Raw genomic sequence first — 72,089 nt, forward strand, 5'->3', positions numbered from 1 at the left:
ACCTTACCTAATCGATCACAGTCCCAAACTCCCAAACAGCTTAGCAGCCATAAGCTTTGACAAAATCAGAAACGGTAGCGTGCCAAGCTGCTGGGAGCCAAAATTGATAAGTTAAAAAAATTAATTATAAAGCATGCCTTTTGTACGTAGTGTATGAACAGATAAAAATACTATTATCACAAATATATAAAAAATCATGATGAGGGATATTAGACTGGATTCAACGAGCGGTAGATGACCGTGACATATACATCTTAATTGACGCAGATATAAAACCATTACGAGCACAAAAAATTATTGTTATACATATTTACCATGTATATCAAGTTTTGGTTATTTACTAGTTACATGACCCGCGTGATGCCACGGGTTAATTTTTTTATATATAAATAAAATAAAAAAGAACTAAGATTTAAAAATGTTATATTTTTCTGTAAAGCTATATCCAAGAGTCTCGGGTTTGATTGCAACGCCTAACCCAAAAATAATATTTATAATATTAATAATAACGTTAAACTTGCATGACCTAAGTTTAAGTGAGTTTGGCTGCAACACTAGACCTAATAGCCTTGGATATGGGTCTGGCTGCAAGGTCGTGTTATAAAAGTATGATAATTAAATAGATTAATGAAAAAAAATAATAGGAAGAAAAAAAATAATGAAGAAAAAGAAAAAAATTGAATTAACTGGGTTAATCCTTCAACCCAGGTTAACCCGTCAAACTTGGGATTCACGTCATGAAAGTTTGATAACTAAATAAATAAAAAATTGATGGGTTAACTAGGTTAAACCATCAAACTAGGTTAACCCGTCAAACCCGGGATACGTGTCATGAAAGTCTGATAATTAAATAGAAAGAAATTTAACATTAGCAAAGTAAACTAAATGAAAAAAATAATTAAAAAGAAAAAAAGTAAAAAAAAAAATTCCGGGTTAACCCGTCAAACTCGGGATCCGTATCATGAAAATCTGATAACTAAATAAAAAAATAACATTAACAAACTAAATTAAAAAAAATTATTAAAAGAAAAAAACACAAAGAAAAAAACAAAAAAATTAAAAAAAAAAAAAGATAGGTCAAAGTATTTTAGTATATGTTATTATTATTATATTATTTTAAGTATAATTATAATATATAAGTTATATTATTATAATTATAATTATAATATATAAGAGTACAGGCGTGGGGAAAGCTACAGTGCTTTCCCCACACCTTTTAGAATATTACTTAATTTTTATGTATAAGTTTTCTTGACATGTGTGTTCAAATTCATGTTTAGTAATGTGTAAATATTTTATAAGAATGTGTTTATACTAAAAAAAAAATTAATTTAAAATTTATATGTCTATGGTGGTTAATAATATGGTTTTAAAAAAATATCACGGACTAATTTATATAATAAAGAGAAAAGTTTAAGTTTCTTATCGATCATTAAACTTTTTTTTTTTAATTTGACACATTCATATTAACTTTATTCGTTATTTAACTCCGTAGCTTGTCTTTTCTTGACTAGATATTGGGTTATAGCAAAGTCTCAGGAAAATTTCGACATTTAAATAATGTTTGATTTGACAAAATAAAATGAAATTACATTGATAAAAAAAATGTTTTAAGAGAAGACAAATGAAAATAAAAAAACTATAGTAGATTGAAGTGGAAATGCAAGTAAAATATGTGGCCACGTGGACCACACTCACCAACACGTGGAGGAGGCTTGTTGTGTTCAAGCAGTGCATACGGCCTCCTTCCATGTCATCCACATAAAAAATTAACTCGATCCACAGCTGAGCACATGCCACCATTCTAGTATATACTACATGCAAGATGTGTCTTCCACAAGTTATACACGAGATGCATGCCTTGTGTATTGCAAACATCATGTTCGTTATTTAACCGCCAAGACAACCTATTTTGTGCCTGGATTTACGTTGTAAAATATCTTTCTTTTACAATATTATATAAATAATTCATTTTAAGTTTTTAGATATTTTCAAGCGTATTTATTTTGCACTCAATCATTGAAATTTCTTATTCGATACAAGAGTGCATCTTCTGTTAATTTGTATACTGGCTAGCTTATTGAACTTTTACGCTTATTGGGATGAAAAAGTATATTTTAGGGTTTAAAATTGATTATTGGCAAGACTTTTATCTTTATGATTTATTGAGAATGAAAAATGAGATTTTGGTATACAAGAAGAGGTATTGTTGCCTAGCATATGTATGACATATCTTGGAATTTGACTAATTTTGAGAGAATTTTCTATCATATTTCTAATCATGAATGTCAATAAAAATGCTAAAATTTATATTCATAAAAATATATATTGATTTCAAACCAATAATGAGACCAAGTAAACAAAGACATATAATCCCAAAATATATGAAAACTAAATCCAAGAAAAGCAAGGTTTCAATGACCTTATCCACAAAGTTCAAAACCAAAAATAAGGTGACAAAATAACATTCATTCTATTTTCACTTCAACTTCCCATAACAATAACAAACATATGTGGCTTAATAACACCCATCAAATGCCTCTTTCATCATCTTTGTCGATCACTTGCTATGTTGATGATATATTGGTGATGATATGATATGTGTCATTATTCTTAAGATGTTAGCAATGCTATGAAACTCGATAATATCTAAGATGACAAGACAAGATGTTGAGGGGATAAATCAAAGTGTTTATAGTCAAGATTCCCAATTTAAGAGCCATTTTTAATATGTCATTTGGCATGATGCTCATCTTTACCGATGAACTTTTGATCCTTTCTAATTATAAGTCTCGCTCAATCATTTCTAATACAGTCACCACATCTATAAAATATACTAAGAAATTACAAATCAGGTATTAAAAATATGGAGATTTGAAGGTGTTAATGAAAATAAAGATAAGGTCTTTCTCTAATAAGAAAGGGTTAATTCATATTGTCATTTCATGCCATTTTAGAACGTGTTCTTTGATTGACTCATTGTTTATTTTCTCTCTACTTTGAATGTCAAATCTATATGGAGTCATTTCCATATTAAACTTATCTTGGCGTATTAATGCTTCAAACATATCTCTCCACTTCTTGATTTTTTTTCCATTGAGACTTATATACTAGGCCAAGACAACATCACTCAAGCTTTCATGGAAAAATGAATGAGAAACTTGTCATCATTGATCACTTTCACCATTTTACTATAGTAAATTCTCAAATAGAACTTAAAGCATTCAACTCATGTAAACTTAACGAACTCAAGCACATTGAATTTTCATGGTATAACTACCTCTAGTACTAGGTATATTTTAAAAGCTTTCATAGAATCATACAAATTCATGCCCTTAATTGCCTTTAAATCATACTATCAGCAAGCTTTCATAGAAAAAATGAATGAGAAAATTGTCATCATTGATCACTTTCACCATTTTACTATAGTAAATTCTCAAATAGAACTTAGAGCATTCAACTCATGTAAACTTAACGAACTCAAGCACATTGAATTTTCATGGTATGACTACCTCTAGTACTAGGTATATTTTAGAAGCTTTCATAGAATCATACAAATTCATGCCCTTAACTGCCTTTAAATCATACTATCAGCTTTTTCTTCAAGAATTTTTCTATAGTAGCCTCAAGGGTGGGGGTTAGCCTCATTTGTTAATTAAACAATAATATTAAAAAGGAAAAGGAAACTTTTGAGAACTGAATATTAGGTTTCACCCTTATGAATCTTTATTTAAGTTGTCTAGTGTGAACTGCGTCTTCTTGTTAAGTAAACCTCTATCATTTATGGATAAAAATCAAGTGGTAAATCTGGGGTTCTGAAAATTATAAGGATATGTTGTGGGGAGCATGCTTCTGAATTACTCTCTCTATTATAAAGCCCTTCACTAGACAACCTATTTGATAAGCCTATTCAAGAAAACTAATAAGTCTAGATATGTCATTTCTCATCAATTACATCTTCTTTTAGCAATTTTGATCAAAAAGCCTTTTCTTCATCTTTCAAGACTTTAAAAAGATTGAGCTTTCAAAATGTTATTCATGTTTATTCTCCTTTCTCGTCCCTATAAAAACTCAAAAAATAATTTGCATAAACATTAATATTCATGTAAATAATATAAAAATGACCAATTAAACATGAAGTGTTCATTTATGATAATACATGGAAATGCTCAAATGAAGGTTTTAGTCATTACATGTGGGTAGGTTGGCTAACCTATTAGTCTCAAATGGTTTTTTATCGCTCAAGTGAACAAACATTAAAAGGTCAACCCAAATCCTGCAAGGCACAAAGAGTATAGACTTGAAAAGTCTCATTGACTACTAATCATGACCTTGTAGACTTTCATCAAGAGTTTAAGGTTTCATGAGCGTTAGTCAAGCGCGAAGCCTCTTAGAGCACCATTAATTCCTAATGCTAAACTAAAGAAAAGTGCATGCAAAATAAGGTGTTGTGTAATGGGTGCATAGGCGTAATCATATCAAATCCAAATACATAAAATAAAAAAGTAATAAAAGAAAAGACGATGCATAAAATACAAGCACACTAAAATAATTGTACAAATAATGTAAAAAAATAGCACATATTGATCAATTTAGGCATTCAAGTAGGATAAGACATTTGAAGCATGCATCCACACATAAAAATATATATTATCATAAAAATCAAGCAAACAAAGCTTAGCCCTAAAAGGGTCATAGTGAAGTCACAATTCTATCGTAAGGGACATCACAATGAGCTGGTTAAAATTGACAGGGGTAAAGTAGGTAAAAGGAGTCGCCACCTAGTTTTGTGTTAAATAGAAACTCTAACTGATCTTCATAGATTCTAGGTAAGGGGCTGATTATGCTAAAAGAAATACTATAATCACCCTAAAACATCTTATCTAGGGCAAGCTATTTTGCATTTGTTTTCACGATAAAATAAACTATTGTATTTTCATGTTAAGAATTTTTCTATACTGTTATAAGTGTGTTTGTTATTGAAGATAACAAACTATTAAGACTTAAAACAGTGATTCGAGATCTAGACCTAACAATAAGGTCTAATCCTCACTTTTAAAATATAGGTTTTGTAGGGTCATATTGACTCAGCTCAAATCCTCTCACAATGATAGGGAGAAATATTTTACAAGATCCAAATATTCATATAATAAGAAAACAATAATCAAGTGATATTTAAAAATAAATTTTTTCTAATAAAAATTAACAAAGCCTCAAGTAATAGAGGGCAATACACTTTTAAGGATCTTGTCACCCACTTGTTGGTTTTATGGTAAAAGAGTGGGGGAAAACTTTTATCTTTTTAAAAAAATTAAAAATCTTAATATTTAGATGACATAATACTTTTATGGATCTTTTTGCTCATGGGTTGATTCTTAGGCAAGAATGAAAAAAATAAAAATAATTTTTTTTATTATGAAACAAAAAAATCTTAGCATTCATATGACAATACCCTTTCATTGATCTTATTATACACATATTGATTGTTTGGTATAGATAATAATCAATATACAAACACACGAGGAACATCAAGAACACATACAATGATATCATTTTAATAAAAGGTAATAATCATATAAAGAATAAGGAAAACTTAAAAACATTTTAGATTAAAAAATCACTCAAATAAATATTTAAATACAAAATGAAAGAAGAAATAACATTGTTACCCTTAAAGAAACTCAAAAATATCCAGAAATAGTGGTGTGTGGCATGTACACACTGGGAGTAAGACAATCACAAGTAGTGGCAGTGCATGCACTAATAGGCGAAACAAGCTATGAGCAATGCGCTAAATGCTTTGACAACTAGAAAAACACGTGACATGTTGGATCAGGTGTGTGGCCTTGCTCTGGGTGGCTAGAATAGATGTGTTAATTAGTGGTTGTGGTTGTGGTTGTTATCTCAGCTACTTTCATTAAATTTCAACAATGAAAATAAAGGTTTGGTTGTGTTAATGCTTTCAAGGGAATTTTTTTTCTTTTTTCTCTATGGATTTCCTCTTAGAGTGGGAGGTTGTATTTTTTTTTTCCTTATAGAGGGTTTTCTTTGTTTTTTTTTTTTTATGTGGGATATATCTATGAGTATGGTTTTGTATTTTCAAGCTTTAATTTATAGTGTTAGAGTTCCCTTTAGAATAAGAAAAATCAAAACTATAAAATAATATTGGAAGATTCTTACATTATTTTTAAAAATTTGGTTGAATCTCTATTTATTTATTTTTTTCTCATTTGCATGATCTTCTGTTATATAATTTGATCATATATTATCTTAGTATCATTTTTCTTCCTTGCCTATTGTTTCACTCCTAAGTCTTTTTATTTATTTATAAAACTCATTACACAATAATTAAATTGTTGAAAATCATGAAATTACTATAAATTAATTGAATTGCATTAAAAGACATTTTTTTATAATTTGTATACATTTGAAAATACAATGAAAATACATTTGAAAATACTATGGTTTCTATTTTCGTCATTCACAATACAAATTCCTCTCTTTCTCAAAATTACCATTAAATTGTGTGCACCTTCTTCTTTTTATTTCTTGGAATCAGTATTTTGGTATTGAGGCGTCCCCAAATCTTGGTCTTTTTTTTTATTCACTTCCATTTAAAATACAAATCCACCATCTTTTTATTTAATATACATCCACACTAGATGGATAAACTGTTAATTATAGTTATTTCTGTAGTTATTGGCTAGCAGATTAGAGAGAGCGTGTGTGTGTGTGTGTGTATTAGTGGTTGGCCAACCGGCTGCTTCAGTTACAATACAAATTAGTTTTGTTTTATGTGACTGATAGAACGTTAATTTGTTTTTATACATTATTTTAGACAGTATCAATGAATGTTAATGTTCCAATATTTAATATCAACCCGATGGCCTCCAGGCAAACATTTTTTTAAAAATCACATTTTTCATAAGGAAAAATAAATTTGATTGCCCTAGCGATCTCTACACAGAGCGTTCCTGTTTTCATATGCTGTGTTTTTTTATTTGTTTTTCATTAATTTTATTATTTTTTATTTTTTTATGTTTGCGTGATGCTTTTGTGATACTAGGATGGTAGAAATAGCTTTGAAAAACTTGATATATGTACACAAAAGTATATTTTATGATTATCACTGTAAGACACAAAACTATAAATAATTCATCATTTTTAAAATACATATTAAATAACCACTTTAAAAATATAAAATTAAGAGATATTAGTTTCACCAATCACAATAAAAATAAAAAACTGAAAAAACTCAAAGTCAGACTTTTAATTCAATATATATATATATATAAGGCTAAATGTTCAATATATACTTGGAATAACCAAAATAATATCATATGTGCCAAAATAAATGACTTTAACTAAAATAAACTCATTAATTATAAACTACAAAAAAAAAGAAGGTTTTATTGTATCTCTTCTCGCAAAGTACTATTCATTGGAATATTGTTTTTTTTTAATTAATATATATTTTTTAATTTCATCTTTTAATATTAGATTTTTTTTTATTTAGTTATTACCCTCTCATGACACGGATCCAGATTTGACGGGTTAACCCGGTTGACTCAGATTTTTTCCTTTTTTTAATTTATTTTTTTCAATTTCAACCTTTAATATTAAATATTTGATTGAGAATTAAATTTTATGATTTATTTTATTTACTTTTAATTAGGTTATCATGGTCTCATTACTCGAGAATAGTGCTTAACGGGATAACCTGAGTTGACTCAGGTTGTTTTTTGTGTCTTTTATTTAATTAATTTTTTAAAATTTTATTATTCAACATTGGGTCGGTTGAGAATTAAGCTTTATAATTTGTTTTGATTTGCTTTTTATGAGAATATCTTGGTCTCACGATCAAGGTTACGAGTTTTGACATTTTAACCATGGTTAAATTATGTCATTTTTTTTAGTTTTATTTTTAAGAGGTTATATTAGTTTCATTACCCGGGTCACAAGTCCTTCAACATTGGATTTGCTTTTTATTGGGTTGTTCCTATCTCATGATCTGAATCACGAGTTTGGCGAGTTAACCCAATTAGCTCTCTCTCTCTCTCTCTCTCTCTTTTAATTGACTTGTTTTTTCCAATTTTATCTATTAATATTGTGTTTGATTAAGAATTAGGTTTCGTGATTTGTTTCGGTTTGTTTTCCATTAGGTTTTTTTTTTCTTATTTGATTTTTTTCAATCAATGTTTTTTTTGTTTAATTTTATCTTTTAATATTAGATTTTTTTATTTAGTTATCACACTCTCATGACACGAATCCCCAGGTTTGGCGGGTTAACCCAGTTGACTCAGTTTTGTTTTTCTTAATTATTATTTTTCCAACTTCATCCTTTAATATTTATTTGATTGAGAATTAAACTTCATAATTTATTTTGTTTACTTTTCATTAGATTATCCTGGTCTAATGACCTGAGAAAAGTGCTTAACCGGTTAATCGTAGTTGACTCGGGTTGTTTTTTGTGTCTTTTATTTAATTAATTATTTTTCAATTTTATCATTCAACATTGTGTTGGTTGAAAATTGAGCTTCATAATCTATTTTGATTTGCTTTTATAAGAATATCTTGGTCTCACGATCAAAGTCCTGGGTTTTGACATTTTAACCCTTGTTAAATCAAATCATTTTTTTTTTGCAAAAGCATTTCTTTCTTGGTTTCTTTCATGGTTTTGGCCTGACTTTGGCCACTATTTTCTCTCTAACACCAACAAAAAATACCAAACAACACATCATTATCCTCCCCTGCATATGTACTTTATATTCAACCAAAAAAATGTGTTTTGACCCTCTAAAACAACTGTAAAACTGGTGCAAAGAGGACAACTTGTGCATGCTTTACCAAAGTATACAACCATGGTGGACGGTTGAGATTGATCCAAGGGAACCAATGACCATTATTATTACACCAAGAAAGTTTCTAAAAGCTTCATCTTTGCCTGCAAATAGAAAGGCAAAGCAAGAAATAAGGGGAACTGAGTTAGAGAGAGAAAATAAAAAGAAGGAGAGAGAGAGAAGAAATAATAAAGTTTTAGGCTAAAATGGAGAGTATTTTTTAGTTAGAAAGTAGTAGAAAGAAAAAAAAAGGAAAAAGACATTCATCGCTAGCTCCACTATCATCTTCAACACCAGTAGCAACCATAACAACCTTTTTTTTTGCTTATAACCAGTTGAGGTAAGAAGAAAAGGGTTAAATAGCAGATGTGAAAGAAGAAGAAAAAGAAGAAGAAGGAAAGAAAAAAATAAAGAAAAAGAAAGTAAAAAGAAATGGTCAAGAGGGAGAAAAAACATTTATTCCCAACAACACCATCATCTCTACCACTAATATAAACAACAACATTCCTCTTCTCGCCTTGAACCACATAAGGTAAGCCTCTTATCCCTTCTTTTTGCATGCAAGTTTATTATTCACGTTAAAAAATAATGAATATGATATTTTTCATCCATGAATACTATTTATTCATGCATTTTTATTTTATTTTTATTACATAGCCGGTAAAAAATAGTGAACATGATATTATTCATGCATGGATACATAAATTATGTTGTCTCCATTTTATGTATGCATGTGTGTGAAAAAAAATATTATTTTTTAAAATCAACAACTTTTTACCATGCATTTTATTATTTTATTTTTAATGTCTTCTCAATAGCTTTATATTCATTTTGTAAAATTATTCTATCACATTTTTAAGTATGCATGTGTGTGAAAAAATTCATTTTTGAAAAGCAACAACTTTTCACCCCATGCTTTTTTTATTTTATTTTATTTTATTTTATTATTGGCTTCATAATAACATCATTATCCTATAGAAAAATTCATGTCACCCTTTTACATATCGATGTGTGTGTAGATATTTAATTTCCAAACAAAAATAAAAATTGCATCGATGAGTTTTCATCAACTTTGTATTATGTTTTGATCAATACTTGATTTTTAAATAGTTCAAGGACCAATGCAGGTCTAGCATGATGTTTTTAACTTTGAAACGTGTTCGAAAATGTATTGACGAGTTTTTATCAAGTTAACGACCTGCTTTGTTTAAACCTGAATTTTAATAATTAGGTCAACAAGTTTCCTTTTTTTTTAGGGACTGACGAAGGTCTAGAAAAATGTTTTTATTAAAAAATTAAAAAAATAATACTAAGTAAGCAAAAAAAATCATTGAGTTGCAAGTTCTTGATTGAGGGTTCGAAATTAACTCCAACGAACATCGATCAATAATAAGTGATTTGCGAAGAAGCTCAAAAAAATATTTAGACAATTAGTGGTTTGCATACAACAAATTTAGTATAAAGCATGTAGACAAGGTAACATTTTTTTGAAAAAGATACGGTAAGGATGATATCTATTTTTTCTTAAGTATAAACAATTCCTTACTCGAATCTTTGAAACCAATGTATATTTTAGTATTCCTAGTTTACTTAAAAACTATGTGGCAACTCTATTTTCTAAATTTTCCCTTTTAATTATGGAGTTCCTACATTTCATGTTGACTGGCAACAAAGTTAATGAAATTTGAATTTCTTACTGCTTGGTCAAAGAGATTCACATATATATAATATCAAAAAATCATCTCAATATAAAAATCTAAAATATTAAATAAAACTTCAATAATAGTTTTATATTAATCTCTGACAAGCAACATAAACAATATAAAAGTAGCTACACCCTTGAGTTTACTACAAAAGTGATTGTCTTATTGAAAAATATTTAAGACTTAAACCTTTCATTCCCTAGATATAATCTTTCAAATTGTCTGGAAAATTGGATCAATAAAATATTTAAGACTTAAACCTTTCATTCCCTAGATATATATTCCATAGATATATATAATCTTTCAAATTGTCTGGAAAATTGGATCAATAAAAGAGACCTCGATCTTTAATACTATCTTGATAGTTTGTGATTTTAATTTGGAGTATTGTATCTATTTATCTTTTAAGTATTCTCTCATATAAATTTTCACTCTCACATGTTTTTATATAATTAGTTTTCTTATTTATGCTATTTTGCTACTTTTTGGTTTTTTAAAAAAAAAAGAGTCCCTTGGACCATCAAGAAATTTAATTTTCAAACACAAGAAGTGATAAATTATTTAAAAAAAACATAATAAAACATGAAAAATATATAGAAAATGAAAAAACAAATATGTAAAAATTTTGAAATGGACCCAAGAACTTACATGACCTAATGTTGCTATGGTTTCTGTTATAAAATTACTAATAGTAATGGTCCCGATGGAACCTCAAATTAATAACCCCTTGCTTGTTCAAATATTTTTAATATATAGTTTGGAAGGAACGGAGTGGAGGACATGTACACATTTTTTTAATACCAACTAAAATTAATATTAGTACTATTTAATGGTTTTATGTTATAATAACAGCTGTGTCGTTTTGACCCGCTAAGCCAAAACCAGGCAGCCACAAAATTTCTGAGGCCTAAACAAATTCGCGTTAGCCTACCAGTTGACAAAAAACAATAGGCGTATGGTGAGGAGATATGGCTAGAAGATATTGTCAGGCTGTCTAGAAGCGCTTATAATAAGAAAATATTGAAACGGAAATACAAACAAATTATATTATTAAAATAAACTAATTAATGTGCAAGCTTACTTGCTAATAATGTCTATGTATCCCAGTTAAGGCTAACCCCGCGGGATATATAATTAGCATGATTTGTTTTATTTTATTTATAATATAGTATATTTTTTATTGGTTTTTCCGCCCATGTAAAGCGGTGTTTATTTTTCAATCCAACAATATTTTTAAAAATTTTAATTTTTTTTAATTGATTTTTTAACAACACCTAATTTTATTTTTTTAATGGATAACAACTCTTTAAGCACGCCAATAACCCATATTAAGGGGAGAAAGGAGATTTGCAGATACAAAAATCAAACATGATCTGATGACTTATCATTGCATTCTAGTTAAATAACGAGAAAAAATCAGGTGAATTCCACATTAGTTAATTTAATCCTTAAAATGACTTTAACAATAATCATTTAAGAAAAATATTAAATTAATTCGGCCTAATTCACTAACTAATTAGAGAGATTCATGTAATTTATCCTTTTAAATGAATTGCACAATAACGAATTAAGTACAATATTAATTAAACTAATTCACTAACCGATTAGATGCCTCCACCCTAACGTAGACCCCGTCAGCTAGACAAGATGTGTGAGTATAACATTAAAAAAATATTTGTTTTTATATTTTAAAAGTGGTTTTAAATTTTTTTTTATTTTAAATTAATTTTTTTATATTTTCAGTCATTTTAATATGTTAATATAAAAATAAATTTTAAATATTATTTTGATATATTTTCAAACAAAAAAATATTTTAAAAAATAACAGCTATTACAATATCAAGCAGTCTCTAAATTTCTTTTTATTTAATTTTAAAAACGAGTCTCTCGCACTAACTTAGTAAATTCAAAGAAATTTAATAAACTTTTCTAAATACTGAAACTAATATTTGAATATAAAAAATAAGAAAAAGTTTTTTGAACCATTAATCCTACCTCTTCACATAAAAAAATTCTAAATTGGTTTCTATGAAATGTAAAGAACGTTCACTGAAATAAAACAGGCTACTGCCTGCCGATTATATATATATAACTCACGAATTAATCGGCGAGGTGAAATTATGAAAAAGACACTGAAAAATCATACTGTATGATAACCAACCCAAATTGTTCGTTTTTTTCAACTCTTTTCATTATTATTAATATTTCCCTCCAAGTTATTCTAACAAAACGCATATTCCTCCAAGTTAATTTTTCTAAATATGAATAGTATTATTTTAGTTGTGATTCTTCTCTTACATCAAGCTATAAATTGAGTTAATGAAGATTTTCGCTTGTCCAGGAACAAGATATTATTCTCATCCTATTAATAAAAAAAAAATCATAGTTATTAGATCAACTACTCTATTGTTTATATTTTCAAATATTATATGTTTTGTTTCTTTGAAAATCATTACAGAAAATTGATAAATATAAATGGAAATACTAACGGAAAGATTTTATTGCTATATTGCGATGACCTTTACCGACATAATTTTCTGACAAACAAAAATACCTTGAATGGAAACAGGAAGTCGATGTATGGTTTTCAAGATTCAAGGTTAGTATTAATTTAAATATTTCTTATGTTAATTTGGATTGTTTATTGAAATTATTGAAAATTTTCTTTTATAAATATTTTTTTCAAGGGAAAATTCGAATGGGAGAGAGCTGATGATAATGTTGCAATGAGGGTTTGAGAGAATCACATTGCAATAAGATAAGATCGAATTCAGGATGAGTTTTTTATTTACTAATAGATAATTAATTTGTATCATATAGGTTGCGTGATTTTCGGTACGAGGCACAAAAAAACCAAAACATATACGAAAGAAAGAGAGCTTCTAAGCTAGAATGACATGGCGTTTTGAAAGGATTTTAGACCATCGTATATCTTAAAGGCTGTATGATCGAAATACATTCAACGGATGACATCCCTGCGTTTCACTCAATGGTCACAGTCCGGTATGAATAACCAGAATCGACATGTTCATGGTTTCGTTACCACACACACTGGTGGCTCCGTTCTATTCGTTTCGCATCCGAAGCGGATGATAAGGTTTTTTATTACATCCATTTTTTATTACTAGTTGTTTTTTATAAATATATTTAATTGACAATTTTTTTTATTGCAAGCTACGGTTCTTGAATGCGAGTCAAGCCCATTGGAGCTTTTTGTTGAAACGCGTGTTCGGAATGATGACCATAAAAAAGGGATGCAACATTTCATTGATAGCTGAGCTCAAGACTTTGTGGTATGTTGGTTTTCAATTATTTTTTCTTCTTAAGTTATTATTTCCTTGAATTTAATGAATTTATTTTTTCTTTCCAGGATATATATAATAGCTGGTTGAAGGAGAGATACAAAAACGATCTTAAAAAAAAAAAAGAATGAATGACTCAATATTGATTATAAAGAACTCCGCTGATTAGTAATGAAGATGAGATCACATATGAGTAGTTCACGTGCGCCCCCTAATTGGCCATACGGTTTCGACGACAACTAGCTTTCTCCTCCTCCTCCAACGCCATCTCTGGTGTAGATTTATTGCAGTTGAATGTATAGATGTTTATATTTGTAATAAATATTTGATTTTTATACTAATTTTATTTTGAAGTTATAAAATAAATTTATTTTAATTATTTTTCTACTTCTGTTCAATATATATTTTTAAAAATATATATTTAAAATATTACCAACGAAACTAGACCATTAGTATATTTCATAGAGTTAGAAAAGAATTATTGAAAATGCCACTATTATTAATGGGGTTACCGACGAAACTATTATGTCGGTATATTCCAAAAAGTTGAAAAACAATTACAGCAAATGTCGACACTGTTATTATTAACATACCAACAGAATTATAGATTATATTATGTCAGTGATATATTATATTTACCGATGGAATAAAGCGGGTAAATTTTTCTTTTGGCATGCTTTGTCCGTCTGTAAATCTATCGATATATTTATTATCTACGAGAGTTTTTTTGAATGACTGTTTTTGTATGATTTTATTAGTAACATACATACCAACAGACTGCTAGTGTAAATACTGATGTTATAAGTAACACTGTTAAATCTGATAGTGAATTAAATCAAAACTAAGAATTATAAAGAGTTTTTAATTTATAAATCTAGTATTATATATAAATTAGATGGTACTCTGTATCTTTCTACCGTCATGTTTTTAAAGATAAGAAAAAAAAAACTTAGATATAATGATATAAATTTATTAAAAAAAAATCATTTTAGATACATTTAAATAGCTTATTGGATATTTTCAGCTAGATAAGAGTTATACTTGATAACAAGATTTAGATTAAACAATCTTCCGTCAACTCAAACAAGGATAGAATCTTATAAAAGGAAAAAAGATTGGAAAAGAAAAATTAAATTAAATAATAAGGGTGAACACTATAAAATGAAGCCATGAAAAAAGAATTTATATATCTGATATGGAAAAAAAATAAAAATCGGTACACTGTAGTATTGAAAACACAGTGAATTGGAAGGGTGGGATACAAATTAATTAATGGGAGTTGTCCGCATAGGCTTGTAGACAAGCGTTGAAATCGTGTGTAGAGATCGGTTGAGAAGTGTTTGTCTTGCATGTTTTAGGACGGCCTTGCTACTTGTAAACCATTTATTTATCTTCTCTAGAATTCCAAGCCAAGCGTGTCAATCGAAACTCATCTCCTTCTTCTTCTTCTTCTCTCTCTCTCTCTCTCTCTCTCTCTCTCTGCATCCCATTTCTATGCATAACCATCAAGAAAACGAAACAAAAAATATAATAATACAAGTAAAACAAGTCTGACCTAAAAACATAATGAAATCAACTTCGTCGTTTGGGAGGACGAGCTCCAGGCTATCCAATTACAGCCGCACGTTTGACTTACCAGACGATGATCTCGACGGTTCAGAAACCGCCAGCGACTGCGAGATTGGCGGTGCAATGTTGCCGATTTTCTTGAACGACCTGAGAAGAAACAACCAAGATGAGTTAGTTGAGGTCACGCTCGAGCTCGAGAAAGACTCCATTGTTGTTTGCAGTGTTAATCCGAACGGTAGAGGTATGTCAACTCCGAGTACGCCTGGCGGTGGTGCTGCGGCGGGGATTTTAGAGAGGAGTTTGTCGGCAACGTCGAGGATTAGACGGAAGTTCGGGTGGTTAAGATCAAGATCTTCGAGAACGACATGGTCGGAGAATGAAGAGAGAGTAATCTCGGCGAGAGATGCACGGAAATTGAAAGCCAAGCTTGACAGGTCAAAACTGAGCGCTCAAAGAGGACTGAAAGGGTTGAGGTTTATAAATAAGACAACCGGTACGACGTCTGAGTCGAATGAGCTGTGGAAACGAGTCGAGTCCAGGTTCAAGTTGCTTTCTAAAGACGGTTTGCTTGCTAGAGAAGATTTTGGTGAATGTATAGGTAAATAGTTACTCAATAATAATCACTGGTTAAAAATAAATAATTTTATGTTTGTTGTTGGGTTTCTGACATGGTGTGTGAGCTATTGTGTTAGGGATGGTGAATTCGAAGGAGTTTGCGGTGTGTATATTTGATGCACTAGCGAGGAGGAAGAGGCAGAGAATAACGAAAATAAGCAAAGAAGAGCTTCATGATTTCTGGTTACAGATTTCTGACCAGAGTTTTGACGCGCGCCTTCAAATTTTCTTTGACATGTGCGTCTCTCTCTCTCTCATTTTTTTCACCCTCGAATGTTTTGAAAATCATAGTAGCAATTGGGATTTGACGATCTTTAAGTTCTACGTACAAACTCAACGGTGGTGTTTCAGACTGTAGCATAAATCTCAGGTGGTAAGCATGCATGACCACCGTCGTCTCGATCTGCCTATATTTTTCGGGCGTTTGATCAGTACTTCTCAGACAAGTTCCAGGGCTCTTTAATTAATCTGCTGATAGTCTGGTTTTAATTCCAATCGGAAAACGAGAAACCTGAAACTTCTGGTGCATTGCAGGGCAGATAGCAATGAAGACGGAAGGATCATAAGAGAAGAAGTGCAGGAGGTAATAATATTTTCAGTAGTATAATATTATTCTCCCAAAAGATTCCTAAATAATATTACACTACTGACTGAGATGCACAATACCAACTATGATAGAGTTGCTATTCGAAGAAATAATTCAATTAGATTTATTATTTTCGGGTGAAAAACATTAATAATTGTTTATTCCTGAGTTGTTGTTTCGCACGCATTCACCGGTTTTAGAAAGTGGTATTATTTCTTAATTCTTTTAGCATTAAAATATATAGGTTTCTCACAAATTAAGCAAATTAATCGGAGACATGTTTTACAACTGTGTTAACTACCATCAATCAAATCAAAGTATTTGTCAAGAAGCATATTTACATGACAACACCCTACATTTCTTTTTTTTTAATTTATTATTATAAAGTAGTTAGTTATATGCACATCATGAGCAACCGATGCCAGATAATATTTTAACTGTGACATTATTACTTTCTTTTAATCCCAGCTTATAATGCTCAGTGCTTCTGCAAATAAACTGTCAAAGTTGAAAGAACAAGCAGAAGAATATGCTTCGTTGATAATGGAAGAACTTGATCCTGAAAACCTCGGATACATTGAGGTAAATCACAAATTCAACCTTCAAATGATGATCAAGCTGATTGTTTACCTCAGTTCCAGCTTTTTGAATAGGTTAATAGTCGGTTTATTTGTGTTTTTGATATTTTTTTGTTTTAAATTAATTTTTTTAACGTTCTTATATTGTTTTGGTATGTTAATATAAAAATAATTTTTTAAAAAAATATTATTTTAATATAATTTCAAACAAAAAATAATTTAAAAAATAACTATTAATATAATATCAAATAAAATTAATAAATTATTTTTAATTTAGCCTACCTTACATTCAGCCCGAGGACTCCTCGGGCCTCGTCATGAAAACCACAAATCATGTAGTGGATGCCACAAATCACTGAATTTACTATATTTCTTTCTTTTATTGGTTTCATGATTTATTATAAATTTATGATTCATGTACTTGTATTTAATATTCAGTAATAAAGTCACCGGAAGATTCATGACTAAAAAAAGTAACGGGAAGTTTTCTTGACTTTTTCAGTCCTCCAACTTACAATTGGGCTTAGTCTTTTCATTTAAAAAAAAAAAAAAGATTTAAGAGAAAAAAGAGTTATTTCCCATTTTCAGTTATGGCAGTTAGAGACACTTCTTCTACAAAGGGACACATACATGAACTACAGCAGACCATTGAGTACAGCAAGTGTAAGCTGGAGTCAGAACATAAGTTCAATCAAACCCCGGAACGTGATGCATAGGCTAAGCTTTAAATTGAGGAATTTAATTCTAGAGAAATGGCAAAGGGCATGGATTTTATCGCTGTGGGTGATGATAATGGTTGGCCTATTCGTCTGGAAATTCCTTCAATACAAGAACAAGGCTGCATTTCACGTCATGGGCTATTGCTTGGCGAGTGCCAAAGGTGCTGCAGAGACTCTCAAATTCAACATGGCTCTAATTCTATTACCTGTTTGTCGAAACACACTGACTTGGCTTCGGTCCACTCGAGCAAGGTCATTTGTTCCTTTTGATGAAAATATTAATTTCCACAAGGTAAGAAGGCTTACTATGCTAATTATATATAATTGACAAAGGATTTGGACAGGTTAATTAATAGATAAAAAGAAATCAAATTCATATACGATTTGCCTTTGCTTAAGGTTCTGTTCATAATTAATGATGGAGCAACAATCCGAGATTCTACAAGCCAACCAAATGAAAGAAGTGAATATTTAATAGAAACATGCTAAAAACATCGTCAGTCCCTGACCCCCTCTTTTACCTTATTTTCCCAGATGGTTGCAGGCGCTATAGTAATTGGAGTCATCTTGCATGCAGGAAACCATCTATTATGTGACTTTCCCCGTCTGATAAACTCGTCTCCTGAAAATTTTGCCTTGATTGCGTCTGATTTCAATAATAAAAAGCCTACATATAAAGAACTTGTGACTGGTATTGAAGGCGTGACTGGGATTTCTATGGTGGTGTTATTGACCATTGCATTCACTCTGGCAACAGGCCGTTTCCGGAGAAATGGGGTGAGACTACCTGCACCCTTCAACAAATTGACAGGTTTCAATGCGTTCTGGTACTCTCATCATCTTACTGGTGTGGTCTATATTCTGCTGCTCGTCCATGGAACCTTCTTGTTCTTAGCCCACAAGTGGTATCAGAAAACAGTAAGAACTTTCGAAGCTTTTGTGACAAGATAATCAATAATTAGCAAGTAACATCTGTTATTTTTCTGATTTTCCAGACGTGGATGTATATCTCTGCTCCCTTGCTGCTCTACATGGTTGAACGAAATGTGAGAACACGTAGATCAGAACATTATTCTGTAAAATTATTGAAGGTAATCAGTCAAGTTCTTGGAGGCTTTAGCGCTGCTTTCTAGATGATCTCTTGTTTTTCTTGGCAAGAAGAGTCTAACATGACCTGATTCGGATAGGTGTCAGTGCTACCGGGAAATGTCCTAAGCTTAATCTTGTCCAAGCCACAGGGATTTAAGTACAAAAGTGGGCAGTACATTTTTCTACAATGCCCAGCAATTTCCTCCTTTGAATGGTAGTGTTTCTGAAAATAACAACTCCTGTTAATTACAATAATTATTATTATTATGAAATATGATCATGTTTCAAAGAAATGAACCTAGTCCCTTTCAGGCACCCATTCTCTATAACCTCAGCACCAGGGGATGACTATCTCAGTGTTCACATCCGGATAGTCGGAGACTGGACGGAGGAATTGAAGCGAGTTTTCACCGAGGAAAATGATTCACCATCTGTTATTGGTCGTGCCAAATTTGGTCAACTTGGGCACATGGATCAAACAAGGTTATTTAAACACTGAGCAACTCCACTGTATTAGACTTGCATTCAAACAATTTGTGAAAATATTGAGGCAAAATGCCTGCATTGCTGCAGACAACCAAAGCTGTATGTTGATGGTCCATATGGGGCTCCAGCACAAGACTACAGAAATTACGATGTCTTGCTTCTCGTGGGGCTTGGCATAGGAGCTACCCCTTTCATAAGCATCCTTAGAGATCTTTTGAATAATACACGAACAGCAGATAATCAAATGGTAAATGTCATTCCCTGAGATTTCATCTGTGCATATTATACTATTATAAAGTGAAGATTTACATCCAGCAATTGATTTTCTATGTTTTACTAGGATTCAAACACTGAAAACAGTCGGTCAGATGACAGTTCAAATAGTTATGCATCTTCAAGTATGACACCAGTTAGCAAGAAGAGAACACAGAGGACTACCAATGCTCATTTCTACTGGGTTACTAGAGAGCCTGGATCTTTTGAATGGTTTAAAGGAGTCATGGATGAAGTTGCAGAGATGGATCACAAAGTAAGACAAAAACTTCCAACCCATGTTTCATTATCCATGTCTCAAATAAATTGCCACGGCTATCATTACAAAGTGATAGGTATTAACCTTCCCTCTTCTTATATAACAACAAAATAGGGTCAAATCGAACTGCACAACTACCTTACAAGCGTTTACGAAGAAGGTGATGCAAGGTCAACTTTGATCACCATGGTCCAAGCTCTCAATCATGCGAAACATGGTGTTGACATCGTGTCAGGCACTCGAGTATGTTCCCTGATAAATATAAAGTTTTAGGTTGTCAAAATTACTGTAGACAACAAGGTCAACCCGCCAATCAATAACTGGTGGGAGCTGGGAAATCAAATATTCAAAGCACCGCAGGGGTGAAGAAAACTTATTCATCATTTGGCTCTATTTTGTTGCAGGTGAGGACACACTTTGCAAGACCAAATTGGAAAGAAGTGTTCAACAAAATTGCTTCAAAGCATCCGTTTGGCACAGTAGGTAAGGAAAGCATACAAATTAATAAAACACCATTTTCATGTAATGACCAGATTACGGTTGAAAATACAAGGCATCGATCTTCTGCAATCTTTTGGTAATAGACAAGTATTATAATTTTTTACTAAAAAACAGCTTGTTAAATTACAATGCAGGGGTGTTCTATTGCGGGATGCCAGTGTTGGCAAAGGAGCTGAAGAAGCTATGCCAGGAGCTGAGTCACAAGACAACCACAAGGTTTGAGTTTCACAAGGAGTATTTCTGAAGCAAGAGGAACACCATTTGAAAGTCAAGCTATTATTATTATTATTATCATCATCATCATCATCTTTTGTAATTACTAAAAAAACCGAGGGAAAATTTATATGTATACATGTCCTATATGTAGCTCAGAAAGATGTAGATGCAGTTATCTACTATATTGATATAGCAATGGTGTCCAACACAAAAGAGATGTTCAATAAAAAAGAAAAACAGAGAGAGAAAGAATTTTAAAGGATTTTCGATGCTTCTGCTAATCTGTCTAAGGATTCCAATAGTTGAAAATACTTCCTGAAAGCCTTCAGAATGGACAGCTTAGCTGTGTTGACACAAGGAGCAGTTATAATATTGTGTTCACAGAGATCATTGCAATTATTTTAATATAAACATGCTGTATTTCCAAATCAAAATGGAGAAGGGCCATAAGTTGACTTCAATAACATGCCAGCAAGGCACTGGGGTGGTGAATGGAAAGGAAATTAATAAGCTCATCAGACAGCACAGAGTGCAGTGCAGTGAATGGAAAGGAAATTCACATGCCATTGGATTCTAGGGCTGCATACTTGAATATGATTTGATGAATAAAGCCCACAACAACAGAGATTACCGGTGTTATATAGGGGGGGAAATAGCCTGCAAATAACTTATACATGTATCAATGAGCAACTTGCAAAATGTTAGAATGTTAATAGGATGTCATTGGCATGAGACACAGACAAGCATAGGCAGCTCTATCAGTTGTATGACATACAAAAGGGTTTTTACTGCGTCAGTCATCTTTCAACCTCCTAAGAAGCTTAGCAGCCCATCTCCTAACACGTTTCTTCAGCGTGTACCCAACAACAATTCCAGCAACAAAGAAAATTGCACACATCTTTGAGCAAGTCCACAGAGAAACCATTTGCCTGCAATTAGATGAAGAATCGCACGGTCTATAAGGAAAGCCAGAGATGCTGTAATTACAATTCAGTTGGCAATGACAGAACCAGAGCCAAATAATACGATTTTGGCAGCACTGTAAATCAGACCATTTCTTGGAACTTAACTAAAAATTGCGGAGAACTGAGAATTTATGAGAAATATCTGAAAGTTATTCAGCAAGCATACATTTGTCCAAAATCTGGAAACGAAACATTCAAACTGCTCTAACTGAGAACCAAACCAGTTGGGAGATTTTGGTTGCTTCCTCGCTAATTTAATAGAAATTTACACAAGATTGTTTGTGACAAGAAAGATCACATATGCAAACATGAGTTACCACCATTGAATAAACTTTTCAAACAAATCAAAGACTGTGTTTCCTATGAAGGCTAGGATACACAACTACACATAACATTTACAAATGTGCACTTCCGTAACTTTTCCAATTCACAAAGGCATGATGAACCCTTTTTCACAGGAAAAAAATAAGTCCACAGATAATAATTAGCACTACAAATCCCAATTGATCAACAAAAATTAAGTGCAGAACATGGAACTGAATCATAATCCAATGAGCAATAAAAAGATTCTATTACAAAGACAACAATTACTTTATCCCTGAATTATAGATACACAGCCTTACAAGGAAATTGAGGGCTCACTCAATATCATAGTCAGCAAGTAATTGGACGATCCAAAAAAGGAAAAAAAAGTAAAAAAAAAATACTCCAAAAGAAAAAAGAAAGTAAATAACTGGACAAGAAAAGCACCTGGGAGGCCTGGTGATCAAAACACGAGACTGGTCCGGGGGAGATAAAGCTGCAGTTAATCCAGCCTTTTCGCTTAAGTTGTAAGAATTACCAGACAAGGAAGCCCCTGGCTTCGTGTCCTGACGTACAAATTTCAGTAATCCCTCCATTTTGCTATCTTACTTTTAGGTTTCAAACAACTACAAACAAGGAACAGAGATATTTGAAGAATTGAAAACCCAAATAGTCAACTATAGCTGTTTTAAGTTCTGCCCAGAAAAAAAAAATTGGATTGGAAGGCTAGGGTTTAGGGTTTTGTTTTCTTTGCCGGTTAATGCTTTAAAACTTATTTGCTCTTTCGACGATTTGGAGGAAATAAATTGCAGAGAGGTCCCTAACCTTCGTGATATCCTACATACACTCTAGATCAATTCCAGATACTTTTTTTTTTATTTCTCATATATTTAGAAAGACTAAATTAAATAATATTCTAAATTAGTTATGCGAAAATATAATTAATTTATAATCAATCATTAATGAGTAAACGTGGAGTAAATTAATGAATAGGCAATCCAGGAGCAAAAGGCATGAACGCGTATCTAGTCCACCCTATGTTTGATAGTGTGGTTTTACTTTCATTGACTTAGGTTATCCCATTTGAATTGCTAGTAAATAACAAAAAAATTAAATGGAAACACAAATTGACTAGATAATAATCTTATTAGTTCAGCCATGAATTGAAGATGGATTGGAAGGTTAGGGTAGGCTTTAAGGTTTTACTTTTTTTTGTTAGTTAATTAGGGTTTTAAGTATTTGATTTCATCACAACAAAATACATTTCAGGATTATAAAAAGAAAGTTGTAATTTGGTAAATTTGTGAAGAATTTATAAATATTACTATATTTTCTTCATCATTAGATAAATAATGTTATAATTATTTCATTAAAAAGCACAAAAATGCATTTTTGTTATGATTTAAAATATAAAATATTGTATAATAATATTATTTGAAGACCTTTTAAAGTTTCAAACAACTATAGACATACGAGGTGTGTGATTGAATAAATTGGTGTTAAATCCTTGAATGTGTTTGACTGACTTAAACTTGTTAGGCTTCCGAGAACTTTTAGACATAAGGAAAATGATAATTTAAAAAAAATAAGAGTCCCAAGAATTTCATTAAACAATCTAAGATCACTTAGAATTCGAGTAAAGATTACTTAAAGATCATGTCTTCTTTTTAAGTTTAAGGATCACTTACACAACTTTCACGTTAGTCTTTCCATAGACATATGCGATCTCTCTATTTAAAATTCTCATGCAAATCAGTTCAATGTACATGTCATCTGGCAAACACCTACATATTAGTTCCATGTATCTTTTATACCTCAGCTTATGAGAACAATTACTTCTTTTTATATATAAAAAAGAACATAATTAATATGTATCAGTCTCAATGACTCTAATTAATGTTTAGTCTTAATAGAGCATCGACCATGAATTTTTAAGAACAATGTTTTGATGCAATAAGAATCTTATAATTATAACAATTTTATAATTTTCTTTGTAAAATATTTTTGTTACAAGAAATTTATCTTTACTCTAGACTCATTAATCAAATATAAATGAATATTAAAGATAAAGAAAATCTTTATTAATAATAAATATGTTTTTACATGAATAGAGACAGTAAACGTATAACTAACTGATTGGCTACAAGGCATATACAGTAACATAGCTTGTCTAGCTTGGATTTTTTACCTGGTGACCAGAGAATTTATAGATTTTAGTCACGTCATCTTACCTCATAAATCATAGAGAGTGGTGTTGCAAATACCTTGTGATGCTTAAAGTTACAGGTGCCTCGTGATGAGTGAAGCAATGATGAAGAGTGATATCTTGGTAAGTTGTGAAAAATGAAAATCATTAGTGGAGAGATTGATGCTTGTCATTGGTTTGTGATGCTCATTGTACCATTGGTGGAGAGTTGATGTTTCTACTATACATAGAGAATTTATGTGCGCAGAGGCATGCAAGTGTGCATTAGTTGGTGGTGTGCAGTGACTGCTTTGACTTTTTAAAACTAAAAAAAATACATTGAGGTATGTGCCTAGGATAGTGTATTGAAAAACCCATTTGATGTGGGTGATGTCTTGCAGGCCTTTTTTTGTAATCATCATATACAATCATTTCAAGAAGTCATATAAAGTTAGTAATGATATTGTTTGTCTTTTTCATGAGGTTGTCTTAAAGTGCTTTATAATAATAATAATAATAATAATAATGTGTTATAGTCAAGAAAGTCTAAATTAACCAATGTTTTCTTTTCTTTTTTTATTTTTTATTTTTTGCCAATTTAAAATACTAAGACCATACATCATTTAATGGGTTAATGCTTGTAGGTATTCTTTACTTTTCTTTGTATTAATTTCATCTTTTTATTTTTATTTTCTTGTCTTAGTTACATCTTAAAGTTAAGGTTTGAGGCTTGCAACTTTAAATCTCATCGTTAAGTGCATACGATAGTGAAACGTGTCATATACAATTTTTTCTAGCTTGTCACTTTTTTATTACTTTTTTCAAGATTTTTTTTATAACAAAAGATGCATAGGACACATGTTACTATTCTATATATTTAATGCTAAGATTTAATGCCATTAATATCAAACCTTAATGAAATAATATAGTAAAAATAAAAATTATATATAAAATGATGAAATTAATACAAAAAAAAATGGATGGGCATTATCATAATAAAATCAAAAGCATAGGAACTCCCACAAACATTAACCCTTCATTTATTTCATTCCAATTTATGATTGAATGACATTACTATTTTGCATAGTTTTAAAAACCAACCCGGAGGTTGACCCGGTCAAGAGGCCGGGTCCCGGGTTTTATGGATCAACCCGGGTCAACCCGGGTCAACCCGCATTTATGCAAGGATATGTATGTGCGATCCCTTCAAATAAAACAAAATATCACACCTGCAGACGTTATACCTTTACCTTTGTTGCCTTTACCTTTGTTGCTATCAAATGCTCTCCTTCACTTGAAACTGGCCATCCTAAAAATTAACAGTAAAGAAAGAAAGAGAGACAAAGCAGATCTGACACACTTGTTGCAAATAGAGAGAGAGAAACAAAGAAAGATCAACCATGAGAACTAGCAATCACTTGATAGGGGTACTCAACATCCTGACTTTTTGCTATATACCCATCCTAGGAGGTGGTATATGGCTAAGCGGCAGAGCCAACAACACAGATTTTCTGAAATTCTTACAGTGGCCATTGATAGTAATTGGGATCTCAATCATGGTTGTTTCTTTAGCCGGTTTCGCTGGCGCATGCTATCAAAACACTTCCTTGATATGGGTTTAGCTATTTGCTATGTTCTTCATCATCGCCACACTTTTAGGGTTCATCATCTTTGCCTGTGTTGTCATTGATAAAGGGTCGGGCAACCCAGTCTTGAATCGTGCGTATTGTGACTATTATCTGCAGGACAAGGTTTGTGGTTAGATGGGGAGAAGTATTAATGGCGTCCCTGAGACTGCAGATATGCCCAACCACAACTTCCCTCACCCCTCTCAGTCATCCCCCTGACCTTTTGGCCAAAACTAGAGAGCCCCTCCTTCTTCTTCCCCGGTCTACGCAGAAACCACATTTGAAAAGGAAAAAAAAACACCGGGTCTTGTCCGGGTTTGCCCGGGTCATGGGTCGACCCGCCGGGTCGACCGGGTTTTGCCGTGTTGTTGCACCAGCCTGTTTTTTAACAAACCTGGACCGGTCCAGCCACCGAGTTGACCGGGTCCCGGGTCAACCCGCCGGGCCGGTCCGGGTTTAAAAACTATGCTATTTTGTGATACAAAAACACTTTATTTTTACACATGTGATTTGAGCTTCCATTTTTATTGGTCTTAATTTATTTTTATACTCTAGTCTGCTCTTCTATAATTCTTTATTAGTGTCGCCCACATCTGATCCTATTATCATAATTGCCTATTGTTTATGTTCGTATTCACACCACCATTCTTTGAACTCATAGCAACCTTATGGATTTCCTATCTTTTTAGAGTTTAACATTATTTATAAAAATCACCATAATAAATCTCGTCTCGTTTTTTTTTGGTGTGGTGCTTTTATAAGGATTGGAATTAAGTAATTTTTCATATTTTTTGTCTTCTCAATAATTTGTACATTTGATTTTTGATTTTTTGTGTTATTTTTATGTTTATACAACTTCTATAATTGACCATACAATATATAACTGATTTTTTTTATAGCATTGAATATATATATATGTTAATTTTGACCAATAAAAGTACAATAAATGACTATCTTGTAAGAAAAAAGGGAATTCATAATTGACAAAACTTCAAAATCAAAAAGAAAATAATCAAATATCTTATATGACTGGAAATGGGGTAGACAGTTCGTTTCATTCAATATATCCATCTATCCTTATATATTAATTGTATTATTTTGAATACCTTTTATGAATTTTTCACCTTCATATACCTTTGTATATTGATATTTTTCTCATATATTGGTTTTGCTATTTTTGGACAAAATTAAAAGAATATTCAAACAAACTAAAAATTTAAAGAGTTCAGACATCTCAAGAAAATTTAAATAAACCATACATATGCTTTGTTTATGAGGTTAACTAATGAAATATTTGAAAAATCAATGACTTACAAACTTATTTCATTTATATAGCCAAATTTTTATTTATGAAGTTTTATGACAATTATTTCAACCTTTAGATCTTACAAGTTATTATTTTTTTAGGTTTTTTAATTTTATCCTTTTTTTAGTTTTAGTTTTTTAATTTTTATTATAAAATATGCTTTCAAATTAAATAATATTATTTTTCTCGATCCATATAGTTTAGTTGATAAGAATGGGATGAATGCATTTAAAGAGGTATTGGGTATGTCGATTATTAGATGCTTTCCTAAAATATGATTGTTGGAAATGTAATTTTTTATGTGAATCTGGAGTGTAAGAACCATTGAACCCACAAACAAGATAAAACATAACCCAAGAAAGTAAAATCAGATTGATAAAAAAACTCGATCCAATGATTACTTGAATCAATAAAACAAAGTTATTAATGAAAGACCCTAACCCTTTGATTATAAAAAACTAAGAACAAAATGTATAATGATGAATGCTATAAATACATAATTATTTGATAAGTTTTGAAGAGTTCAATAAAGAACCACGAGTATGAGCAACTTTACACACATATAATATTATTTCTGAAATAAGTCATGTATATTCTAAAAAACCTAAATACAAGTTAAATAAGCCTATTTATGTTAGGTAAAATATCATAAAAGATGCTGAAAAAATAACAAAAGAATTTTAAATAAAAAAAATCATAAATCAACTAGAAAAATAATACCAACTCTAACACAATAGCGTCTAGACTTTATCATAAGGCCTTTCTAGTATTTAATTGCTATGAAATTTTAAAACTATTGGAAACAAAGCCTTTATAATCTTCTAGTAAAACTTCGGTTTGATCAAATGATCAGATAAAATATTATGCTTATTAGCATAAAACTGTGCATTAAGAAAAACAAGCTCAAAACCGCCATTATTGTCCTTGAATAATAAGGATTATTGTTGCATAAAGAATCATTGACAAATAAGGATTGTTTCTTAATTGATCTTCTTAAAAAGTAAAGAATTCTTGCAAAATAAGAATTCCACATGTAATTAAATCCTTGCATTGTAAGAATCCACAAATCATATGTAAAATATTTTTTTTTCCAACTTTCCTTGTTTGTTGGCAAGTTTTAAACATGACTTCTAACATGTTCTTCTCTCTCATATGGATGAGTTAGTAGGCCTACCATATATGGTTGGAAAATCTGAGATGTCTAGTTTTTATCCCAGTAAAAATCACAACAAAATTTCACTTGTAGCTTCAGATATGACCAAAATAGTACACAAAGGTATAGTTTGGTATATTTGCAACTTCTTAACCCAAACATCTTGAATCAACCCAATAGACTTCTCTTGGATCTTCTAGTTTTAGACTTTATAATTGGCTCAATTGTAACTTCTAATGGATTCTTTAGTGATACTCATTGATTCTCATCATTCTCTCTCTTCTTAAAAGGATTCATCCTCGAAGCAATAATAGGAACACTATATGTGGGTAATGTGTCCTCATAATCTTGCAATAAAGAAAAAGAAACACCATTTTGCATGTAATTGTTAGTATAACAAACATTCTCAACAACACTTTTTCTTGTATAAAAGCTCTTATGCTTCTTTGTTTTTCCAACACTCTTTTTTCTTCACAAGTGACCCCTCTTTTCTTTCCTCCTCTCGAACAAATCACTATTTTCTCTTATTTTAGCCAACTTAACTTCTTTTTTTCTCATCCCAAGGTTCTCGACCAAAACATCATTTTATCTCATCTCAAAGCTCTCCAATAAAATCTCACATTATTCCATAAGACTAGTTGAAAGATCTATTCTATTATGGTAATCAGCTAGTGTAGCTTGTGTGTGCCACAAAACTAATTAACTCTCATTATTATCTTCATCATATTTACCCTAGCTTTCCAAACTCATATTGCAATGATCTACTTTATATTCATTATTCTTGTTATCATCTTCAAATTTGTTGGTTATTTCACTTTTATTGTCTAGTAAAAGAACTTCAGAATTATCACAAATCGCAGAACTTATCTCCTGTTTTGCATTGCAATCTTTAACTTTATAGACATCACTATTACTCTCATCTTGAAGTTCATGCTTAATTTCCATTTTATCCTCTAGTGTGTGATCTAGGTTTTGACATGGAATTGTTACCGTAGCAATAGTTTTTTCCAAACTCTTTCCCATTCTTTTTTTCCAAATAGTCATAAAAATTCAACAAGTTTTCAGCCTTTCTACTTATAATTTTAAAACTTGATGTTTTTTAACCACCATCTGATCGTTTTATATCCTTTTAACATTGGTCTGCAACTTCTCATTCATCCAGTAGTTTATTTTTTTTAATAAGCATTGTAAGTTCATCCTTGCTCGCCTTGATAAATCCCATATAAGTTTTTTTTTAATCATAAGCATTCACGACTTGGAGCCTCAATATCTCTTACTGCCTTCCATTAGGAACCCTTCTAGGATCATCTCTCTTGGAAATTAGTAAGCATGACTTTATTTCTATCTAATCAATTCCTTATATTATCCAATACCACATCGATGAGCTCATGCTCCTGTTACATAGCTTGTAACAAAGAGAAAGTGTTCTTCTTTTAATTAGGTGATGACCTGCCATTGAAAGATATTTTTGGTTTCGGGTTGATTTCAAGTTTGTAATTTGTTTTTTTAGGCTATAGATGAGTTTATCAAGGTATCTATAGTGTTTTGTATGTGTTTGGATCAAAATAGGTGGAAATGAGTTTTTATGTAAAAAACACATTCCCTGGTTTTCCATCCACCATTGTGGCTGAAAATGCAGGGAGGAACCGACGACACTTCATTTGTCATAACAAGCAACACTTTGCTTTTTTTTAAATAAAAAAAAATAAGGGCGAACAACAAGTCATTTGCCCTTTAAAAAATTAACTTAGTCCAGACATGCGGGCCTGAGCTATAAGACCATATGCTTGGGCTTTTTAAGCCTAGGTATATTGGCCTTCCAAGCCAGGCTCGCGTGTCTGAGCCTTTTTTTTTTTGTCTATTGATTATGTTTTTTATCCTTTTAGTTTTTTTTTCTAATTTCATCATTAAATTTTGGTTTTTTGTTGTTTTTTTTAAATAATCTTTTATATTTGTTTTATAGAATATTATTTAATTTAGTGTATGACCTATTTGTTTATTTTTTTAATATCTTAATTTGATGTGTTTTTAATCCCATAACATTAAAAAAAAAAATCATTTCATTGTTTTTTTGGATTTGGAAGGTCTTTCTAATTTGACTTTAAAAGAAAACCATTTTTTGTTATCAAACTTCTAAAAAATAGGGTTATTTGTTTTATTTAGTCACAAGCATTACCCTATATTGTTTTTTTTAAAATTGTATTTGATATAAAAAAAAATCTAATGCACCTAGTTGACATATAATTAAATGATAAACATTTTTAAAAATAAAAAAATATTAAATTTAATTGGTTTCATGACTCGGTTTGCGAGTTTGATAGTTTAACCACAATTATCCGATGTCTTTTTTTTCCTTTTAAATTGATTATTTTTAATTTTAATTTCCATATTTCAACATTTTTTTTTGCATTTGCTATTAAAAGACTTATAGAATAAATTTATATATATATATTTTACTAAAAACATTATTCCACCAATGGTTGAATAACCGGTGATGTCTAAATAATGTTAGATTTTTAGGATCTGAAACAACAATTTTCTTTCCTTCTAAAATACCTTGGTAGGAGCAAGGTTATCAATTCCATTCCGGTTGATGTTCTGTTTTTTCAATTGGAACAATATATTTTGGTTTTGGAGTGTTTTGACATGTTGTTTCGAAGTTATACTGTTCACACACACACACACACAACTCAAAATATTGATTCAACAAACATGATTTTAATTCAAACTCAAAGATAAATTAACTTGAAATTATACAATTCAAATTTTCAACACAAGTAAAAAAGTGAGAGTTGAACCGATATGACCTAATCGACTCGACAAGTCTAAAAATAACATAGATGATTGATATAAATCTAGTTTGACTAAATAAATCAAGACGACATTGTTTTTTTAATAAACTAACTTGAAAACAAATTACGAAGCTCAATTCTTAATAAACTCATTATTGAATAATGAAATTGAGAAAAAAATTAATCTAATAAAATGACACAATAAAATGACTTTTCTAAAATTATGAATTTGACAAAATTATGAGAATGTCATCAACAGTCTCACAAGGTCTTCCTAATCTCTGATTGCTTTAACATTTTAACCTGAGATATACCAATATGTTAGGAAACTCTTCGTAAAATTTCAGTTCAATACAACAATCGGATTGAGAGATATGGTTGATACCGTAAAACTAGATATATTTTTTTTAAAAAAAAGCAAAAAACACACTATTTAGTTGGAACGAAACCAGAATGTTCCGACCGGAATTTAAGTGGAATTTCCGGAACAAACTGGAATTCTGAGCAAGATAAAACATGTTCCAATTTATTTTGTTTTTTTAAACTAAAATAAGGTATACTGGTAATTCCAAACGGACAGAACAAAATTAACAATATTCAATAAGAGTAATTGGATAATATCCCGCACCAATCATCCCTTAAGATCCTAAGCCGATTTGAAACGAGTTTTAAATTTGAACTCTTAAGAAAATTTGCATTTGGAGCGGAGATTTTTGTAGGTGTCCATCATGGCAATAGTGATGATGTCCCAATTTGCACCAAATCAAATAAATGGCAATTAAGTAAACACCGATGAACTTTGCAAATCTGTAGCCCCGTAAATTTGTAAGAATACGGAGAATCAGGGATGGTCAGGGGAGCCCCGTAGCCATTAAAGGTTGGGGCCAGTAATTGTCCACGCCAAGAACCCAATCCATCCCCATCTTCTCTCCACCCCTCCCCCAATCAGCGACCACATCTCCTTATCTTCCTCCACTACTGAGCACATGTAAGATAACTGAAACCAAAAAGCTTTAACACTTTGGTTGCTACTGTTGTTTCCTTATCCTTGTCGAAATGGCTTCCATTTCTCTCCCTAAACACTCTCTGCCCTCTTTGCTTCCCACTCTTAAACCCATAACCTCATCTTCTCAAAACCTCCCAATTCTCTCCAAGTCATCGCAGTCACAGTTCTATGGCCTCAAGTTCTCCCATTCTACTTCTCTTTCAATCCCATCTTCTTCTTCGGTGAAGAATACCATTTTTGCCAAGGTACATTTTGCTCCACAATGAAAACTGTGTGCTTTATAGCATTCATTTGTTGATTGATTGGTTATTTCCGGTGTCTTTAGGTAAACAAAGGACAGGCGCCACCATCCTTCACTTTGAAAGATCAGGATGGAAAGACTTTGTCCCTCTCCAAATTCAAAGGGAAGCCTGTGGTTGTCTACTTTTACCCTGCTGATGAAACCCCTGGGTGCACCAAACAGGTGACTAAATCCCTGTCCAATCAAAGCTTTCATTTTTCTTTTCATGGGGAGACTACCAACTACGAGGCAAAGTTAAGATAATGTAGGCAAGATAAACGATTATAATTGCATTTTGAGTATCATCACAAGGTGTCACTGTGAGCTTGATTAGAATATGCTAATTCCGCTATAAGAAAGTTTGGTTTCTAGGTCTGCCACTTGACCAAGAGAATCTTTAACTTTTTTCCATAACATTTATAAAACATGTTCAGCAGCCACTGCCCAGGAAGTTTGGTGATCCATTTTAATACTTTAGAAGGCACTATCTATTAATAAATTTGCAATTGTGTGTGTGTGTGGCTCCCCAATTACTTCAAAGGCCATCGTTAATGTAGGTAGGTTTTGCTTAGGAGTTTTCACTAGGAAAAAAAAAACTAATTACTAGAAATTGATGAGAAGAGAGCTGGGTTGGAATGTTCATCAATTACAGGCATCTTTAGGTAGTGAATTTATATTAAAAAAATGAAGTATTTTTGCAGGCCTGTGCTTTTAGAGATTCTTATGAGAAGTTCAAGAAAGCAGGCGCTGAGGTTGTTGGAATTAGTGGTGATGATCCATCATCGCACAAGGTAAAACCAAGCTTCCTTTTATCCCAGAGCAGGTTAACATAAAAGATCTTATTTCTCTTTCCATTTCAACACTCAACAATTTGATTAATCAGTCTTAAATTAGTTATGTGTGTCTTTTACTATCTTCTATGAAATGCTAGATGCATCTGTGAGTTCTGCAATTTCAAATTGCAGAACAAATTTCTTGAATGACATTGTGCTAACAAATGGTGCGATGACTATAGGCATTTTCCAAAAAATACAGACTTCCATTTACATTGCTGAGCGACGAAGGTAACAAGATAAGGAAAGAGTGGGGAGTGCCAGCAGACCTGTTCGGGACCTTACCTGGGAGACAGACATATGTTCTGGACAAGAAAGGGGTGGTCCAACTCATCTACAACAATCAGTTCCAACCTGAAAAGCATATTGATGAAACTCTTAAACTACTTCAAAGCCTTTGAACCATCCATTCTATGTTGTCTTGCTCTCGTCTCCACCTTTTCCCCCATTAATCTATTTCTTGAATGTATGAATAATTCTTGCTGTATCCAATCCCTTGTAATTACTAGTTATTATCTGGGTTTGGACCCTTTGTTTCGTGTAACAGAAATACTCTTTTTTCCCTTCTCTTTTGTTATGAATACTTGCTAAAATGTCGGTTGTCGTAGCATAATGAAATTACATATAGATTCAATTGTTTGCAAAACCTTTCAAGGTTTTACAGTGTTTCTGGTGTCAACCAAAAATAGGAAGGAGAACAATGGCCGAGGTCCATGCACATAATGTTCATGAGATGGATTTGTTTTTTAACAGAGGGACTAGTTTTTATAAACGCACTTTAAGTTGCTTTTGGTCTTGTAAAACACGTCTTCTGTTGCTGATTTTATGGCATATAACTTATTTTTACTGCATGTTCATAATGATGTATCCTCCCTTGTCGTTCTCTGAATGGCATGATAGCCATCTGCAAGATGCGTAGTCTTCAATGAAGTTTATAGAGGAAATATGAGAAGATGTATGCCTCTGTAAAATTTCATTACAGTAGAGCCAACCGGTGGCACATTAGAACTTCAAACACATTTGAATGGGATACGATATGCGAGTCACTACATAATAACTATCAAACTATCTGATATATTTGCTTTGTTGTGCTTGCTAGTTCGTGTGCTCTCTTGCAGTCAAATTCTTCGCTATCAGCAGCTACTGATAAACTTCAAAATCATATGCAGCAGAAATTTTCAAAATAATTCCTCATTCTTTATTTGAACGGCCCAGAACTTGGATTTCTCTTCTCTTTTGTAAAGTTAAATGGAGGTAATTTGATCGGGCCCAATCCTCTAGAAACTAGCCATAAAACAGCCTACTGTGGTTTTTGGAGCGGGTTCTAAGAATTTTGGAGAGTGTAATAACTGATTTTTTTTAAAGTGTTTTTTTTTAAAATATATTAAAATAATATATATATTTTAATTTTTAAATATTATTTTTAACATTAGCATATCAAAATAATCTAAAAATATCAAAAACATATTAATTTAAAATAAAATTAAAAAATTAAAAAAATTTAAATTTTTTCAAAAATATTTTTGAAACGCAATCTAACCGAATAGTTAGTTTGCATTTATTACTAGCCATTGATCGTGGATATTGAATTGAATATTTATTTCTTTCAAAATTATATAGTGTTTAGAGTAATATTTTATTAGTTATTTTATGATCCACTTTAAAAAAAAAAGATAGACATAAAAAAAAGATGAAACTTATCAATTTTAATTAAAAATGATAAGAACATCTCCATCAAGCATTTCTTTCTCATAGTTTATCTATTTTCTTCTTTAAAGTGGGCTTGTGGAATGATTAATAGGATGTTTCTAGTTAACTAATCTGTAATTAAGTTATATTTTATTAAATAATAATAAATAAATTGGGACTTATTTTACTAAAAAATCACTGAATATACCAATCAGGGGATAATAGTGGTTGGTTGTGATGATTTATTTTAGAGTTGTATCATTGAATGGAATTTATTCATGTGCTGGGATGGAACAAGCTGAGAATTCAGAGATTCGGAATTTGAATATATCCACGCGTGAATCTCCAGCCACACGGTGTCTTACTTTGAGGAATGGAAATATCCAAGAAATTTGGAAGGCAAAAAAAAAAAAAACTCTCGGCTGACAAATGCATTGCATTTTGAACGTAGATTTGAAAATGAAAGTGCACAGGTCTCAAAAGTCCAAATTAAAACCACAGTCTAGCTAATGCATAAAATGCAGCGACCACATTTTGAACATAGTAAAGAAGTTCTGCCATCAAATTCCTGGCAAAGAGTCGATCGGGTTAATATTCAAAGATTCATCAATCACCACGAAGAACTGCTTTTCTTATATTTTAATCTTTCTTGAAGAGAATGTTTCAATACCGACCCAAAGATGGACCGAAGAAACCAGGAGATGCTTGCAAGTTGCTGTACAAAACTGGGAGAATACCCTTTTTCACGATAGCAAAGTTGCGAGTCAGACTACCAAATAATTGTTTTTAATTTTATGAAGACTGGTCAGATTTTGACTTATTTAATTTAATCTCTTTGCAAACCTTTCTTGTACATGAGCATTTGAATTAATATTGTACGTAGCAATGTATAAAACCTCAAATGTCCAATTAGCTACAAATGCAATATACATCAATCAAGTTGCAAATGAATTTTTTTATAGTTTTAAATTATTATTTTTTAGTATTTTTGGATCGTTTTGATGTGCTGGTATTGTAAGTAAATTTTTTAAAAAATAAATAAAAAATATATTATTTTAATGTATTTTGTAAGTAAAAAACACTTTCAGAAACAACATCTAACACACTTCTAAACAAGCATTTAGAACGTGAGTGTTAGTGCGTTTAACATGTGATGTAACTATCGTCGAATGTGATAACATGCAAGTATTAGCAAGTCATATGCTGATATATAATTCAATCTCTTAAACTTTGAAGCACATGTTGATTGAGGTTCATTATGAATGGAGAAAGCTCTGTTGTCTCGGAGTGTTGAGCAATCCACCATTAGAGAGTGCATAAGGTTAGGCTAACCTTTGAATTTAACCTAAATTTAATGAGAAGTACCTTATTTCAAGGACCATTGTTTGATATGTTTTATTAGAATAAACCTCTTAATATTTGAGTTGTTATTACTTAGTTCTCAATTTCTTTGTTTCATGAACCACGTAGCAATAGTTGAGTTATAGTGTGCTGTTTTTACTCATTTAGTTAGGATTTTATAAGGCTATAAAATGCCAGACACATTTGCTTTCATAAAATAAGTCATTCATTCAATTTGTCTTAAGTTTTTCATCACTTGCAATTCTCTTGATCATCTGTTCATAACAAATTGGTATCAAAGCCACCACTCGGCTTGAGAAAAAGAAGAGTCGCAGTCTTTTGAGTGACTTGCAAACACAGGAGAGTAAGATAGAAAGATGGTGAACGAAGGCAATGGAAATTTCATCCAACCATCCATACCACACTTTGATGGTCACTTTGACCATTGGAGCATGCTGATGGAGAATTTTATAAGATCCAAGGAATTTTAGAGCTTAGTTGAGACAGGTTATGTGGAGCCAGAGGCAGGAGCAACTATGACTGAAGCACAACAAAAAAGACTCGAGGAATTAAAGCTTAAGAACCTGTAAGTGAAGAATTACTTGTTTCAAACAATTGATAGGACTATTATAGAGCCCATCCTAAAGAAGAACACCTCTAAGCAAATCTGGGATTCAATGAAGAGGAAACACGAAGGGAATGCAAGAATGAAGCGTTCAATTCTTCAAGAGCCGAGGAAGGAGTATGAGACCCTCGAGATGAAAACATGTGAGAATATCATTGAGTACTTTACTAAATTTATTACTATTGCCAATAAAATAAGGATTTATGGGGAGCAGATGCAAGATGTAACAATTATGGATAAGATCCTTAGATCTTGACTGACATATTCAATTACGTACATAGTCTATTCAATCAAAGAATCCAAGGATATTGATGTGCTCTCAACCAATGAGTTGTAAAGCTCATTGATTGTACATGAACAAAAGTTCCAGAAAAGTAGTAGGGAAGAACAAGCCCTAAAAGTGACACTTGAAGATAGGTTAGGAGGTAGAAGTCGAGGCAAAAGAGGTTTTAGAGGAGGGGAAAGAGGCAGAGGGCGTCACGCCTTTCAATAACACCACTATGGAGTGTTATAGGTGTTCTAAGCTTAGCCACTTCCATTATGAATGTCCTACTATGAACAAAGAGGTAAATTATGTTGAATTGGATGAGGAATATGAGATATTATTAATGTCTCATATGGAATTGCATGAAGTTAGGCATGAGGATGCATGGTTTTTAGATTCTAGATGCTCAAATCATATGTATGGAGACAAAGCTATGTTCTGTGAGTTGAATGAGGGGTTTAGAAAGCTAGTAAAACTTGAAAACAATACAAGGATGACAGTGCTCGAGAAAGGAAAAGTCAAGTAGTAATTGGATGGCTTTCATCATGTTGTCACATATGTGCTTTATGTACCTAAATTGAAGAATAATCTTCTAAGTGTAGGACAGTTACAGGAAAAAAGTCTAGTTATTCTTATCGAAACATGAATAAGCAAGATCTACTATCATGTGAAAGGTTTGATTATTCAAACTAGGATGACAGCTAATAAAATATTTGTATTGTTAGCAAGGGCTCAAGTCAAAGAAGCTTCTTGTTTCCATACACCTACACAAGACCTTTCACATCTATGGCATTGCAGGTATGGCCATCTTAGTTATAAAGAACTAAGAACCTTTCAATATAAGAAAATGGTTCAAGGATTACCACAACTTCTTACACCATTTACAATGTGCATTAGTTGTGTAGTTAGTAAGCAACACAAATATCTCATCCCAAAAAAAAGCCAATGACTATAGCAAAAAAGTATGAGTTTATTTTTTGGTAGAAAAATCAGAAGTTTTCCAGTCTTTCAAGTATTTTAAAAGTTTGTTGAAAAAGAAATTGGCTAGCTTATTAAGTGTTTAAGAATTGATAGAGTTGGTGAATTCGACTATATGGAATTCAATGAGTTTTGTAAGTAGAATGGAATCAAAAGGCAGCTCACCACAGCCTACAGTCCTCAGCAAAATAGAGTGGCTAAAAGGAAGAATAGGACAATGATGAACATGGTAAGGTCCATGCTTTCAGATAAAAAGATTCCCAAAACCTTCTGGCCTAAAATAGTGAACTAGACTATGTATGTGTTGGATAGGTGTTGCATTTTTGCAATTAAAGACATGACTCTAGAAGAAGCATGGAGTGGAGTGAAGCCCTTAGTTAAACACTTTAGAGTGTTTGGATGTGTGGCACATGTCCATGTGCCTGATGCAAGATGAACCGAACTTGAAAACAAGAGCTTTTGTTGTGTACTGCTAGGTATGAGTGAAGAATCGAAAGGTTACAGGTTGTATGATCCTATTGAAAAGAGAGTTATGATTAGCACAGACGTAATTTTTGAAGAAGAAAAATAATGGGACTGAGATATGAGTTATATGAAGCAGTTACTAACGAATTTAGAATGGGGAGAAGAAGAGAATGACATTGATGAAGATGAAGCAAATGGTGGTGAAGGTAATGAGACAAGTGAGAATGATACTGAAGGCATAAAAAATGCTTCTTCAAATACAATAAATAAAGAGGATGTCAGACCGAATGAGATAAGAGAGATAAATGCTCCTGTTTAGATGAGAGACTATATCTTTAAAGAAGGATTATTAGAGGAAAAAAATAAGTTGAATATAAAACTTGTAGCTCATGTTGATCCACTAAGCAATGGAGAAGCAGTGAAGAGTTCCAAGTGGAGGCAAGCTATGGATGCTAAATAAGGTCAATTCAGAAAAATAAGACATGGAGTTTGACTGAATTACTAGTTGGAGATAAGAGGATTGGAGTGAAATGGATATATAAGATCAAGCTTAATGAGTTTGGTAAGGTGGATAAGTTCAAAACCCGGTTAGTTGCAAAGGGTTATGCTCAACAACATGGTATGAACTCCACAAAGGTATTTGCCCTAGTTGCAAGGATGTACACTGTACATATGATCATTGCTCTAGCTGCTCAAAGAAGTTGGTCTATCTATCAACTCAATGTTAAATCCACTTTTCTTCATGGAGAATTAAGTGAGGATGTGTTTATGAAGCAACCAAGAGGCTATGAGCAAAAGGAAGGTGAGCACAAGGTTTAGAAACTACATAAGGCATTGTATGGATTAAAACAAGCTCCTCGAGTTTGGGTTAGTTGCATTGAGACTCACTTTACTCATGAAGGGTTCTAGAGGTGCATTTGTGAACAAATCTCATTTGTCAAGCAAAACAGTAGAGGTAAAATTTTAATTGTTAACGTTTATGTCGATGACTTGATTTTTACTGGTGATGATGAGCAAATGATGTTAGAGTTTAAGAAGTCAATGATGAAGGTATTTGATATGACTGATCTGGGAAAGATGAGGTTTTTCTTGGGTATAGAAGTGTTACAGAAGGATAATGGGATTTATGTCTATCAAAGAAAATACACACTAGAGATTCTGAGACATTTTGGAATTGGAGAAAGTAATGCAGTGATGAATCCTATTGTTCCTAGTTTCAAAATTAAGGAAAATGGAGAAGGTGATAGAATTGATGAGACCTACTATAAAAAACAATAGTAGGCAGTCTTATGTATATCACTGCTACAAGGCCAAATATGATGTTTGTTGTGAGCTTTGTAAGCAGGTTTATGGTCAAACCAACAGAACTTCATTTGCAGGTTGCAAAAAGAGCACTACGATACTTGAAGGGCACTGTTGATTATGGAATATTTTACAAGAAAGGTGGGAACAAGGAGTTGATTGCATTTACTGATAGTGATTATGCATGAGACTTAGAAGATAAAAAGAGCACATCTGGCTATGTTTTTATGCTAACTGGAGAAGCAGTTTCTTGGTCTTCAAAGAAACAACCTATAATCACTTTTTCAACAACTGAAGCCAAGTTTGTGGAAGTTGCAGCCTATGTTTGCCAAACATTATGGATGAGAAGGATTCTAGAGAAGTTGAGTCATGCACAAGATGGTTGCACTATTATGAGGTGTGATAACAGCTCAACCATTGAGTTCTCAAAAATCCATGTAAGCACATTGATGTGCAATTTCATTTTCTATGTGATTTTACTCTAGATAGAGTTGTTGAGCTTGTGCATTGTGGTTTTCAAGATTAAGTGACAGATTTATTGACTAAACCACTAAAGTTAAAGGCATTTTTAAAGCTTCGAGATCAATTAGGAGTGTGTATGATGCTTGGAGTAAACTAATTAGTTATACAATAATTAGTTTAAGGGAGGGAATGATAAGAAGTACCTTATTTCAACTATTTGGTATGTTTTATTAGAATAAGTCTCTTAATATTAGAGTTGTTATTGTTTAGCTGTCAATTTCTTTTTTTCATGTTCCATGTAGTATTAGTTGAGTTATAATGTGTTGTTTTTACTCATTCAATTGCTTTCATAAAATAATTGAGTTCTTGATCAAAAACTTTATTCGACTGATTATGGGTTGCTAGGTTATATCTATGTTAAATAAATAAATTATTAATTCTAACATAAACGAGCCAACAAAATATATATATATATATATATATATCAGCATGAGTAATATTTCTCCAAACATGTATACTTTGAATTTAGTTGTCTTTTACATAAGATATTTATAAGAAATAACTTGCGAAATAGAAGTCTACATCCATGCAAGAAGAACAAAAGGAAAATAAATAATCATTCAGGTCACGAATTTGTATTTCACAATAATGTAAGGGTAACTATTCTAGCTAGCTAGTTTATTTAACATGTAAATATGAGAACCCTGCAACAAAATAACATAACATAACGAATGTATTCCGTTATTGTTCTTGCGATAGACTCTTATTTCAGTTCATAGTCCCTACTACCGTAAGGGCTGAATGCTTCTGATAACATGTTATTCTTCCTCCAGGAGCTCCATCCCATTTCTTCACAGATCTCATCACTGTGGTTGATACTGAAAGTTGAGATGCAATGCCTCTTATAAAACCTGGTAGTCCTCTTTGCAATTTCAATCTCTTTAGAAACCTGATCAAGCATCTTGTCAATAGTCGGGAGCTTAAATTTGTTGTCAATAAGTCGTGCCAGCCAAATGCTGCGCAGCTCTGATGTGTGAAGGTTCGCAACACTCTCTATGAATCCCAAAAAAGCCATGTTTGGTATCAATGGATGAACAGTTCCCCTGCAACGAAAATCAAGAAGATATTATTTGGACCACCTCTTCTGATAAACAAGTTAAAGCTATTGCCACGGATTTAGGTTTTAAAAAGCTTACCTGTACAGGGGCATAACACCAGAACGGGCATCCTCTAACAAACTGCAAAAAGGATCCGGTAAGATGTCTTTGAGCTTTCTCTTCCCATCAAAACCAGTTGCAAATATGACAACATCAGCCTCCACTTTAGTGTTGTCCTCAAATTCAAGTCCTTCCTTATTGAACCACCATTTTGATGCCTTTTTGAACACAATCTTCCCCTTGTCTGCCTCAGAAAAGAAATTTTCTGGCATGATTGCCATCTGACAAGATGCATAGTCTTCAATGAAAGGGTGATCTGGTTTTAATCCATATTTCTGCAGAGGAAGTTTGTGGAGGAGATAGGACTCTATAAACTTGGAAACTACATGCCTCTGTGAAATTCCATTACAGTATTAGAACCAGTCACACCATTAGCATTTTAGGACTTCAAAATGAATCGAATATGTCAAGATGTGCTCACCATGGGAGATAGCAGCAAGCAAAGCATAGTCCTGAGGAGACTTTGGTTTGGCCTTTCGTGTATGAACTGAGAAGATCTTGTGGAAAAGAACAAGAAAAATGGCAAACCCCATACCCAGTAATGGGGCACAGTCCAATGTAATGTCCTAACAACCATGGTGCACGGTTGCCCTTCAGGACCTACAACACATTCAAACATGACATCTTGATTTAATTAGTAAAACGGAGAAGAATAGTTTCTGAAATTTCTGTTTTTGGAAATAAAGAAAAGAACTTGATCATCCATTTCTTTTCAGCGAAAACAATTCCATATATTTTTGCTCCACCATCGCCAAAAATCATGTGTGCAAATTAAGTATGTGAAGAATCAAGATTATCATCCAGATATGGGGCAGGTGGTTTTCTTTTTTCTTCGTGGAAAACTGTCCCTTGTGCTTTGATCATCAAACATGCAAGAGTCAAAGCTGGAACGTTAAATGGCTGAAAACATGTGCAGTCAATAAGTCCACACATGATCTATACTTTCATTGTAGATTCTGAGAATTGACCACGAGATGGCTTTTTTTCTTTCCATTAGCATGACTTGTGTTACCATGCACGCAACATCAATTTAACGTGGAACATCATTAATTCTAACCATTCAAAGATTTATTGCTGTCTCTGCTACTTTTTCTGGGACCAAACTATGACGCTATCAACGCGTAAGATCACACAACAACAACAGCAGCAAAAATGTCCAGAGGTGTCTTTATATATATTATATTATATTACACCTTAGACTCGAAATATGGCCCAATAATTAAACAATAAGTGGAGAAACTGGTGAGGCCATCACTTGTACCAGAAAAGGAGGAAATTGAAAGCAATTGCTGTGGGACTTACAAGAGAGAACATATATTTAAAAACTACTTGCTAAAAGTTCGTGATTTACGTGTATGGATCATATAGCATATAATTAAACCAGATTTTAATCTTTTTTAAAAAGAGAGAGAGAGAGAGAGAGAGAGAGATGTGGAAATTAATAAAATTTAAAATTGATCAAACAAATTAAATCTATTGAAGATTAATACTTGTGTTTGTGTGGGTGTATAAGAAAAAAGAAATGAAAATTCTATTTAAGATCCTGTGAAACTTATATATTAACATAAGAAAGAAACAAGTTGGCCGTTGACATGCAGATAAGTTAGTTCGTGTAATATTATGAATATGCAATTCATCAAAAGCATGAATGAAACATAATTAATTAATTAAGCCGAGCTTGTACCTTGGTTTGCCTCAGCGCACTCAAGAGCTAAATCAATAGCTGATTTTTTGAAGCCAACGACTGCCACCTTCTTTCCCTTATGCAGTTGAGTAGCCGCTTCCTTGTCAAGCTTGCAGTAATCTAGGGAATGCATCACCTTGCCCTTGAATACTTCGGGGCCTTTCTTGAGTGGGAACTCAGGAATCTTAGGTATATCTCCATACTTTCCAGTGCAAACGACAAGAAATTCGAACGCGTACCACTGAAAGGAAGCAAAATACGAATAATCAGCAAAGAATATTGACAGTATATATGTACAATAGCCAAGACAGTTTTGAAGTACATCTGTATATTAATTAACTAGCAATAGAGTTTTGAGCTATGTTGATGGGATAAAAGAAAATAGCAGTATTAGTTTTGAAGCTACTGTAGGAATTAAAAAAAAAAAAAAACATTATTAAGGACCTGAATGGTATCAGATTGTTTGCTTTGCACAGCAACCTCCCATACCGGCAGTCCAGGCAAAAGGCTGCCATACTCCCCGGGTTCGCCGCTATCAGCTGGTTCGCGGCCACCAACAAACCGGACCTCCACCACCTTTGTGTTGAACATCACGTACTTCATCACATCAAAATGCTCAGCATAGGATTTCAAGTAATCCAATATCTCAATATAAGAAGGAAAACTTGGGTCATCTCTGTTAGGCCAGGGAAAATCAGTGAATTCATAATCACCGCGAGGGGATTGAAGTTTTGTAGAGCTGTAAGAGCAACTTTTCCACACCCCTCCAATGGAGTCACTCGCTTCAAAAACCACTGGATTGTAGTTAGATAGCTGCTTAGCAACAGCTATACCACTTACGCCAGCTCCAATGATGCCTATTTTTGAGACCATCAGATTGCTTTGCCTAGCCATGGAAGTAATAATTTTGATAAAAATTATAATTGAACTTAGGTAAGGTGCAATGTGATGCTTGAGGTTTAATTCCTATTTATAGAATTAGAAGCACGTGAATTGACTTCAAGGAAGTGAAATAGAGGATATACGACCATTTCTAATCCTAATATTAAAGTAGTTGTGAGAAATTGGTTCGAGATCGAGACGAAATTTCGCCAACACATGGTTTCCTTTGCCCCTTTTGATTAAGATGGACGCAAGTTTTAGATCAATTTCCTTGCACCTTCAAACCCTAATTAATAGAAGACTGCTCCACATGCATTTTATATACATGAATGTATATATACACACAGAAAATACATGTTGTGCGTAGGGCTAATAATAATCACAAGAATAATAATAAAAAAAAAAACAATAATAATAATAATAATGAAGTGAGAAATACCAAGACGACAAGAAAAGCTAAAAATTCCGTCATATGCAAGATTTTAATGCACGGGAACGCAGAATCTAAACGTAATTAGAGCAAACCTTGAGTATTTTGAGTTATTGCTAGAATTTAAGTGGAGGTGGCGAGTATCTATGCAGCTCTACTTTTAAGGGTCAGAAATTTGAATCTAATTGCTTAGTAATTAATTGCGATTTTAAGAAATTAACTTGGTGATTAAGAAAAAAAATTGTTCATTATTTCAATTAAGAGATTAAATCTTTAGGTCACCACTCAAGTAAAAAATAATAATTAAGTGTACTCTAGCTGTCAAAATTGCTCGAACTTCTGGCATTCAATCAGCTATAGCTAATAATCTGTAAACTCACGTGCTGGAGAAATTTCAACTCAATTTTGGAAGAAATTAAAAGAATCCATGCACGAGTTAGGTTTCTCTATCTTTTCTGTATTTGTCTGGTACTAGCAGCACGTTTGCGATCATAGCTGGAACCAATACTCTTGCTTGTCTTGTAACCTAATATACTGCTCGGTTACAAGGGTTTCCTCCATCAAGCCATCAATTAAGACTTATTTTGAGTGAAAATCTTATGAAGATTTTAACATGATATTTCTCGGCTTGTTACAAAAAATGATGGCTTAATCAGCACGCTTTGAATGTTCCTTGTTTTTAATTGTGCTCATGTTTTGAGCGACTAACTTTCTTTCTAGTTTGTTTACCAGTAGTTGAGTGTCTTGATTTTCTTGCTTGTTTGTTTTCTAATAAAGTGGCTCTTCTATGTAATGGATCTCAATATATAACATCAAGAGTAATGCTAATTTTAGAAAATATTTAACCTCCAATCACCATATACAACAATGAAATTGATTGAGGTCATTGTTGATGCATCTTTAAGAGAGAAAAACCCACACAAACTCACCCTAAAATCAATGAAAGCTACAACTTTACAATTTTCTTTTTCTTGCTCTCTTTGATTCTCTTATCATTCCACACATTTATTAATGTATATTACAAACCTATTTATAGAAAAATAAAATGCTCCAAAAGTCATTGATCATGTCACTTAGCCTCGAAAAATATCTTCTTCATTCTTTCAACAATGGTTACACCTGCCATTGAAAAACGCTCTCCTTTTTTAGAATGCAAATCTACCGCAGATTGGTAGGGAGTCAAGTTTAGTCATCAACACCCCCATTTAAATTTGACTTTCTAAACTTTTTCAGTACAAGCATCTTTTTCATTCTTGTAAATACATCATACTTGAGTGGCTTTATAAATATATCAGCAAGTTGATCATAAGTTCTGCAAGATACAAGCTTTACTTCTTTGTTTTTTACATGTTCCCTAATAAAATGATATTGAGTATCAAAATGCTTACGTTTTTCATGGTACATTGGGTTCTTTGCTAAAGCAATCGTGGAACATGTAGAGTTCTACAAGATTATCTTGCAAGAAATTTAAAAACTTTAACATGTTCCTCAACCAAATACCATAACATACAACTACTCTAACAACAACATACTCGGTTTTATACGATGATAGTGTCACGATAGCTAGCTTATTAGACGTCTAAGTAAATGTTGTATCTCCTATGAAAAATATGATACAAGTTTTGCTTTTTCTTTCATTCAAGTCACGTCCCTAATCACAATCAAAGTAACCAATAAATTTGAAATATTCAGAATATATGTAGAACATTCCATCATTTAAAGAACCTTTTTTGTACCAAATAATTATTTCAGTGGTACTTAGATGAGACTAATCAAGATTCCATGTACCTACTCTTTAGTTTGATTCCATAGAGTGTATCTGGTCTAGTGCATGTTAGGTATCTTAAACTTCCAACTAGATTCTTAAAGCAGGTTGTGTAACACCCCACCTCACTAGCAAGATATTGTCCGCTTTGGGCCTCCCAGTCCACCCATGTCCAGGGCTTCCACCCAGGTCCCCCTCACGGGTTTGTTCTTGGCAGCCACGCATGGCCCCAAAACGCGTCTTACTAGTCAAGGTGAGCATGCACTTATAAGGCCCTGGCTCTGGACGCTCGCTTCCGATGTGGGATCTTACAATCCCCCCACCTTAAGACGAGCCGTCCTCGGCTCTGATACCAAATGTAACACCTCACCTCACTAGCAAGATATTGTCCGCTTTAGGCCTCCCAGTCCACCCATGTCCAGGGCTTCCACCCAGGTCCCCCTCACGGGTTTGTTCTTGGCAGCCACGCATGGCCCCAAAACGCGTCTTACTAGTCAAGGTGAGCATGCACTTATAAGGCCCTGGCTCTGGACGCTCGCTTCCGATGTGGCATCTTACAATAAAACTTTCTTCTTTTCTAGAATATATGGGTATTGCATGAGTTGCTCGTGAGTCAAGTTTACTCGTCAAATGTGAGCACCTTTGCTCCAAACATTCATAACTCTGATTTGGATGTTTATTTGGGTTGTAAGATTAACAGAAAGCTAATTTGATATTAATAATGAAATATTATTTTTTGTTCTTAAGAGAGAAAAAATCAAATGAGTAAAACAACAAAAATGGAAGGGTTTACGTTGTGTTGTCTTGAATTGTTTTTTCTTCGAGAAGGGGTTTTGTTGGATCCTTGGGTGAGAAAGGGCCAATCAAGCCAAAAAAAAAAAAAACCAAGTCATGTCTTTTAGGTTTGGTATTGAGGTTGTTGTTGTGGTTGTGGTTGTGGTTTTAAAAAAATTGTTTTATAAAAAGTACCTTTAGTTGAGGTTGATTTGGAAAAATATATGTTTGGTTAAAACTGTGGTTGAAATTGAGGTTGAACAAAAAGTAGTTTAATATGTTTGGTTAAAAAAATGATTCTCAAATTGAGGTTATAACATAATTAATATATATATATATATATATATATTAATATTAATGATTTTTAATTTAAAGATTGTAGATGTAACTACTGTTATTACATCATGAAATAAATAATATTGATATCAAATATTTTTTATTATTGCATTAAATTATGTGCAATGTCATCACATACGAAATCTATCTAACAAGAACTATATTTTTCATGGTTTCTTAAGCGCGCAACAACAAAAACTGAATTTTTTTTACGTTATCAAGCGGTCTCCTTCTAATTTTTTGAATAAAACACAATTAAAATAAAAATAAAAACTGAATTTTTTTTTAACTGGGTCGGACCCGGCAAGAACATAATTGGAATTGCGATCAAATTCCACAAATGCTACGTCATCATGCGATATCCTTCTAATTTATGTAGTGTTATTAAATAATATTAAATACTAGTTTTTCGAGTAAAACACAATTTAAAAAAAAATTACAATTTCATTACGTACAAAATTCATTCGACAAGAACTACAGTTTCCATGATTTTTTTAGCGTGCAATAAAATTAGGTAAAATATTATCAGGAATAAAATTGAGATTACAGTATGAGTAAATTTAATACACCTTAAACTAATTTTTAAAAAAAAAACAAAAAAAAAATATTGTTCACATTCAAGTGAACAATGCGAGTGAAATCAATTAACTGCACTAGTTTTTCGGGGAAAAAAAACTAAACTTTTCGCACTGGTTTTTCAAAACAAAAAAAAAAACTGTTCACTTTAGTGAACAGTGCGACAGTGGAGTCATGCTCCACTGTTGTGCTTCCTCCCCCACGAGAAGCAGCAAAATGCTGCTTCTCAAAACCTGCGGCACAATCTTTGATTTTAGTGGGTCCTACCGGCATAAAGCATTTTTTTCTACTTTACCAAACGGTATTATGTATGGCTGCGGGTGAACCTCACCCACAACCACATTACCAAACGGGCACTTAAATGGGTTAATGTCTTGTCTAGTTATTAAAATAAGTATAGGGTCTTTGGGTTTTCAATGAACCCAATGGACCGAACCAATTTTGATTATCATCCTTAATTTTCTCTAATTAAAAATATTAATACATGAAATAAATAAATAAATAAATAAAATCTATATCATAAATCTTAGCTAAACCTTTATATTAGATACTAGACTAGTTCCACTATATATGAGCACCGGGATACCATACCAACCACCAGGCACTACCTTTGGTGGTCTCAAGATGCCGAAATTACTCTTCTTGGCTGCAGCAGTACTGAGGTCATGATGGCTCTCTTGTAACTCTGAATTTGACTTAGCTTTTAGAAATTAGAAACAAGTCAAAAGTTATACCCGTTTCGTTTTCCTCAACTGGGCTGAATCCCACGCATAAACCGGCCGGTTCTCGATTTGTTTTGACAATCTAGTAAGATTATCACAGAAGCCTTGTACTATTTTCAACATAGGTTTTAGGTATAGTTGTTTATGTGATGAAAAAAAAGTAAGCATAAACCTAGATTTGAACGAGTAACATGCATGAATCCATGTCACTAGCTACCCAAAGAAAAAAATAAAATGAATATCTCCTGATACAAGTGTAGTCTTACTTTGAGGAAGGGACATACGCAGGAAATTTGGAAGAAGGTTGCGGGAAAGAAAGCTTATTGCATTTTTAACATAGATATAGACTCTTAAAACCAAAGTGTGCACGTCTCCTAATTAGTCCTAATTAAAATCAAAGTCCACACCGAATTAAGATGCAGTGACCATATTGTTTGGTGATGCTCATGGTTTTCAAGTTCCTGGTAAAGATCAGTCAGCTGGCTGGTATTGATCGTTCAAAAAAAAAAGTTGGTTGCAATTTAAAAAAACAAAGTTCGTGTTCATTCAAAGATTCAACTTCAATTTTATTTTATTTTTCTTCTATTATATATGGAAATCTCCACGAACAACTACTTGTTTATATTTTAACGAAGAGATGTCTCAATTACAACCCAAACTTTGACTGGGGAAACCCGAATGATTTTTCTTAAAAAACAAAAGTGAAACAAAAAGGAGAACTTTAGTCTATAGTCTTCCCATTTGGATTTTGCTGCACAAGAGTATTAACAAATAATATAAATTATATCTTGAAATCTCATTTAATAACTTTAATTTTTTAGATTGAGTTGGTTCTTTGACATAATATTATAGCCTTGATAACCAAGCAGTCACGAGTCCAAATCTCACCATCTCCATTTATTTTATAAAAATTAAATACAAAGTAATATATAGATCTTTACAAGTTTTAAGTCCAAAGGGCTTTCACTTGAGAAGATGTGTTAGATAATAATATAAATTATATCTTAGAACATCACCTAACAACTTAAGTTTTTTGATTGAATTAGTTTTTTGACAAAAAATATTGCCATAATACGTATAACCTCTTTCACCACAGCAAAAAACATGTCTGTGAAATCTTGATATTTTGTTAATTGTAATGTCAGGGGTATAACAAATAGGTTTTGAGGTGTGAAAATCAGTATCTTTAAGGTATTAATTGTCTTTATTATATTTGTTGCAAGGTTAAAGCAATATACCTTCAGGATATAGCAAAACCTTAAACTTATAGACATAAACTTTCATAAGTTTATTAAGAAGTTCTATTTTATTTCTGATAAACATAAATAAAGAGTTTATAGAGAAAAATAAGGGAGGGAAAAAGATTGTTTTTAATTTATTTCTGTCAACATCAAACTGATATATATATATACATAATAACACTCTTTGAACCATCTAGGTGGTGGTCCAGTGGTAAGAGCTTGGGATCAAGAGGTTTGCTCCCTCTGTGGTCTCAGGTTCGAGCCATGTGGTTGCTTATATGATGGCCACTGGAGGCTTACATGGTCGTTAACTTCAGGGCCCGTGGGATTAGTCGAGGTGCGCGCAAGCTGGCCCGGACACCCACGTTAAACTAAAAAAAAAATAACACTCTTTCAAATCAATTTGTTTATAAAGTTTAGAGACACACCTCTTCAGATCAATGTGTCTATAGAGTTCATACAAATTATTTGAACAATTTGGCAAGAGGTATGATGTATAATTATTAGATTAATGAGTTCCAAAAATTTAATTAATTAACTTCAATTAATTAATTCCAAAAATAATAATAATAAATCATTTATATTAAATAATATCAAGTGTCAAGTTTCTTTAACTACCTAATATATAAGCTATATTTTAAAAACCATTAAGACAAAAAGTTATCAACTTGTTGAATTTAAACTGCTCTCATGTTTTCTTTCACACGAGTCAGAACATCACGTAAAGTATGAGTTAAAGTTGTCCTGGTCCAAGAATGCCTGAAACTGCCATGGAAATTTCAAATTAAGCTGGATTCATGAGCTCTGTGCAATTTTGACTCTATAATTAAAAATAATAATAAAACTTGAGAGTAAGAATTTTGATTGCATAATGTTTCAAAAAATATTGTTTTTATTACAACAAAATGTAGTAATGTATTAGAATGCATATTGGTAAACGTTAACAGAGAATCAAGCTACCACTGCAAATTAATGGTAGCTTTCGACGAAAATGTGTTCGATTTATGAAAAGTTAAGTTAGCCTCTGTATTCCACCCACTACCAATAAATAATTAAAGTATTGTAATAACGTGCTAACATGTATAAAATCACCATGTCGTATATAGTTCAATAATTAAAGGGATCCGTTCGAAAAATAATAATAATTAAAGAGATTCATTTTAAACCAACCCTGCATGATACTGTGTGTTTTAAATGGGGTTGGGTAAATTTTGAATCTTTTTAAATAATTTTAAAAAATATATATATATTATTTTAATATATTCCTAAATAAAGAATATTTTAAAAAATTATTATTATTATGATTTCAAACGGCTTTTGAAGGAAGTGGGGGGAGCAATTCTAGAATAATTATATATATCCACCATGTACGGTCAAATACACCTTCGGGAGAAGAAGAAAAAAAAGCAACGATTTGTATCAATTTGAAGAACAAAATACATAATTGCATAATAATCCAACTATTTTGTTCGCTGCAAGTCCAGATTCTTTGAACAGAACGTGGTGGAGATGCATTTATCTAAAATACATTTCAAATATTTCCAAGTCATACTGACTTTTCCAAAAAAAAAAAAAATTCTTTTTGCTTTCCCACCCTATTCATGTTCTTCGATGGCTTTCAAGTTTCTAGATTGGAATTGCTTTTAGATCATATCTCAACCTAGACCATTAATTTCAAGCAAAAAAGTTGTGAAAATGACCTTTGGAATTTAAGCAAATGGTCGAGAATTATATGAAAAAGGAAATTTAAAATCAAAATTCCTTCTAATTAAATGATATATTATGAAAGGTTGAAAATTGAATAAGAAGTTTGAACAAGCTATCCAGAGTTCGTATAAGTGTGTATAACTTCAACCCCAGCTGGCCCATTAAACCACCATCAACGGTGCTTGCCGCCAGAGGGCGACCTTTCTTTGTGCCCAATCTCAGCACTGGCATTTAAGTATTCATAATCACACCCATGGAAATATGCATAGAGACGCATGCACACATGGAAGATTGAATAATAACTTTTCTATATCTTGATCAAATATTAAAAAAAAATATAAGAAGCTCAGTTAAAAATAAACCTAAATTAATTTTATAAAAACTTTAAAGAAAGGGTTTTTTGGAATCCTAAATTATCTCCATCTTTAATTTAGACTGAAATTCAGCCAATCTATTTCTTGACTTGTTTTGGGTAGTTTTATTTTTTATTTTTTTTAATGATTAGTTTAATTTTATAATTTTTTCCCTACATGATCTTAATTTTAATAATGAAAAAAACAACACATAAAAGAGAATAGACATATTTAGATCAACAACCTAAATATTATGTGTACATAATAAAGTTTACATGTAAGATAATAGTTTTTCTGAATAGTTATTCTATGAACCCCCGAGTTCTCATTTAATTAGAAATGAAAATGAAGGATTTAAATTGATATTTCATGAATTAGAAGAAAAGACATTTTAGTTATTGATTCTGGAGACTAAGTAAAGAACCAGTCGACTGGTTCATTTAATAACTCAAACAATCGATCGGTTCATCCAAAATAAATTAGGGGTAAAATTATAAATAACCAAATATTGGCAAAAACAATGCCTCACTAGGCAAGGAAGAAACAAAAAAGGGGGAAAGGGTATTAGGTTTCTTTCTATTTTCTTGGAAAAGGTTAGCAAATAGTGATTAAAAGAGTTGTTGTGTTATCAAAAGAAGAAATTTTGGGGGATTTTTAAAGAGTTATAAAGGTTAGGGTGAGGGAGATTAGGAGAAAACAAAGAGGAGGGAAGAGAACTTGGTTTGTTCTTGTGTTTTCCCATTTGGATTAGCATTCAATTAAGGTGAGAAACTCATTTAAAATATTTGATTTGAATGATTATATAATATATGAATGGATGAATGTGTTTGTGTTGTGTAGATGTTGAATTTCAAAATTTTGTTAGTTAAAATGTTAAATTATGATGGAATAACGTTTAATTATATGAAAAATGGTTGGGTGTCAATTCAATTAAAAGAATTAAAAAGAGAAAAAAAAAAAGTATCCTTCATATAGAGTCAATTTTGGCTTAGGAGAGGAAAAAGAGAGAAGTATAGGAAAAAATCAACTGGTTAGGATTCGAAGACCGTTTTATTATTAGGTTAGAAGCACTAGACTTAAATATACAAGCCTAAAAGAATTTAATTAGGAACTCATGCCTAATTTGTAAGTTTTAAGTTAGGGTTAATAATGAAATGTGGAGGAAATAAGAAATTTATTTTTGTTTGATGTAATTTGGATAGAAATGAATGAAAATAACTTAGAATATACACAAACGAAGTGAAAAATCCTAGTGTTATCGAAAGGGGTTAGTTCCGACCATGAAGGGAAAGAGTTGGGGAAACTAAAACAATGCATAAATGTTCTTTTTTATATATATACTTAATATAGCATGTATTGTGATATGGAGAATGAATTGAAAAAAATGGAAATCTTGTGTTTAAATGGTAATGAAAATGTTGTTTATACCTTAAATTATAACCATTGAAACTTTGCAAGAATTATAAGATGCTAGGGTTATGTTATATAATGGTTTGAGGAAGAAATGTTAAAGAAAATGAATGAGTCTTGTTTTAAAGAGTTTTAATTATTTATCGTAGGATGTGAAATGGATAAATTGATTTATTAGGTTTTTGTATTTAATGATGTTATAGGAAGTGAAATATGGAGGTATTGAGAATGGAATTTTCATTATGAGCTAAATATTATTGAAGATTAAGTTACAAGGTGAACTTATATTGAATTACTAAATGGAGAGGGATGCATATACCTGTTTATACATGAGAGGTTGCTGAAGTAGGATCCCGGGTCGAAGAGGTAAGACTTTCATGAGTAGCAAGTAGTAGACTAACTCATCTATTATAAACATGTTAGAACTATTAATGATCATTCATTTTACTTTTTGTAAAATTAAATGTATTTGGTTGTATAAGAGATGAGATGAATATGAAAAGGAATATGAAACTGACTAGTACTCAGTGAAGTACTAGAGGCATCAATTTGATTGATGATCGGGAATATAAAATTAACTAGCACTCGGTGTAGTACTAGAAGCATCAATGTGATTGATGATCAGAAATATTAAATTGATTGGTGCTCGACGTAGTACGACGTCAATTTAGTTGATGATCGGGATATGAATTGACTCTGGAAACAAAGAAAAGAGATTGGTTTAATAATTGGTTGTCTATGTATAAGTTAAGTAGTAGGCTTTCTTACCATGCTATATCATATTGTAATTAATGCTAATTGTTATAAACTAAATTGTTTACAGGATCTTCACAAGCTCGTGATATGCAGTAGATAACTTTTGTAATTTTGTTAATAGATATTAAAGTTGTAATTAAGGAAAATATAAATCCATTTTGTAAATTCAAGTATGTTCTTTTGGGATGTAAGTAAATTTTAATAATAGGATGCATGTATCAACTAAATTTATTAAATTATAACTTTAGAGATTTCTAAATTAGTCCTTCATTTACGATTACAAATGCATGAGATTTAAATTATGATTCTTTAACCTAAAAATTATTGTTGAATTATTGTGTGATGAATATGTTGTCATTATTGATGGAAGTATAAAAGCGATGGGTCAAAAAAATAAATGAGGTCTATTCTTGAAAGTGTTGAATTGTAAAATTTGATCCGGATAATTGAATTAAGTAATGGAAGATTAAATTTAAATGTGGGGTTAGTATGAATAACTTGGTATAATTCAAGAATTAAAAAAAAATTACCAAACGATTTGATAGAGAATTTGTCAAGTCAAGAAATTTAGTGTTACACAATAAGTGAATAAATGAATAAAAGATAAATAACAACAATGTCATTTTTTGTTCGAAATCGATTGACCGATTTGATTTACCAACTAATTTGATCGATCATTTGATTAAATTGAATAATAAACTATTCACCACTATTATCTCAATTGGTTGATAGAATTGGTCGATTGTTTGATCTACCAATAAAAGAAATTAAAGAAATATAGGAGAAATTGGTCGACTGAATTATCGAGCTAAATTAATATGGTTGACCATCATCATTCATAGTGGGCTATTATCCATTTTTATATAGAGTAATGTGTTGCTAAAAGTTGAGTTTGCTACATATTGAACTCAACCAGTATCAATTTAACTTAAAATCTGAATAGTAGTCAATCGAGTTAACTTAAACTAACTAAATTTTTAAATAATATTGTTTTTTTTATAAATAAAACGATGTAATTTTAGTATAAATAAAAAATTATTTAAAATGAAATTCAATTCAAGTTAAGTTATCGACTAGATTATTTTATTGGGTTGAACCGAGTTTAGTAACTATTTATACGAGTAAACTCCATTCAAGGGAGGTTGAAACAATTGAGTCATTAGATCAATTCCTAAGGCTTGCTTAATTCTAGCGTGCATCTTCAAACGAATCTTTTGAATATTCAAAGATCTTCAAACATTCTAAATGCTGGGCACCTTTAATCCAGTGGCAAATGGGCTTAATGAAACAGTGGAAAATGGGCTTAAGGAAACAAATGAGGGCTTTGAAGGCCCAAATCATCATCTTTTTCAAGCTCAGACAATTTTTTTCGATCAATCTAATCCTTTTTATAAACTGAAATACATGGGGCAATGGCCTTCTGTGTTCTTCAAAACCCAAACTGAAATCAATCCAATCTATTTCCCAAATCAAATACGATGGGTTATCTGGACAATTGGGCTTACTATAATAAGTCTTTGGACTTCAGTCTCATTAGTAAATCCATGCATTAATTTGGATCATAGATAAGCATTCTTCTCTAATCTCTTTAGTATGCCCAACTAATATAAATCCACCAATATTAATTATAAGCCCAAATATAATCCTTGAGAAAAATTCATGTAATGATCCACTTTTTCTATATAATCTTATTAAAAAAAAAATTAAAACAAAAAATGAGTTTCGTTCTTTAAAAGAAATTCGTAAATACTATACCAATACTGTGGAACATGGAAATTATTTTGGTAATATCTCCACTGTACCACCAATAAATATTATACGCGTCTTCTTACACAATTTGTTATCGTGAATATACCTGAGAAATTCTGCCCGGTCCTGCAGTAGATCCGGGGCTGAAACCGGACCGGGTTGAAGAAAAAATAAAAAAAAAACCCGATATGACTCGGTTGACCTGATAAGACCCGGTTAAAAACTCGATTACAACCCGTTGACTTTTATTATTATTTTTTTACTAAAATAACGTCGTTTTGATTTTAAAAAAAAATTGACCTGGTGACCCGGTCAAAACCCGGAATCCAGATCTTAGATCGGACCGGCCACCGGGCCAGATCTGAAAACTATGCTTTTGCAATAACTAAATCTGAAATAAAATTAGGATCATGATATGATAAAGATAAATGTAATCAGAAACTGAAATACAAATAGGATATAAATAACATATTTTTAAGAGAATTAATCTTGATTACGGACAATTTAGTAAATATCTACAATTGAAAATTACTGTAACAGAAGTTTAAGAGAAAATAAAACTTTATAAATTATTAGGTATCAAGCACTGAAATTTAAGTTTTAATATTACAAAATAAAAATGTATTTTTCTACCATAATTACTGTTATGGTGTAATATTTCTGTTTTGTTTTTGTCTAGAATTATTCATATAAAATCTACTTATGTTGTAGATAAGATTTATAACAGGAATAAAATTTTTAACAAGGATCCTACTCTCATTTAGTAGGATAATAGCAGTTAGAATTATGTAATTTATTAATATATAGTTTTATTTTAATGATATATGATGTAGACAGAAATTAATAATACATTCATAAATAAATTATTATGAGTCCTTTTATATATATATATATATATATAAACTAAGGATTTTAGATTTTAGTATTATTGGTTTTAATGGACTTGTATTCATACATTTTTATTATATTTGTGAGTGTCAACCATAATCAAATATATGATGTTAGACAAAATATTGAATTACATGAATTAAAAAAAGATGAAAAAAAATCAAGTTAACATGTTAAACCAGTCATATGAGTCATGAAAATAGGATAATTTTATAGAAAACAAACGGAAAAAATTATGAATTCCAGTTCTGAACATAACCAATGTTGGAGGAAAAAATTAAAAATACAAAATAGTTTTTTTAAAAAAAAAATATGAAAACATAACCAGAGTCAATCCGGGATAGCTTGCTAAACATGTATCCTAGGTCGTGAAGTCGAGAAAACCCCATAAAAAACATAAAAAAAATAATAAAAATTAGGTAATCCAATTTGTAACCAACCCAATGGATAAGGAAGATACCTATGAGAAAAAAATAAATGAATAAAGTATAAAACAAATAAAAACAACTATGGTGAACCCAGGTAAGCCAACTAAACTATCATAACTCGGTTCATAAAAACATAATAACCTAATAAAAAATAAAAAAAAATATAAAATTAATTTTTAAAACCAATTAAATATTAATAAACAAAATTAAAAGAAAAAAACTCGAGATAATCACCACGGCTAGCCAAACCATCAACTCAAATAATGAGAAAATGATAATCAAATATAGCCATCTGCGGTAGTTGTCGTAGGAATCTGCATGCACTGCAAGAGCACAACGACTCCCCCGCACATTGACATACCTTTTTTTTAGCCCCTAGAAATGTTTTTGTTCCAAATTTAAGATCAATAAGTTAATTTTTTTTTTTTTTTGCAGCACTCAGCATCAACCATACCTTGGAATTGTTCTTCAACATCAAGGGATGCCCGTATAAAAAAAATGTGAAATATAATCTTAAATAAAATCAATCTAAAATGATAAAATTATAAAAAAAATCAAGTGAATAGAAAAAGGAGGGCTGGATCTTTTTCTTGACAGTGCAATTCAATCCGATGTTTTGCAAGAAAAAGAGCTAAATATTTTACGTTAGCTATCTTATGGGTCATTTGTCCATTTGCATGCAATCCAACAATTTTACTTGTACAAGGAATAGTTGCTTGTTTGGATTTCGGACTTTCACTTTTGCTCCCCGTTCCAAATGCAAGTTATAGATCGGTCTAATTAATTCAAACATGTCATTTCACACAATCAATCGCTAACAATGAGACACAAAGGACCTGTTCAGTCGTAGAAAATAATTTCCCACTTTTTATCTTCCATTTTCCTTTTCTTTTACAAGTTTTATTCTCTCTGAATAAAGGAGATAATGAGTTCAATTGGCATTTTCCCATCTCTTAAGAACTGGAAACATGTTCAAATGAAAATTATTTTCTAAAACTTTCTTTGCTAAGGGACAGTTTGGCTTAGCAATTAGATTTTGATTTTGTGTTTTTTTTCTTATAAAAAAAAAAGGATTCCAAAACAATCATCTTGGAAAGAAATTGAGCGACACGAATATTCGGCTGAAATGTGTTGTTGATGGTAAAATAGTTTTTTTTTTTATATAGAGGATTTGCAATAGCAGTATTGATAAATTGTGTTTTCTCTCCATAATTGTATAAAAACATTACATTGTAGCTTATTTTAAAATGGAGAAAACACAAATTTAGGGTTAGCATCATTAGCTATTTTTTATACCAAACAGTTCTAAAAATTGTGACTGAAAAAATGAAGACATAATATCACAATATCAATCCCCCACTCAGTTTAAGAAACAAAAGCATTTAATTGGCTGGGAAAAAAAACTACCAACAATAGTCATATAGTTACTGTTACTAGATTATTCTCCCGCACTATGCTGATTGTCAGATCAAATTTTTTTTTAATATGCAAAAGAAATATTCAGGTATTGGTAACATTTTTTTAATAAAAGATATTAAATCATGTGGATATCAACCCGATATGGCCTGAACGACTTGATAAATCCAAAGGCAATCCGGACAATCAGTAAAAACATAGTTTGATTCACAAGAAGTCAAAACAGCATCTTTCTTACTAAGTTTTTTTTTATTTAACTTTGGTTTTTTTTTCTTGGTGCTTCTTTTGGAAGTGTAATTCTTTTTCTTGATTTTTTATGAATTTTGTTTATTTTTAATTTTATCATTTTGCATAAAATAATTTGCCCTTAAGCTTTGTTATTTTTTTCACTTTTCTTTCTGTTTGGTTATTCCGATAGTGGGTTGGTAAAGTTAACCCAGGTTAGCTCGAGTTTTTTTTTTGTTTTTTTGTTGAACTTTTATTTTTTTGCTAGGTCCATCTTTTGAAATTCTTTTCTATCCCGATCTCATATTACGGGTTGTGGATTCGTCAAATTAGCCCAAGTTGACTCAGGTTTTCTTATTCAGCATTATAATTTTTGAATTTCTTTTTTGTTTTCATCTTTGACATTAAGTTATTTGGTTATGAACTTTACAACATCTTTTCGTTTTTTTTTTAGGATTGTTTCAATCTCATATCACGGGTCGTGTTTTAGTAAATTTAATCCGATTTGTCTTGGATTATCATTGTCTAAATATTATTTTTTACATTGAAAAAATTTAAAATGATTGGCGGCGTAACGTGAGTCACCTATCGAGTAATTACAATGATGAACAATAAAATATGATGTTGGCTATAGTGAATTGTGATGATGGTATACGTATTATGATTACAATTATTATGGTTATAATATTGATAGTTGTGGTGGTTGAGTTGATTTAATAATAATAATAATAACAACAACAGAAATTGTGACAGATTTATTCTCAATTTAATAGAAATATTTTCTCCACTCAATGTTTTACTTGGATGTCTATAGGGTGTATAACTTGGTTTTGGAGTTTGCATCCACTGATCATTCGAAAGTTTTAAGAACCTTCTAGTGATGATTTTAAAAACCTTCTAGTAAATAAAAATGAATTAAAGATTAAAAGTTACACAACACATCACTTAGGTGCATGTCACGGTTATTGACTAGTTTTTTTTACCTGTACTATGCTGTGTATTAGATTATTTTTTTTAACTTTATAAAAAAAATATAGAAATACTATGGAGATAAAAGTTCAATGTACAACAAATAAAGAATTTTTAAAATATTGAGATTGTGATATACTAGATGATAAGTTTTTTTAAAAAAAAAATATTGAGACGTTAACATATTGGATCGACTAGAGTCAACTATGTTTAACCTGCGAAACTCTTGGTCTAGGACATGAGCATGTGATAACACTATGGAATCCAAATCAAAATAGATTAGGAACTTCAATTTAAATTAATCATATATTGAAGGCCTGAAATGAAGAAAACATTCAATAAAAAAAACATAAAAAAATAACTCAAGTGAACCCAGAACAATGTCTCATTTTATGACATTCAAACCAATTTTTTTAAAGAAGAAAGAAAAGTTCAAGACTCGAGTAATTTATTTGACTGGATCCATTAAGTCGAGTTAATTTAATAATATAGTTAAAAAAATAACAATGAATAATAAATAAAAAGACCCGAGATAACCCATGTTTATTGGATTTTTTATGTTCTTCAGTTGAGATGGTTTGATGATTTGTGTGGGATTGTTGATTTATTTTTCTGGGTTGTGATTGCTTTGTGGACATTAAATGTTGGTGTATGAGTTATTTTGGGGTTGGTGTTAGTTTATTTGAATTAACATGAAATTTGAATGAATTGGTGAACTAACAAGATTCATGTGGATTTTTGTTTTACTTGGTATTGAGTTGATGCACGATAATTTGTCTTGAGATAATATCCCGATTAAAATAGTTTGATTAAAGATAGCCTTAGTCTAAGTTAGATAAATTTTCAATTTTTTTTGGAAGATCATCTTGCCATTAATTTCGAGTTCCCCATATTTTTTACCCTTCTATATTGAATATTTGGAATTGTGACCTACACGTGAGACGCTTTTTTAGTATTAAGTAAATCAGTTTCCTTAAAAAAAATAACAAAAAATCTTTCTTTCAAAAATAAAATTTTATTTTAAATTGCATATGACCAAGTTTCTCATAAATAAATAAAAAATCATATTTAAAATACATGGCATGATTTAACATTTTTAAATACCAAAAAACTAAAAAAAATAGTTTTGTTTTTATCTTTACATGCACTTCTCAATTTAATAATCAGTTTATGAAATTTATAAGAACTTGATCTATATTTCAAAAATACCAACAAAATATTTTGTTTGTTCTAATATCAAGGATTGTAAACTTATACGAAGACGTATTTCTAATATCAAAGATGTAAAAAATATGTTTTGAATTTAGAATGACTAGTTTTGACGTATAAAGTTAGATCTACTCTACTAGGATGGATCAACTTTAACCGTTAGACAAACTAATAATTAGAAAACATAACAATACCTTAATTTATATTAAACAAACAAACAATTCAGCTTAACTTAGATATGGTGTACTATGGATGATACATCCTTATACACAACCAGTCTCTTTATCTAGACTCTAAAACCAGTTAGAGTTTCTAGAGACCAAGATACTAAATGGCGACTCCAATCTTTTTTTTATATATATATATATATAAAATAATTTTTTTTTTTTCATCTATTACTACAATAATCCTAATTTGAAAAAAAAAATCATTGGGACACCCCATAAGGGCCACAATGATTATTTAACTTATGTGAAAATGTCTGTGTGAGACAATAGATGTCAGAGTAAAATAGTTCTGAAAATAGAGGACCCAAAATGCACTTTGCCCATTTTATTTATCTCCTTAAAATCAAAAGGAGGATACGGGACGAGCAAGAGGCTCAGTCTTGACCGTACACGTGTCATATAATATTCAATAAAAAATTAAAAAATCCAAGTGTCGAATTTGGTATATATTTTGGATCTACCACAGCAAGATTAGCATCTTTGCACTCGATTCTCGGCATCTATTGTCAGATTCGACTCTCTAGTCTTGATTATAAATCCAACAGTCCACATTTACTCACAACTTAACATAAATAATCATTCACCCTCCTCGTATCATTCACCACCCTCACAACCTCAAAAACCACAGAGGAAAATTTTCGTTTTCTTTTTAGCTTCTGGGTTTTCATTTTCTTCAATCATGGATGTTTTAGATTCTCCAATTGATGCTTTGGTTTTTGATTATGTGAATCTTGGGATTCTTACTATCATTAACAATTTATGGACGTGGGTTGCCGTTATAACAGCTGCCGTTAGCTTTTGGAGGATCAGGGCCGCCGGAGCCGTCAAAACGCTGGCGGAACCATCACCTTCACCGGATTACATTGAACGCAAAATCACTGAGTCATCTCATCCCGAAACATCATCATCATCATCATCATCATCATCATCATCATCATCAACAACAACAACAACGCCTAAGTCAGTTACAGAACCAGCAGCTCCCGGTTCAGTGAGTTCAAGTCCGTCAGTGTTTGAAGACAATGGAGCGAAAAAAGGGAAGTTTGTGGTGTATTATTATCAAGATGATGACAGACAAAATGAAGGTAACATTGACGGCGGCGGCGAGGAGGAGTTAACGGTTCTTGGAGAGTGGGATAGGTGTGGGGAAGAGATAACATTGTGGGAGAGAATGTTGAGGGTGAGAATGGGGGAATATGGATGGTACAGATGTCAGGATTTGACGGTCATTAACGGCAATGTTGTTAGGTTATGGGATGGGGTTAGAAGGGAAAAGAACAGCTCGCTTGGTAGGTGGTCAGAGAATATTTAGATGTTTGCTTAAGTTGTTTTAATAAATGTAAATACATCAATTGGTGGTTGGAACAACAATTGAATCCTGCTAGGTTTTGGTTTCCATTATTAATTAGTAGTCCTCTTCTTTTTTATAGATAATTATGAAATTTCCTTAATCATTAATTGCTAGTACTAAACTATACTATACTATACTGCGGTTTCATCTAAAACGAAAAAAATTGATAAGGAGACGCAAGTGTTAAAAAAAAAAAAAGCAAAAACAATCTGAGCTTGATATGTTCCATTAATTTGAGTAATACAAATAAAATAATACAACTATAATAAATAAAAAAAATTAAACAAATTAACAATGTAAGAAAAAGTACAAAAAAAAATTAAGATTAATATGTCAAATCTACAGTTTAATTGTGATAAGAGGTTATTCTGAATAAAGCTCAATTTGTGATATAGGGTTACTCTGAATAAAGCTCAATTATAACATAATGTTAAGGGCAAAACTATAAAAAGTTAATTAAAAAAGTAGTGAAAAAATATCTATATTAATTCAATATTAAATAATGAAATAAAAAAAATTAAAAATAACCTTAAAAAAAATCAAAGTCGACTCGTGTTAACCTTCTAAACTTGTGATCCTGTTCATAAATCCGAGACCAACCTTATAGGAAGCATATCCTAAAAAATAACAAAACAAAATTATAAATCAATAAAATACCAAGAGATGAAATTGAAATAAAAAATGCAGCAAAAAACTTTAAAACAAAAAAAAATGACAATTAAAAGAATGAGAGCTAGATTTGACATAAAAATAATTTAAAATCAAATGATGAGGGGTGAAAATAAAATAAAATTTAATTAGGAAAGGGATAAAGAAAAATAAAAATAAAAATAAAAATTAAATTTAATATAAAAATAAAAATAAACCAAATTATGAGAGTTACAGTGAGAAAAAAAAAGAATTAAAAAAAAAATAATAATAATAAAAAAAAGGACCTGGATACCAAAAACACATAAAATAACAGATCTCTCTTTAGGAAGGAAAAGAGAGAAAAAATAAAAAGAAAAAAAAACACTTGAACCCAACCAGTGTTGCCGCGCGGCACTGTTGAAAAGTAGAGGGTCGAGCAGCCAAAAGACAAATCGGTATGAGATATCAACCAGGGGAACGTCCGTAGTGGTGCCGTTGAGGAAAAGGTGCCAAAATTACGAAGGCCAATACTGCAGAGGTTGTGTTTATACGTGCCGAGAGCATTCTGTGACATTAATTTTCCTTGAGGGATGCTTTGAGGGACAGTAGACTAGCATCTCTGCTCTCTTTTCCTTATATTTTCCTCTCTCGTCAGCAAATTAATTATCAGATCCAAGTTTATTACGAAGAAAAAGGTAAGCAAATAAATCCATAAGAAAAGACTATACAAGGGAAAAACGTACGTGAGATATTACATTACAAAAAACAAAGATTTGGTTCGCAACGCAACGTTTTCACAACGAAAAAAACTCTATTACTTGAACTACACATGCATGCATGCATTGAAAATTAATGGATAGAATATAGATATCTAATTCCATGGTTTGCTTCTCATTAGTTATTGATTTGCACGGGCCACCGAGCATATTTATTTTTGTGATTTAAAATTGTTTTTGAAAAAAATTAATTTTTTTTAATTTTAAATTAATATTTCTTGATGTTTTCAGATCGTTTTCATGTATTGATGTTAAAAATAATTTTTAAAAATAAAAAAAAATTATTTTAATACGTTTTGAAATATAAAACACTCTTACGTTATATCCTATATCCGTGAAAGGTACATTGCATGATGTAGGATGTAACTATCGAATTTTGAGAATACCACATATTTCCAGGCGTGCTATTAGTGGTTTGTTTCATTTTGGCCTCATGGTTCCAGAGAAATATATAGAAGTGTCTCTATATATATCTATATAGATTTTGCTGACCTCCTGTCCGCCAATATAATATTAGCGGCGGCCGTTCTAGGTGGTGCTCCATTGTGGTATATTCCTTCGGAAAATCAAAGTGGCCAGAAGCATCTTGCCTCCAATAACTAGGATATGCCATGCAACAAGCAGCCTTCTTAATCATAGCCTCTCAGTCTTTATCTTGACTCTTTGAAAATGCATTCCTATGATATAACGAGAGGCCCCTCTCGGGATATTCTTTGGCATTTTAAACATGAATCGCAGCCTCCATATACGCAGGTCGGCAGGTTTGATATACAATTTGTGAGGACATGGCTTGTTTTGCAGACCAAAGTTCTTATTTTCTTATCTCTATCAGCTAAAATCTTGATTAATCACGAACTTGTTAAGCCCTAAGTTACCATTCCCACGAACCCAAATAGAGCCCAACCACCAATCACATGAAAGCAAGGCGCAATAGAGCAGGCTTTTCATATGGATAAGTAGATTTCACTATGTCGAGATAAGTCTCGTTAAATTTTTTATAACATAAAAAAATAATTATACAATGATAGCGCTTCTAAAGAATAAACAAAAATTTGAGATTCAGGTCATTTTAATAATATAATTATAAAAAAATCAATAATAATAATAATAAAAAAATAATAATAATGACTAATCGATAAAAAAATAAACGTTTACTAATATTATGAAAATATACCATCTAAATATTCTTAAAAGATCTCAACGATCCTATTTGATAATAAATAAAAATGAATGTGAAAATGATAACCTTATAAAGACAAAAAGAAAAAGAAAATCTAAAGCTCAATCACCAACAAATCAAACACTGAAGGACGAATTGAAAAAAAATCAATTTTAAAAAATGATAAAAAAAAAAACTTGACTTTAGTCAGCATGTCAAACTCCTAACCCACACTTATGAGGTCAAGATAACCCCATACAAAAAAAAAAAAAAAACAATGAAGGCCAACTCTTAAGCAAATTGAATAATGAAAGGTGAAACTAAACAAAAACCAATTAAAAAATAATGAAAAAAACTTGAGTCATCAAGGTTAACTCAATTAACATGCGACTCAGAATATGAGATTAGAATAACCTTATAGAAAAGAAAACAGAAAAAATCACAAAATTGAAGCCCTAACAACCTAATGTTGAAGGGAAAAATAAAAACAAAAACCTAAAAAAATATCAAAGACAAATCGGGCTAATCTTCAAAATTAATAACATAGGTTATGAGACTAAATTACCCCATAAAAAGGCAAACTTGTAAAAAAATCATAAAGCAAAATTGCAAGTCATCCAAAATTAAAAAACAAACACTACCAGAAAATTAACAAATAGCAATGGAAACGCCAACATATAATATTTAATCGCTATTTTCTAATAGAAATAGTGATGGACAATTTCTGATGGTAATAATGATGAAATATGTTATTGGTAATTTTCCATGGAATTGCTGAAGGAGTGTAAAAAATAAAAAAAATCAATAAAAATATCATTGAAAATTCTGTCAGAAAGTCAACACATCATTATTTACCAATGAAATTGCAAATGAGATAACTCCATCAACAAATATAAATAATTTATAACCATCAATTTCCCCCCCCCCCCCTCATTCTTCTTCTTTGTCATCCTCCTGCTAAAACAAAATATAGGTTGCTCCTTATTTTCTCACAAATCTAGCCACCCAAACTCATCGGTGTCGATCTACATCTATTAGTAGTTTCAACATCTATTGTTGATTTTTTTTTTTGTGAAGCTTTGATATACAAAATAAGCAAACCTACCTATTCTTTTAATTATGACCCATTTATGTTTTTGGTTAATTTATTAAATTTGAATGCGTATTTATAGTTCTCTTATATATTTAAGTGTCTCAAAACTTTTTCTTAAAGAAATTTATTGTATTAATGTATGATTTGTATGTTATGGTTTGTTTGAGATTTGGAGGAAATTGAATTTTTTTTGTCATTTGATGAAATTGAGTTTGATTTTGTAACTTAGATGTGTTATAATTGAAGAAATGATGGGCTGTTTTAATGGGTATCAATTATATTTTGTCGATTTTATTGTTAAGTTGAAAATTTAGAAAAATTTAATTTTTTATGGAATTGATAAAATCAATATTATTATATATAGGTTTTATAAGCAATGAGTGATCATTTTTTGATGTATTGAGATTCACCTGAAGGTTTTATAGGCAATAGTATATTCAAGGGGTTGATGGTAATTTTATTAAATTTATATCTTTTAATCTGAAGAATATTTGTGTAGGTGAAATTAGATGTCCATATGTGAAGTGTAAGAATAAAAAATTCCACCATAAAGATGTTGTGATGATTCATTTACTTAAAAATAATTCATCAAGAAATACTTATGTTGGTTTGCACATAGAGAACTCTATGTTTCTTACAAAGACCACTATCAACACCAACAACCACCACAATAACCGCCAGTATAAATACCCAGCTACAACAACTCTATAAGCAATAGTGATGACAACTAAACTAGGAGAGATTAGAAGAGAGGAGAGGAGATCGAGATCTTTCCCAACAATGATCTCCCACCTCTACCAGCGATTGTTTTACTGCCACAACAAAAGCAAAAAGGAAAAAAAGGCAAGTCTAAACCAATAAACCACGCGCTTCCCACATCATTAGAGCATTTATCCACACACCACCAGTCATGGTAGTGCTTGAGCTACACATGCTGACATTGTCGAACTAGTTCTAGTAGCGTCCAATTAACCTAGCTACTTTAGAAAGTCAATTTCAAACCCTAAAAATAAGCTTTTGATAAATTTTAATGTATTATTGATTCTCATGCATATTATAATGAATTGTTATGGTTATTGGAAGTTTTGGGGTACATATTGATGTGTAGCAACTCTAGGGTCATGATACCATTAATGAATTTTTTTTAAGGTGGAATAAGGTTAAATCAATACACCATGATCCTAGATGTAAATTTTTTTATCTCATAATGAAATTTTATATGTGTTGGCATTGTGCTTGAATTGTTATGATGTGTGTTAATGGTGTTAATATGCAATATTATGGTGTTTTAATGGTTTTATTATTTACTGACCCATCTAGGATAAATATATCATCACTAAGTGTTGTCCTAAAGTGTTGATTGGTATGTAATGAAAATACTTAATACATTACTTTATTGTATTTAAAATATCTTTAAAATATCTTTCACTTTGAAATATGGTGGTTTCTTAATAGTTTTATTATTCATATACCCACCTATGATAAATAAACCGTCACTAGGTGCTATCCTAGAGTGTTGATTGGTGGGTAATGAAACTGCTTAATACATTACTTTATTGTATTGAAAATATTTTTGGAATATCTTCTCCTTTTACAATGTTGTGGTATATTAATGGTTTTATTACTCACAATCCCACATAGAATAAATAAATCATTATTAGGTGTTGTCCTAAAATATTAATTGATGAGTAATGGAACTTATTAATATATTGCATTATTGTATTCAAAATATATTTGAAATACCTTTCCCTTCATAATATTATGGTGTGTTAATAGTTTTAATGTTCACAAACCCGCCTAAAATAAATAAACTATCAATTGGTATTGTTCTAAAGTGTTGATTAGTGGGTAAAAAAATTGCTTAATATATTACTTTATTGTGTTCAAAACATCTTCGTAACATCTTTCCCTTTGCATCATTATGGTGTATTAGTGATTTTATTATTCACATACCCTCTTAGGAAAAATAAATCGTCATTGAGCATTGTCCTAGAATGTTGATTGATAAATAATGAAATCTTTTAATACTTTACATTTTTGGGTTCAAAATATTTTTAAAATAACATATAATTCCTTGTAATTTTGTTTTTTTTTAATATGTATAATAATGTTTTTTTTTTGTTTTTTTTTTTCACGATACCCCAACAACACCCTTCAGAGCTATTATTCTAGCTATCTAGTTAGTCACTTTTAAAAAGTAGAGTCCCCTATGGTGACAATATTTTTTTAAAATTTATAAATGAAAATATTTGTAAAATCTTGACTTTAAGTTTTAATTGCAAATATTATTTGTAAACAATCCTATTGCTGTTTGAATTTGGATGTTCAACGTTGATGATGGTGTGTGTTTAATATATATATATATATATATATATATATATATATATATATATATATATATATATATTTGTTTGGGACACCTTTCTTTAAAGATGCAAGTGGATTTGGGATGGATCGGTGTTATCTCATATAGACCCATTAAGTGTAAACAGTAGCATTCAGACCCATTTCAATCAATATAATTTCATATGGGCTTATACCGATCAATTTCTCACCATCCCATGAGTCCAATGCTCACTTTTTAAAAGTAAGGATTTGACCTTACCACTAAGCCTATGTCCCAAATCAATGCATTAGTTTACTTTATTCTTTTACTTTTAATAACAAACACACATATACTAGTTTAGACAAACTCATAACGTGTAAGCATATTAGGTATATTTATCATTAAGACAAATATAAAGCAACTTACTTTAGATAGGATATATGTAGTGATTATTACCTTTCTTGTTATATGACAACTCCTTTATCTAGAATCTCTAAAAGACTAATTAGGGTTTTTAGTCTTCATAAAAGTAGGTGGTGATTTGTTTTCAATTTTTAACTATTTTTACTTATAGTTTTATGGATTACCTCGAATAAACCCAAAATATTATCGTTTCAATATTAATTTTTTTTATTAAAATAATTGTTTTAAAAAAAATCAAATTAAATTTTGATAAAGTGAATCAAATCTTGTATAAACCCATCAAATCAACTATGTCATATCTTATTCATTTATAATTGGTTTAATTTAAAAATTCGTTAGTTGATAAACCATCACTTTGCTATTAGACTGCGGAGTTTAATAATATTTTCAAAAAATTCTGGCGGTAATGGCGGGCAACCGTATTATAACCCTGTTTATTTTTGCGTTTCAAAAATACTTTTGAAAAAATTAAATTTTTTTTACTTTAAATTAATATTTTTTTGGTGTTTTTCAATTATTTTAATGCGCTGATGTCAAAAATAATTTTTTAAAAATAAAAAAAATATTTTTTTAATACTTTTTCGAGTAAAAAATACTTTAAAAAATAATCAAAATCATACTCTAACACACGGGACGAAACACACAAAGAAAAACATGATGGTGCCGTCAGTACATTTTGTGCACTGTACGCCAACCATATGAAGCAATAGTCTTTTGCTAATTGATCTCATGAGCTCGTGAAGGGACATAATTACTTGGAATTGGCAGATGAATTTCCTGGATGCTAATTGCCAAGCCCACGCCCTAACATCTACAAAAAAGACAATAATTAGGGCAATGGCTTGCTCAACGAGGCATGAATCAATCAGATTTTGTCATAAAGAGGGAGGGGTCCCATCATGACCAACAGAAACATCCATTAAATTGGAGAGGACCCATCCTATTGCTGATGGTGATTCTAGAACCCTACCTCTCGACTTTGCCAATCGTGAATCGTGATGGCAACTCAGCTTCACATGCATAGACAAACAACTTGCAAATTCCAGCCAAATTAGCACGGTAGCTGTCCCCTCGGACTCTCTTGTTTCTAGTGCGCACCAAAGTAGACCCTAGACACGAGTGATCACATGACGTGGTGTTTGTAATTTCACGGTCCAACTGTGATTTTTTAAAAAATTAAAAGTGTTTTAGTTTTAAATTATTCTTTGTATATATTTTTATATGGTTTTGATGTTTAAAATAAATTTTTAAAAAATAAAAAATATATTATTTTAATATATTTTTAAATAAAAAACACTTTAAAAAATATTTATTACACTTTCAAAATTAAATCGTGACTCTTTACCTAATATAGATCTAAAATTAAATCGTGTGGGAGTTGTTTCAGCGTAACCCGTCGACTTTACCGGTACAAAGACAACTTGACTGACTAGTAAAAAAATTAGGGATGAAATTAAAAAAAAATGATGAAATTAACAGAAGAAACCTCCCAACTTAACTCCTAACTTGGGTCGGGTTTAAAATTAAATCATGTGAGAGTTGTCCCGGGTGTGACCTAGTCCACTTAGCCATTCCAAAAATATCCAGAACAACTAGTAAAAAAATTATGAGGATTAAATTAAAAAATAAAAGGATGAAATTAACCAAAAAAACCCTATAACCAGATTCTTTGTCTAACTCGAGTTTGAAATTAAATTGCGAGAGAGTTGTCCCGATATCATCCAGTCGATTTGACTGGTCTAAAGGTAACCCAAATGACTGTTAAAAAATCATGAGAAAAAAAAAAGACAAGATTGAAAGGGGAAAAAAAGGAGAAATAGAAAGAAAAAAAGGGCTAAACTACGGAAAAAAATAAAAAGAAGGTTCACTATTCATATGAATAATGAAGCTCCACTAAATATACCATATCTTTTAATAGGGAAAGGTAATAAGACCTAGAAAAGATGGCTATACCTGATGGATGACCATATAGAAAGATAGAAGATTGTCATATTACAATTATTTAAAGTCCAAAAAAAGGCATTTGAACACAAGCATAGCTTAGTGTATTAGATGTATTATTCTAGTGAAACAAGGTTGGAATCCTAGGACTTTAATTTTTCCCAGTATAATTATATAATAAAAAAAATAAAAAATTCATCATTATTAATAATACCTAAATTAAAAAAAAAAAAAACATCCTATTTAGGCTGAATTCTAGCCCAAATAGTAGGGATTTTCAGCCCAATACCAAAACCAACCTTGATATGTCTAATATTGTCGTGGCACACCCTTTACACTTTTTTTTTGGGTTACTAAGAGCCACACACATAAAATTTTCAAGCACATATTTTTTCTATGCATACAAGACTTTTCATATGCAGAGCATACCATTTTTTATGCCAATGAGACCGCTCATTACTAATATTTCCACCAATAGCCTGCATAAAACAACAACCAGGGCATAACATGATAACCAATAAGCAATCATGACTAGACAATGGTAGCTCATAAATTTCTTCATCAATGATTGATGCAACCATATTATTCAATAGTTTCACCCACATTTAACTAGTGTTTTGCCTATATTTTATATATAAAATACCTTGATATTCTTTGTTTTATGTTTTGAAGGCACTTTTGGATGAAAGATTCAAAAAGAAGTAAATTGGAGATAATTGGCAGATTTGACCTTCAGTCGATGTTTTGTGCAGAGCGTGAGCTCTAGAGGTTGAAATGAAGTGATTCCAGTGGCATTAAAAAGCTAACATCCATACCTTTCTGGACATCTAAGGCAAGAAAATAAAATAAAGAAGAGCATGGAAATCGCAGCCTTCAAAGTCAAACCTCGCAATCTGCCAGTGTTGACCTTCGGCCATTCCAACTTGAACATCTAGAGCTACAGAAGTCCAATTGATTCAAAATAAATTTTGTTGGATTCATGACTCAAATTTCTATAAACGCTCCAAAATTCAGCCAAAAACGATGTCATATGAGGGAGATATGATTTTTCAAAGATGATATCTGAATTCTGCCAGCAAACAGGTTTCGTGAAGAAACGAGTCCAAATTACG

General features: G+C 31.4%; 5 protein-coding genes across 5 annotated transcripts; 3 read left to right on the forward strand and 2 right to left on the reverse strand.

Moving 5' to 3' along the window:
* The first annotated feature begins 15,251 nt into the window (after positions 1–15,251).
* On the forward strand, positions 15,252–20,998 carry LOC18100289 (respiratory burst oxidase homolog protein E). The gene is made up of 14 exons (XM_006381507.3): positions 15,252–16,012; positions 16,107–16,266; positions 16,564–16,612; positions 17,084–17,197; positions 17,782–18,204; positions 18,447–18,830; positions 18,908–19,003; positions 19,100–19,215; positions 19,314–19,484; positions 19,575–19,734; positions 19,828–20,016; positions 20,134–20,262; positions 20,424–20,502; positions 20,655–20,998. The coding sequence occupies exons 1-14, from the start codon at positions 15,412–15,414 to the stop codon at positions 20,762–20,764; spliced, it is 2,781 nt and encodes a 926-aa protein (XP_006381569.1). The 5' UTR covers positions 15,252–15,411; the 3' UTR covers positions 20,765–20,998.
* A 309-nt stretch (positions 20,999–21,307) lies between these two features.
* On the reverse strand, positions 21,308–22,818 carry LOC18100290 (uncharacterized). Its single transcript, XM_006381508.3, has 2 exons — positions 22,452–22,818; positions 21,308–21,665 (listed from the first exon to the last, which is right to left on the reverse strand). The coding sequence occupies exons 1-2, from the start codon at positions 22,598–22,600 to the stop codon at positions 21,530–21,532; spliced, it is 285 nt and encodes a 94-aa protein (XP_006381570.1). The 5' UTR covers positions 22,601–22,818; the 3' UTR covers positions 21,308–21,529.
* A 9,100-nt stretch (positions 22,819–31,918) lies between these two features.
* Positions 31,919–33,780, forward strand: LOC7455648 (peroxiredoxin Q, chloroplastic). The gene is made up of 4 exons (XM_002308334.4): positions 31,919–32,319; positions 32,400–32,537; positions 33,056–33,145; positions 33,370–33,780. The coding sequence occupies exons 1-4, from the start codon at positions 32,125–32,127 to the stop codon at positions 33,586–33,588; spliced, it is 642 nt and encodes a 213-aa protein (XP_002308370.2). The 5' UTR covers positions 31,919–32,124; the 3' UTR covers positions 33,589–33,780.
* Positions 33,781–40,907: 7,127 nt separating this feature from the next.
* Positions 40,908–44,156, reverse strand: LOC18100292 (probable flavin-containing monooxygenase 1). The gene is made up of 5 exons (XM_006381510.3): positions 43,660–44,156; positions 43,216–43,456; positions 41,953–42,131; positions 41,511–41,863; positions 40,908–41,417 (listed from the first exon to the last, which is right to left on the reverse strand). The coding sequence occupies exons 1-5, from the start codon at positions 44,107–44,109 to the stop codon at positions 41,078–41,080; spliced, it is 1,563 nt and encodes a 520-aa protein (XP_006381572.1). The 5' UTR covers positions 44,110–44,156; the 3' UTR covers positions 40,908–41,077.
* A 17,607-nt stretch (positions 44,157–61,763) lies between these two features.
* Positions 61,764–62,720, forward strand: LOC18100293 (uncharacterized). The gene has a single exon (XM_024603490.2). The coding sequence runs from the start codon at positions 61,958–61,960 to the stop codon at positions 62,588–62,590; it is 633 nt and encodes a 210-aa protein (XP_024459258.2). The 5' UTR covers positions 61,764–61,957; the 3' UTR covers positions 62,591–62,720.
* The last annotated feature ends 9,369 nt before the right edge of the window (positions 62,721–72,089 follow it).

Source organism: Populus trichocarpa, chromosome 6 (assembly GCF_000002775.5).
Source record: "Populus trichocarpa isolate Nisqually-1 chromosome 6, P.trichocarpa_v4.1, whole genome shotgun sequence".
Lineage (NCBI taxonomy): Eukaryota > Viridiplantae > Streptophyta > Magnoliopsida > Malpighiales > Salicaceae > Populus > Populus trichocarpa.

Bases quoted from the DNA above. Each gene is read 5' to 3' on its own strand.
- LOC18100289 (XM_006381507.3), top strand. From the start codon at position 15,412: ATGAAATCAACTTCGTCGTTTGGGAGGACGAGCTCCAGGCTATCCAAT. The intron at 17,198-17,781 runs GTAAATCACAAA...TCCCATTTTCAG, and splicing joins AAAACCTCGGATACATTGAG to TTATGGCAGTTAGAGACACT. The intron at 18,831-18,907 runs GTAAGAACTTTC...CTGATTTTCCAG, and splicing joins ACAAGTGGTATCAGAAAACA to ACGTGGATGTATATCTCTGC.
- LOC18100290 (XM_006381508.3), bottom strand. From the start codon at position 22,600: ATGGAGGGATTACTGAAATTTGTACGTCAGGACACGAAGCCAGGGGCT. The intron at 21,666-22,451 runs GTGCTTTTCTTG...ATCTAATTGCAG, and splicing joins TTGATCACCAGGCCTCCCAG to GCAAATGGTTTCTCTGTGGA.
- LOC7455648 (XM_002308334.4), top strand. From the start codon at position 32,125: ATGGCTTCCATTTCTCTCCCTAAACACTCTCTGCCCTCTTTGCTTCCC. The intron at 32,320-32,399 runs GTACATTTTGCT...CGGTGTCTTTAG, and splicing joins AGAATACCATTTTTGCCAAG to GTAAACAAAGGACAGGCGCC. The intron at 33,146-33,369 runs GTAAAACCAAGC...CGATGACTATAG, and splicing joins ATGATCCATCATCGCACAAG to GCATTTTCCAAAAAATACAG.
- LOC18100292 (XM_006381510.3), bottom strand. From the start codon at position 44,109: ATGGCTAGGCAAAGCAATCTGATGGTCTCAAAAATAGGCATCATTGGA. The intron at 43,457-43,659 runs GTCCTTAATAAT...GCTTCCTTTCAG, and splicing joins AACAATCTGATACCATTCAG to TGGTACGCGTTCGAATTTCT. The intron at 41,864-41,952 runs GTGAGCACATCT...GGAATTTCACAG, and splicing joins GCTTGCTGCTATCTCCCATG to AGGCATGTAGTTTCCAAGTT.
- LOC18100293 (XM_024603490.2), top strand. From the start codon at position 61,958: ATGGATGTTTTAGATTCTCCAATTGATGCTTTGGTTTTTGATTATGTG.